The following is a 70628-nucleotide window of genomic DNA, read 5'->3' on the forward strand; positions in this document are numbered from 1 at the left end:
TGTGAGGATTGGTAACCGCTCCCAGGAGATCACCGGCTTAAGCCGGGTCTCGTTAGGCTGTTGACAACTTGGTGCTGATGAGCAGAGCCCTAATGAGCCGCCTGCTTGCTCACTGCCTCCTCCCTGGCTGATCCAGCTTCAGTGTTCCAGTGGGCTCGATGGCTCCCTGAAACAGCTTTTCTTGTCTGCAATGGAGGTTAGGCATGCAGGAGAGCTTTCTCTCCTAGGAGTGAATGTTGTACTTTTCCTTGCTGGCGTTATGACAAATGGAGAGATGCTGGGGATGGGGCGGGGGGTGGTTTCTCAGGAGAGGCAGGCTCCAGCTCCTCCTCACTCTTCCCATTTTACAGATGAAGACACTGAAGCTTGCCGTGGGGAGAAAGGCAGGGGAGGCAGGTGCCAAAGGGAAGGGTATTTGCCAATCCCGGGAAGAGAACGCATCTCTTGCTTCCCAGACCAGCAAGTCAAAGCTGCAGAACTCCGACAGAATCTAGCCCAGAGCTTCTTGGACCCGAGGAATGTATGCCCTTGTCTGAAAGGACAACACGTTGTCACAGAGCCCGATGACATAATTGTACTCTTACGCTATGACATAAGTGCACTCAGTCTTATGTAACTAGAAACCAAAACAAGTTAATAAATTAATAGACAAAACCACAAAGCTGATCGAGCATTAGCGACATTAAGTTAGTGCGACAGATAATATTGTTTTGCTGAAACAGAACCCATAGGGCATAGAAGAGGAGCAGAGGAGAAGCGACAGAAGACTCTGGGCCTTCCCCATCAGAGGCCGTTAGAATGAAGGAATCTGGAGGACAGTATGAAGTCAGGGTGAGGGAAGAGGACAGGAGAGGGCAGGGCCAAGTCAGATGTTGGTCAGAGGAAGCTGAGAGCTTGAAGACTTAGCTACTCCAGGGCAGTCCGCCTGTCCTCTGGGGGTGTATTTGCCCAGCACAGGCCTGGCTAGCAGTGTTTCTTCCTTGGGCAGGTCTCCAGGAGGCTCAGATAATCCCCTTGCTTTTTAGCAAATTCTCGAAAGTCTGGGCAGTAGCACGTGACCATCCCCTCTCTCCTCTGCCATCTTGCCTGCCAATGGGAAGAATCCTTGCTGGGCTTTGCAAGGGAGCAGGTGTTGCTCCTTCCTGTCTCCTTTGGGTGAGAACACAGACCGTGAACATGGTGTGTTAGCAGCAGGAAAGTGCTGGCGGTTCAGTTGTAAATGGGTGGTGAGGGGAGGCTGCAGTGAGGACGTGACATGACAGCGAGGAAGTGACATGGTGGGGAAGGCTTGAAGGAGGCGAGGGAGCAAGCTGTGGGCCTTTGCCCGGGAGGCAGTCTGCCAGGCCAAGTCCGACCGTTCTCAGGCCTGATTTAAATGTCCCTTCCTCCAGGAAGTCTCCCAGAGCTGTTCTGCCACACTTGGAGTTCCCACAGCTTTTCCTGCAGGGTGCAGCACTTTGCGCTGTGTCTTGCAGCTCTCAACAGACTTGAGTTATCTTTCCACTGGGCTCGGGGCCCCTTGAGGTGGACATCACGTCTCTTCCCGCTGGAACGCCCACCCCCTGAGGTCAGGGGTGTTTGCTGTCTTCACTGCTGTATCCCCAGCCTCAGTTGGTGGTCTACAAATGCATACTGAATTGTCAGAGGTGGACCAGGGAGGGAGGGGATGGGAATGGTCTGCTGTTTGCACTTAAGCTCCTGATGTGGACACTTCATTTCTTTGCCCCAGTCCCACCATGAGACCTGAATGGGCGCAAGATCTGTCAAACGAATGGGTGACTGTTGATTAAAACCCATCATCCCCCACTCAGTTTATCAGTCTAGAGGCCAAAAGTCAGAGAAGAGAAACCGAATCTGACATGACCACCAGTTCTCAGTAGTGAGAGCAGCCATTCCTGTGATGTGATCAACTCTGTCTCTGGATTCACTGGTTCTTCTGTCAGAGCAGCTGAGCAAGCCCTGGTCCATACTGTGCAGTGGGCCTTTGCTCATTCAGTAAGTATTTTTGAGTGCCTACTGTGTACCAGGGATTGTTCTAGAGGCTGGGATGCAGCAGTGGACAAGGCAGGCAAAAATCCCTGCCCCCATGGAGCTGACATTCATATATATAATGACCGATATATATAATCTGACATATATATAAAATGTCAGATGATGGTAAGTGCTTTAAAAATTAGAGCAGGTTAGGGGAGGGATATAAACTTTACATGGGTGCTCAGGGACAGCCTTACTAGGGTGACACAGAAACGCCACAAGGGGTGAGGGAATGAGCCATGGGGATACCTGGGAGCATTGCAAACGGAACAGCCAGTGCAAAGGTCACTTGGATAGAGGAAGATAGAAGGAAGACCAGAAAGTGAGTCCAAAGGAGCTTCCTGCCTGCATGACTCATCCCTGTCCTCTGGATCCAGCGTCCTGCTGATTAATGCTGGCCGTGGACCCTGTGCCGGAAGATAGGGAGGGGCTTTGGAGCCACCATGCTGACCATATTCTACTTCATGCTCACTCCCCTGGGTGGTCCTATCTAGGGTTGCTTCAAGCACCGCTCCGGGTGCTCTAGGCATACACACCCTGTTTCCTTCTGGCCACCCAGCGTCCACTCTTCCTCCCTTTCTTGAATAGGTGACAGACACACCCACTCTGGAACAATTGGAACAGCCAGAAATGAGGACTGCAGATTCAGGAATGTAGAATTTCATGTAGCAAGTGTCTAAGGTTCTATCCCATCCAGCTAAGAAGACAGCCATCATTGGACATCACCAAGCTGTCTCTTGGTCACCCATGGGTGTTGCGTGTGCACCAAGGGATTGCTGGGCAAGTTCCACTCAGTAATGATGGGAAGGCACCAGTGCTTGGACATCCAAAGATCTGAGGTCCAGAAGTGGCGCCCTGCCATCTAATCCTGACCTGGAAGGAGCTGGAGGCACACTGGGCTGGCCCAAGGAAGGTCAGTGGCTTCAGATGAGAGGTGGACAGCAAGAAGCTCACCCAGGCTGCCAGCACATGCAGGGACAGCCAGGATGCCAAAGCAGCCAGTACAATAGGAAGCCCAGCTACGCAACTCCCCAGATGTTAGTCACCGAGGTCTCAAGAGGCAGCAAACCACAATGACTCAAAGCTTGGGTTTTTGGGTCAGTTGCCCTGGGTTCAAATCCCACTTCTGTTATTTCCTTTCTGTTGGCAAGTTTTTTCCTCCGGGAATAGTTTCCTTATCTGTAGAATGGGCTTACCTCCTTGGATTGTTAAAAGGATTTAGTGAAATAGAGCCTCTGATCAATCCCTGCGTGGAGGTAATTATTGCTGCCTGACTGTCTAGTATTTGTCCCCAGGGGCCTAAGCCCTAAGCTCTTGCCTTCCTTTCCCTTTCTAGCTTCGTTCTTGTTACTTGGACCAGCCATCCAGGGGATGTGGCACCTCCCAATGGCACCATCGTGCTAGCCCAGGGTAACAACATCAAACAGTTGATTCAAGGAGGGATGTTTTTAATGTAGGGCATAGGTTTTCTGGAGTGCCTGCGTTGTGCCATCCCAGGCGGAGGGCGATACCACCTTGAGCCTCAAGAGCCTTTTTATCCTGGCAACTCTATGAATTCACAAAACGCATATGACTGTCATTGCAGAGCTACCACTCCGGGCGCCAAGATCAGCAAGTAGTTCCTCATAGGAGATGTGCAGTACAGGCAGCATCATACCACCAGGGGGCGCTGCCCAGCTGGTCTCTCTCCCCCATTTCTCAAGGAGGCTGATGGGAGGCAGAATGAGGAGCCCTGGATGCAGGTTTGCCCTTAGGCTGCGGTCCACGGGCGCTAGTCTGCACCTTGAAGATCTGCCACCTGGTGGGCTGGGAATAGCAATAACAGGGACTCTTCACGTCACTTGGGTCCTTCACAGTTTGCCTCCCGTTCCTGTACATGCATTCTATCTTATGACTAAGGGGATAAACCCCAGATAATGAACAAAGGCTCAGAGAGGTAAAGTGGCTGCTTAAGGCCACACAGCTGGTAAATGGCAAAGCAAAGATCCCTCCTAGGCTTGCCTGCTGCCAACCCCGGGGCCCCAGTGTCTGACCAGAGGAGAGGCAGCATGGTGAGGGGGCAGGAGGGTGTCCTGGGAGACTGGAGCCAGGTCTGAGTCTTTCCCTTCCCATTCCTATCCATTCCCTTCCTCTCTTCCCACACTGTGGGATTTCAGCAAACTGCTCTATTTTGGGGAAAGATGGCAAGGGGCTCAGGCAGCACAATACTGAGAGCCCTCGATGCTCAGCCAAGATATGTACTTTTCCTGGAGTGCAGCCTGGGCTCTTTAGGGATGATTTTCAGTCCTCCCAGAGACTTCCACACTAGCCACCCCCACTAGCCATCAACACCACAGCCTGCAACTGCACCCCTAGTCTGGGGGCAGATGCCAGGATGCAAGGAGCCAAGGCAGCGTGCTAACAGAGGATGCCTAAGGCCACCATTCACTTTACATCATCACTATGCTCCATGCTGTACATGCAGCCTCATGACAGCCCTGTGAGGCACAATATTATGATCTCCATTTTACAGGTGAGGAAACTGAGGCTCAGAGAGTACCTGAGCAACTCTGGAGAGGGGGACCTGGCTTTCCTCCCATCTCTGCCACTGACTGACTAGATGCACGAGGAGTGGGCAAACATGGATCTTAGCCTCTGCTTGGGTTCTGGAGAAGGTGAAGAAGGGCATAAGGGCTGGTTGTCCTTCAGCAAAGGTTTCCTGAGCACCAACTCTTGGAGATAGGGAGGAAGGAGCCCGCAGGCTTCCAGGAGCTCATAAACCTAGGGAGTCAGCCAGGTCCTCAGTGAAGGATAAATTGCACCCATACCTGTGAGTGATATGTGCAGAGGACAGCAAGAGTGAGACAGGGGGCTCTGGTGGTCAGCCAAGGTTTACAGGAGGAGGCGGGACTGGAGCCAGTCATCAAAGGGTGAGGATGAGCATGCTCTGACGCAGGGAGATGTGGGAGATCTATGAGCGAAAGCCAGGGCATTAGGGTCGTGGGCTGGGGCGGGGGAACAGCAGGTGAATGACGGCTCCTCTCTGGGGCACCCTCTTGGTCTTAGGAGAGAGATAAGGTGCAGGAAGACACTGGGCGTCCATGAAGGGGGGTGCCCCAGGGACCACATGCCTTATGGAGACCCATCTCAGTGGGAAGAAAAGTAGTTTTGGATTTGCTGTAGTCAGAAAATTTCATGCCTCCGTGTATGTGAATGTGTATGTGTGAGTGTATCTTTGAAGCCCTATGTCAAAGTAGTTTCGCCTCCGCAATCTCTTTTCCCTTTCCCAACTACCCTGAGCTGTTTGCTGGACAGAAATATCATCCTCAGGGACAGAGGAGCGAAAAGAACCCTAGTGGGATGATGTCTGGCCCACGGTCAGGGGGCTCAGTAGTTGAAAAGCCAAGGTCTATCATGGATGGGCTCCTGGCCCCAGCTCTATGCTTCTGCCCCAAAACTTTTGCCTAGACTGCTCTCCTATCTCCCAGGACCCTGCATGCCACAGGCCACCAAGCCACCTGCCTCCTCCTGCATTTTTACAGGAAAACCCCCAACCTGGTCTGGTAAGTATGGGGGCAGGAGTGAAGGAATGAAACCAGAAGATGAGGTGCAGTGGCTGCAGAGGCCAGAGCCCAAGACCAGGGTTGAAGGTCCATCTTCTTCTCCCAAACTGTTTAAAGTGCCCACCACTGCCTTAAGGAGGAACTGCCATAAGAAAGGACCTGGGATGGGTAAAGCCCTGTGCTGGTCCTCCAGGGCAGACTTGGAGAAATGGTCCCCCTAGCTTGACCTCTCCTTTCCAAATCTCCAGTGGGATGGCACTGAGGACTGAAGGTCTGGGGGGAGCAGGGAGTCAACTTCTGCTTCCTGCCAGTAACTGTGGGCACTTACAAAGCTATCCCTTAGTGCCAGACACTGCTCTGAGTGTTACACACACATTCTCAATCTTCACAACCACCTCGGCAGGAAGGTATAATTATTACCTCCATTTTACAGGGAGGCACAGAGAGGTTCAGTGACTTGCCTAAGATCACTGTTTGTAAGTGGAAGAGCTGGGGTTCAAACCCAGGAAATCCGCCTCTAGGAGCTACTCTGCCCCTGTTATTAATAACAATTATAAGCAAAGCCACCATTTGACTAGTACCTCCGGTGTGCCTGGGGCTCAGCTCCTCACAGCAAGGCTGGGACTTGGGCACTGATGGCCTGCACATTTCTCATTTCATAGATGAATAAATCCGGGCTTAGCAGGCGGCCTAGCGGGAGGCAACTTCACAATCTCACAGATGCTAGGTCCACCTAAATCCGAAGTGTCCTTTCTACTCAGCCTCTTTGGGGACGTCTTTGACTCCCTGTGTGACACTGGGAAAGCACATTTCTTTTCAGAGCCTCAGTTTCCCTATCGCTTAGGTCTTCTACTCCTGGCCTCCCTGCTCCAGCGAGTGCCAGAGTGGGTGGGGTTGCGGTGCTGTGGGAGTGAGGGTCTCAACTGCTCAGGACCTTTTCCTTCCCCCACCTTGGTGCTCCCCCTCCCCCCACAACGTCCCTCGCAGAAGTTGCCGATCCGTTTCTGCTTTTTTTTTCTTTTTTTTTTTTCTCCAATGGTGAGTTGGGACGGAGAGCTGCTGGGTGCAGAAGGTCGCTGGTGCATCACCCAGAGGTCAGCTAGCCCGGGTAGAGAAGGCCCAGCTCAGATTTGGGGACGGGCCCAAGGGCCCAGAAGCCACGTGCTCCGGGCAGTTCTGCTGGGAGCGGACCGTCCTCTGGGGAAAGAGAAGCGCCCGGGACTTGAGGAGGGGGCGGGGAGGGGGAGCCTGAGGAGGCAGGTTCTGGACAGAAGGGATGGGGGTGGGGGGAGGTAGAGAGGACGCGGACAAAGGAGGCGGCCGGCAGCCCAGCTGTTTTGAAAAATGCTTCCTGTTTCTTTAAAGGCGCTCGTGGCTCGGGCGGCCGGGGCTGGGGAGGCGGCGGCGGCGGGAGCTGCCTCCTCTCCGGGCGGCGGCGCTGACTGATCTCGCGAACTGGGCTTCTGTGTAAACTGAGGCTAAACAAACACAGATGGAGCGCAGCGGGCGTTCTCCAGAAATGCTGGCAAGGCGGCAGCGACTTCAGATGACACTCTGAGCGCTCCGGGAACGGACAGCCCGGCGGCTTCGCGGAGCCGGCGGCGCAGCTGCCCCGGGCGAGGGGGAGAGAGGGAGGGAGGAGGGCGGGCGCGAGAAGGGGGAGAGCCCGAGACTCCCAGGCGCTGAGCGCGGCGGCGGCCCGGGCAGAGCCGGCGCGCAGCGTGCAGAGCGAGCGCGGCGGGCGCGCGGCCCGGGCAGCCCCACGCCCCTGCCTCTCGCGCTGCCCGCGCCATGAAGCACATCCCGGTTCTCGAGGACGGGCCGTGGAAGACCGTGTGCGTGAAGGAGCTGAACGGCCTCAAGAAGCTCAAGCGGAAAGGCAAGGAGCCGGCGCGGCGCGCGAACGGCTATAAAACTTTCCGATTGGACTTGGAAGCGCCCGAGCACGGCGCCACCGCCACCAACGGGCTGCGCGACAGGACCCAGAGGCTGCAGCCGGTCGCGGCCCCGGTGCCAGCCCCGGCGGCTCCGGCGGTTCCTTCAGGTGGGGGTGCGGACCCAGCCGGGGAGCGCCGGAGCGCCCGAGCGCCGGAGGTCTCGGACGCGCGGAAACGCGGCTTCGCCTTGGGCGCAGTGGGGCCGGGACTCCCCACGCCGCCGCCGCCGCCGCCGCCGGTTCCAGCGTCCCAGGGCCAAGTACCTGGGGGTCCCGAGGCGCAGCCTTTCCGGGAACCCGGCCTGCGTCCCCGCATCTTGCTGTGCGCACCGCCTGCACGCCCCACGCCGTCGGCGCCCCCTGCGCCCCCGGAGTCTTCAGTGCGCCCGGCGCCCCCCACGCGCCCCGGAGAAAGTTCTTACTCGTCAATTTCACACGTAATTTACAATAACCACCCGGATTCCTCCGCGTCGCCTAGGAAACGGCCGGGCGAAGCGACCACCGCCGCTTCGGAGATCAAAGCCCTGCAGCAGACCCGGAGGCTCCTAGCGAACGCCAGGGAGCGGACGCGGGTGCACACGATCAGCGCAGCCTTCGAGGCGCTCAGGAAGCAGGTACCAGCTCCCAGCCGCACACCCTCACTGCGCCCGAGGGATGGTTGCGGGAGTGGGTGGGTGAGTGGCGGGGGGATTTTCGGGCGGATGAAGGTGTGTGTGAGGCGCATATTGTTCCCGCCCGGTCGGCCCCAGGGCCCAGACACATTTGAGCCCTTCTAGGTCAGTAACCTTTGTCACAGCGTTGGTACGGATCTTCGCTTGCAAAGTGAGGGCAAAGGTTCGAGATCTCTGGCCAGGCACGCCCCGGTTCTTCCCCCAGCCCCCCAGGGTGACCCTGTCTGCGCGTCTGACTTCAGCCCTCATAGTTCACTTTTATGGCAGCGAGTTATTTGTCTCCCCGGGTCCCTTGGGCGCGGTGGGGAGTGGAGAGAGGGAATGTGGGAATCTGTCTCCAGCGAGGAAGAGTGGGGAAGACCCTTTCCCTTCGGGCATTTAGTGTGGTCTGGGTCTTGGAAGGCCCAGATGCTGCGGAGGGGTGGACCTAGTTTTGCTAGCTCCTCTTCAGCCCCTACGTCCCAAAAGAGATACCCCTACACTCTGGCTGCTTGGGGTTCTGCACCCTTTTCCCTGGTATCCTTAAGGATCTGGGTTACAAGTCTGCGTCCCCTCCCCAGGGGGCAGCCTCAGGAATTGGCTGGTGAGAGCCTTCCTAGGGGACGCCCTCCGCTGCTCCCTTTCACCCCACGGTGAAGCAGGTAGGTCTACTGAGGGGACCGGATGGTTAGGGGATCTTCAGAGCCTAGTTCTGAGGCGGGTCAGGGGCTTCTCAGTTTGGGGCTGGTGGGCACTGCCCTTACCAGCGTCCTCTGGGGGGATGAATGACGAAGAACATTTGCTAGAGAATTACCCTTAGAGGAGAGGGGCAGTTTTGCAATTACACTTTAAACAAGACTGGGACTGCCCTGGGGTTCTAGACTTCTCATTTTCTTAGAAAGAAGGGAGATCTTAGAAGAGGGTAGTAAGTGCCCCTTGCCCCCAGCCCCACAGGGCATGGGGATGGATTAGGGGTGGATGGGACTGGTTTAGATGTTCAGGTTTTTTGCTTACTCTATAGCTGATTTCTTGTGTGACTCCAAGAAAGTAACTCAGCCTCTCTCTTTAGCCAACAACAAAGTGTCTTAGAAAACATGATCTTCTTTCTGGATCCCACTCTCTTCTTCCTCCTGCGGGCGGAGTAGACAGGGACATGTGTCCATCCACTGGAAGGGAATTGAGCTCCTGGGAGAAAAGAGGCTCTACAACTTGAGCCAAAGTGTCTTGCTTGGGCTTGGGTAAGATGCTTGGTCAGTGAGGTGGCCAGCCACACGGGTTGGGACCCTGGGCAGTGGGCCCAGTGGAACATTCAGGCTTATTCTTGGACAGCAACTCTGTGTCTGAATGCCTGGGGAGGGTGGCAGCCTGTAGAGTGTCCTACAACCCACCCCAAGGATGGAAGGATGACAGAACGGCAGAAAGATGCCTGTCCACTTGCTCCCCTTGCAACTGGGAAAACCTCCCAGACTGGGGAGGCCACGTGCCTAGAGCATCACAGCCGGTGAGTAGCAGGGTAGGGCTGTCACCTAGGTCCCTTTGGCTGCCAGTTCAAGGCCCCTTTTGCCTCGTTCATTTCTGAGAAAGTATTCACGGTCTCTGTGTACTCAACTACATCTCATTCACCCAGTGGCTTTAACTTCTTTCAATAATATTCCATCTTGTTTGATCTTAACATCCCGGCAGGTTGAATTAGCCCATTCAATGGAATGGAAAACTGAGGCCTGGGGAAGGAAGGAAGGAGACTTGTCCAAGATCACCTAGTGGGTAAAGGCAGATGACAGCAGTTTCTGGAACGACTGCCTGGCCAAATGCTTTCCACCGTGTCATCTTTGTACCAGTGTCATGTTTATTAACAATCGGAAGCTGGTTAACACGTGGCTGAGTCAGAGATGAGACTATTTAAGTCCTGGTCCCTTCTTGCTTCTACCCTTCTGGTGGAGAAGTTCTACATAAAAAGGACAGATTCCGGGACATACCTATGGCTATGTCATGATCATTACACATGCCTAAGAGCACACACAAATACATGGTCACAGAGGTGCCTGCTCCTGTTCGTTCTCTCCTTGCTCAGACCGTTCTGTCCCTTCCCCAGAATGCTGCTGGGCCATAGGGGGCATCTGCCTATTGTCTGGGAGGAAAGGAAACATGGCAAGGGCACTCGTGGTCTCAGAGCCAGGGGCTGAGGCCACACCCACCATGGCATCCATCAGATGGAGAAAGTCCTGTGTCCCGAAGGAGCTCCTTCCTCCTCAGTCCCCCACCTGTAAAAGGTGCACACATCCACATCCCAATCCAGATACTCCACAAGCTGTCGCTCTGGTTTGACTGTTTGAAATGGGCCCTTGGCAAAGGAGGGAAAGGAAGGAGGATGGTTTTGCCTGAAAGGAGGGCTTGGCCATCATAGCACCGAGATCAGTTCTGGGACTGTGGCTGTAATCTGGGGTCTTGTTTCCCTGAGCAGCTTCCTGGTATGGCTAAAAGAGCACTGGATGAGGAGTTCAGAGGCCTCCTCTGGGTTTGAATCATGCCTCTGCTGCATGCTTTCTGTGGGATCATGGAAAGTCACTTCCCCTCCCTGGGCTTTAGTCGCTAGAGCTGGAAAATGGTGATAAGGCTCCCCCCAACACCTCCCCGTAGCTTCTTTGCAAAGAGCAAATGAAGAAAGGAATGGGGCTGTAGGAGGAATGAACAATCCTTGAGCATTTATAGTGTCCTCAGTGCCAAGCAAAGCCTTGAGAAATAAGTGGAAATAAATATTCTATAATCATTTTATTTTATTTAAAATTTTTAATGTTTATTCATTTTTGAGAGAGAGAGAGAGAGAGAGAGAGAGACTGAGACAGAGCAGGCTCCAGGCTCTGAGCTGTCAACATAGAGCCTGATGCGGGGCTCAAACTCACGAACCACAGGATCATGACCTGAGCCGAAGTCAGACGCTTAACCCACTGAGCCACCCGGATACCCCTATAATCATTTTAATAACAATGATAGAAGCTACCATTTATCAGATGTTTGCTTTGGGTAGAGCACCAGGCTAAGCATATTATGTGTGTTAGTTCGTTTAATGAAATAGGTATATTATCCTCTCCCCTTTTCACAGATAGTGAAACTGAGGTTCAGAGAGCTTATGTGAGTTGGCCGAGGTGGCAGCCTTTTGCCACCACGTGGGGCCTTGCGGGTTTTGCACATCTCCTTGGCGAACAGTCTTTAGATTTGTGTGTGTTGGTGCCTTCTTGGCATGGTGTAGGCACAGCCTGTGTAGCTGTGTTCCACTGTCACTGTAGGGCCGGGATTCAGATCAGAGTCAGTGAGTCACTCCAGTGCCCAGGCTTTTAAGAGCTCTGCTTCTCAGGCTTTTGAATGCCCCGGAGCTGTCCACCCTCAGCACCAGGAAGCCTCCTGTTTGGTCCAACGCACTCTGCTCTTAACCAGAAGGGGAAGTGGGGGCAGCTGCTTGGCCAAGGAAGTGCAGGTGGGGAGAGGCCCTCTGGTCTTGGTGGGGGGGGTGTGCGGGGCAGATGGTCAGGCCACAGCACATGCCACCAGCCCAGCTGCATAGGGCCCTCCCTGCCGCCTCATGTGAAGGCCATGTGTGCACAGCTGGGCCTGGCCCGTGTGCAGGGCTGCTCAGGGCCAGGTGGGAGGGGGTCAGAAGGAAAGCCTGGCCTTGCTGGGTGAGTGAGGGGAGAGGCCCGAGTTCTGGCCTCAGCCTCCTGGCAGAACACTGGGACATCTGGTGTGAGTGCAGATTTCCTCTCTCCCCTCAAAAGCCCCTCAGCCTCGATGGAGGAACGGTAACCGGACAGGGCCAAGGCCTGGGGTGGTGGCGAGGAGCCCTCAGGGCCTGCTGAGGTACCTCTTCATGAGCGGGGGGCCAAGCAAGTTGGGCCTGGGGCCCCTACCCTGCTGTCTCCCAGGGGATCCTCACCGAGTGAACTCAGGGTGGACCATGAGGGGGCATTGGGATGGTGCCCCCAGCCCTATACCTCCCTTAGCCCCTACCCCATAGGATGCCGGGGGCTGTGACCCCACAGCAGCCAGTGCGTTCCTCCTCAGGGAATGGGGGGCAGGCCAGCTTTGGGGACTCCATCCACATGGTTGAGGGGTGACAGAGGGCTTTACTCTGCCCCCTCATGACCACAGTCACCAGAGTGGCTGTTTATTGAGCCTCATTGCACTGGGTGAAGTGCCTTACCTGAGCCTGTCGCACATCTCTGCTGTCACCTTCCCATTTTACAGATGAGAACACTTACAGAGAGGTTAAGCAAGTGACCAGGACTTGTACCCGGGTTTGTCTTGCCCTGGGGTCATGGCTCTTAACTACTAAGAGCCAGGTTCTCAGGGTCCAGCCTCACGGCTGTGTGGAAAGGGGGTTTTCGAGAACCTATTTCGGTAGAACTTGACAAGGACCTCGCACGGCCCTGCACCAAGTGGCTTCACCCCAGGCAGCCAGCACCCACTGAGCGATTAGAGAATAGTTTCAAATGAAGTCAGGGGCTCAGCTGTGTGCCATGACATGGTGATATTGGAGCTCGGTGGGTCCGGGAGTCCCGATGGGCTACCAGGAGGGCATCCTGGGCTGGGTCCGAAGAGGGGGAGGGCTTTGAGGACTTTCCCGCATGGGCTGGTAGGTTCTGGACTTTGTTTCTCTGTAGCAACTTCCTATATTTGCCTGCTGAGCTCCCACTGTGAGGTAGTGGGTATTCTGATGATCATTTTGTTGGTGAGGAAACTGAGGTCCTTTACGGTTATGGAACTACCTAAGGTCACATTGGATGGCCAGGAATAGAGCCAGGTCCTCAGGCTCCCAGGCCAGTGCCCTTCCCACCGTCTCCTGCTTTCCAGAGCCAGGAGAGAGTCTGGCTTGAGGTAGGTGGGATGGAATGTTTGCGGGGTCATAAGGGACCTTGTGAAAATCCCCACCCTGGTCCTCTGAAGCTTGAAAATCTTGATGGGGTGAGCACGGGGCAGGTTCCTTACTTTGCTGGAAGTTGGGCAATCTGTCAGGAATTGAAGCCAAGTGACCTTGCTGTCTCCTGTGCCCTGTGTCCTCTGACCAGGGTCGCAGACAGCTGCTGAGGGGTTCCCCTGCAGGTGGTGGGGTCGCTGGTAATGCACAAAGGCTAAGGTCCCATGGGATTATCAGTCCAGAACTCTCCATCCCCAGCTCAGAAGGGCAGGCTGCCGGTGCCCTGACCTTTGGCTATAAAGGCTCATCCAAATCCTCAAGCAGTTGCTTCCAGCTCATTGGAAGGAGCCCAGCTGAGGCATCAAATGCTTCTCTGTAAAGTGGAAGTGATCATTTCTACCTCACTTTTTAAACATAAATATAGGCATTGTATTAAAACTATAGATAAATAAAGTTTAAAGATAAATATAGGCACTGTATCAAAAATACCTTTAGTAGATCACAGTAAACAGCAAGAGGTGGCCCCGTCCCCACAATCATGTGGAGTCCCCAGGCATTGTCATCCCCACTCTCTGGGTGAGGGAACTGAGGCTCAGAGAGGTGAAGGCACTTGTCCAGAGTCACACTACTGATAAGTGTCTGTGATTCAGACCAGCTCTTTCCACCCTACCTCGACCTTCCAGAACTAGGACCTGCTGCTAGACTCTTACTTTGTAGGAGCCAGGCCAGGCCAGGGTGCTTCTGAACGGGGCTCTGGGGCTTAAAAATTCCAGGAGGGTCTGGAATTAACCAGTGGGCTGAGGAACACCTCCCTCCAGGGGAGGGGAGGAGGAGGAGGAGTGAGCTGTCCAAAAGGTGCCCTTGGTGTCCCATATATAGCCACCTGTGGTGGAGGGATCCTGGGGAGCTCAGTGGCCATGTACCTTCCTTAGGTACTAGATAGATAAGCTCCTGGCTTAGCTTAAGCTCTTAGCTGAGTGAACTGTGGTCCAATACGTCACTTTTCTGTTTCTTCACGTGCAGATGGGATAACCATCTTTATTTGGGGGAGGGTTTTAAAGGGGGGACAAACGACCTGTGAATTGCTCCCATAGTACCAGATATACAACTAGAGCTTGATGGATAGTTTCCTTGTCAGATGTGGATTTTGAAAGAAGCAATGGGACAGAGTGACAAAACTGGCCCCAAGCCTGGCACAGGAGCCCCTAGGTTGGCCTTGACCTCATCTGTTGCTCTGTAATCCTGCAGTGACCCTGGATCCCCACATGCGGCTCCTTCCTGAGATCCCTACTCCCCACTGGCAGGAAAGCCCCTCTGTTCAGGGGCCAAGAGCTCAGTGAGCTGGGTAACTCCCCGCGTGGCTCCTGGGTGAAAACAGCAGCAGGGACCTGTGTCACAGAGCTGCGCTCAGTGCCCGAGGGCCTCTGCCAGATAGGCACTCCCTCCTGGGGTGCAGAGGAGCCAGAGGTGCTGGGCTGGCTTTTGAGATCCCCCCTCCCTGCCTCCCAGGATCCTTTCTGTCCCACAGACCTTGTTTATTTGTTCAGGCTGATAAAGCAGGATTCTCTGGACTCTGGCTGGGAACAGGCAAAGTGCATTGTTCTGCTGGCCTTTCTTGGCTTTTCTTGGATGGGTTTGGAGCCGCAGCCAGGGCTGGGCATGGGAGGTGGGAAGGGGGAGCGCACAGGAGTTGGCATGCTGTCTGTCACCAGGCGGGTCCTCCTTCAGTTTCCCAGCTTGGTGAGGGGCAACTCCTTGGCTGCTGGAGGATTTCAAAAGGAGACAGCAAACCTTGCCTCTGACGTGGGTGCCCTTTCAGGACCCCAAGTAGTGGGGGAGCGGGGCGATGAGCCGGCATTGTGTCCTGGCTTCCGGCCTCTTGCTCCTCACCTGCTCTGGGGCCCCTCTTTGGAGACGTTCTGCAGTAATAACTCACCGACTTGTATCAGGCCTTACTCTGTGGAATGTACCCATCATCTCACTTAACCCTACCGTGCTGCAAGGGCAGTCCCGGGAGCATCCGAAGAGGAAACCCAGGCTTGGAAAGTTGATGTCACTCACCCTGGTGAGAGCTAGAGTCAGGAGTTGAACCCAGATTACCAAAAGGTACGTGTGCTTCAGCTCTACCCTCAATAGCTAATCTTCATCCTCCGAGAGAGAGGGAAGGGTTTTGAACCCATTTCTAAACATTCTGGAGACACCTGGGGAACATGGAGGTAGATCAGTCATTTATTTATTCATTCATTCCCTCATTCAACAAATGCCCTTGAGGGCCTGTTTATGGCCGACGCCTGTGCTAGGTCCTGCAGACATGGGCCTTCCTCCAATGGCTCACAGGAAGACGGGCCATTAAATTAGTTGCGATGATTGTGAATTAAGGACAGTTGGGGGGCTACTAGAGCACTGTTAAGGGCAAGTGCCCCCTCCTGCACTCTGCCCCTTGCCCCCTGGTTTAGGGTTGGGTGGGGAAGGTCAGAGAGAGCTCCTGGGCAAGGTGAGGTTTCAAGTGAGATCAAAATAGATGATGCATTTAGAGTCCCCATCTGAGTGACTGTCTTCTTCATGCTTTCTCCATCTCTGCACCAGTGACAGTTTGGGCCAGGCAATTCTGTGTGGTGGGGGCCTTTTAGGCCCCTGTGCACTGCAGGCTGTTTAGCAGCAACCCTGGCCTCTCCCCAGTGGGAGCCAGTTGCACCTCCCCTCCATTGCTCCCCAAGATGGACAGTTAGGCATGTCTTGCAGACATTGCGAACAGTCCCCCGAGGGACGGAATCATCCCCTGTTGAGAACCATTGGCCCAGAACAGTGCCTGGCAGATGGGGGATACTCACCAAATACTTGCTGAATGGATGTGCTGGGGTGACCCAGTCTATGGCATGGGGTTGATCAGTACCAGCGGCGGTGGTAGGGATGGATGGTGGGTATAGATCCTGGAGAGCCAGAGGGCAGAGGAGACCAGAGCCCTGGTTGCTGGGTCAGCACGTTTCAGCCATTTAGGTGAACGGTGTGCATCAGAGGGGCAGTCGGCTGTACCGGTTAGCACCGGTCACATGGGCCTTGTAGTATCGCCTGCACGTCACCGCGCAGAACTCAGCTGTGGTCTGCGTTGCCTTTTGCTCACACAGGACAATGTTAAAAAGGTAGAGGCTCCATTGCTTCATGCCGCACACACCCGTGTGCAATTAGTTAGTGTGTACTTGGCGATGAGTCACTGACAAGCATGTCTGGTTGGGGCTGTATTTATTGTGTACCTGTTGTATGCCCAGCAGCACTTAGGGTCCAGAGGGCATCAAGAAAAAGAGAAAAGAAAAAGAAAACCATGCATATGTGTGCCCTCCCAGCTAAGCACTTGCGTTTGACCCAGGACCCTGGGTACCTAATTCCATTATGACATTGTAACGTAACTCTTGAGCGTGAGTTCTCCGAAGCCAGGAATCAAGTTATTGTTCAGAGTTGGACCCCCAAGCGCCCAGCAAAACAAGTGTCACTGCGTGAGTGAATGAATGGAACGTGGGAGCTGACAAATGTGTCCGTTCTCTCTGAGAGACTCCTTAGGGAGGGTGGGGGACAGAGCTCTGTCATGGTGGGAACTCATATGCTTCATTCCTATTGCCTCATGGGCATGAGCTGAGCCTCAGTTTCTTCCACTACAAAGTGGGAATGTGGATGCTTCCCGGAGTTTGTGAGTGGATGAGTTGAGATGTATGCGTGGAAAACAGCAGGTGCTTCAAAAATAAACTCTGCGTTAGGGGATTAGACAGGCCACCTCTGTTGCCCAGCCATCCCCTCTCAGGCGGTGGGATGTCACTGTGAGGGGCCCCACGCCGGCCTGGCCGGGGTGCCCTGCTGGGCCTTGCTCAGCACAGAGACCCCCAGCAGCCCCTCCTGATGCCTTCTCAACCCACAGGTGCCGTGTTACTCATATGGGCAGAAGCTGTCCAAACTGGCCATCCTGAGGATTGCCTGTAACTACATCCTGTCCCTGGCGCGGCTGGCTGACCTTGACTACAGTGCCGACCACAGCAACCTCAGCTTCTCCGAGTGTGTGCAGCGCTGCACCCGCACCCTGCAGGCCGAGGGACGTGCCAAGAAGCGTAAGGTATGTGCCAGCCACTCGGCCAGCAGCCTCCGGAGGGGGACGGGAGAGGTGGGAAGAGAAATCGGGGCACCCCACGCTCACCGAGGCTTCTAAGGGGGCCAGCGAGATCAGCCTCTTAGAGGTTTGCTGGGGGTTGCTCCGCCTTCGGAGCTCCTCACGCCCCTGGGATTATGGGGGTGACTCTCTACTGGTCATGGGCCTGGTGGGTACCTTGGACAGTCACCCTGGGCCTCTGGGCCTGGGTTCGCTCACTTACTGCGGAAGATGGTGTATCTGAAGCTCTTTCTGGTTTTATGTATTCTGGTGCTGGTTTGCTCACGCGGCCCCTAATAAATTTATATTAGAATGAGATCCTCTGAGCAGGGTGACAGCCCAGGAGAGCCCTTTGGCACGTTTTGGGAGTGTGACTTGGCCTGTGGATTACCTGAGGCCGTATATTAAGGCGGGTGATATTTGTAATTCATTTATTCATTGTGGAGAGATTTGCCGACCCCACCCATGTACAAAGCGTGCTGGGCAGGGGCTATAAAAGTGACAGACATGTGGCCCCAGGCCCCATGAAGCTCACAGCATGGTCAGAGTGACCCTTCTGCCAGTAGATATGGATGGTACAGGGTGGCAAGGTGGTCTCGGAGGTCTCTGCTGAGGGCAGTGGAAGGCCAGGCAGAGGAGGGACAGGTTACCTCTCCTGCCCAACGTGGTTTGAAAGGGCATCTTAGTGTAAGTGGTATTTGATCTGGGACCAGAAGGATAACCAAGAGTTCGCCAGGAAGATGAAACATGGAAGAGCATCCGAGACCGAGGGAACAGCCTGTACAGAGCTTGATGTGTTTAGAGAAATATGTGCAGGAGGAAAGGTGGTGGGCACAGCTGTGGTCCCTGAGTGGCCTGTGCTTCCAGCCTTTGCATTTGGGGGTCAGTGCCAGGCAGTGCTGGGCAAAGCTGTGGCAACCCTCTGGATGCCTGTTCCTGGGAGGCTAGGGGAAGAGACACAGAGGGTGGGACCCAGCCTGTGTCCATGAGGAGGGTGGAGGCTGTGAGAGACGCCTGGCTCCCCTGGGCATCCAGGGATGGGGAAGGTGGGGGAACCCGGTGGCTGGCATCCTCCCTCCTTCCTGCTGCCTCCTTCTTCCTTCCTGACCTGCCTCTCCCTCTTGTCCCTGACATTCCTCCTCCAGCCCCCCTTTCCATCAGGCTCCTCTCTGGGTTCTCCCAGCGGCCTCTGGGCCCTGAGCCAGGGAGGCCCCCCCTAGACTCTCCTGCCTCCACCAAGGAGGGCCAGGCACGTCCTCACCGCCAGCCACTGCTGCAGTAATTGTACGTTGCATTCCTGGGAGTGATTTAACATGGACCAATTAGATGAAATCCTCATCAAGTGGGTGAGAGAGGAAGCGCCACTGGCTGCTGGCAGGGCGGCTTTCCTCTGGAAAGTGACACGGGTAAATTAAGGGCGTGATTGATGGCTCCATGCAGGGCTCTGTGACAAAGGAGGTTTGTAAACTCTGGGTGAACTTCCCGTGGCATTCGGGCGGTCCCGAGGTGTGGATGGGCAGGGTGGTCAGGCGCCATTTGCTCCAAATCCACCCCTCATCCCCTCACCTGCCCCCCAAAGTCCCCCCAATGCAGCAAGACAGTGCTGAGGCCCCCTCTCTTCCCTGTTCCTTGATTGGAGCAGACCACATCCTGGGCTGGGGAGGACAGCAGGGGAGTGGGGTCAAGATGCCCAGCAGAGATGAGCTTTTGGCTTCCCCTAAAATCACTTCAAACCTAAGACACCTTAGAGGCCATCTGGTCCAACTTCCCATTGTCCAGATTGGGAGACTGAGGTGGCAGACTGCAGTTCAGAGCAACAAAGAACCCTGAGTTCACAGTCACCTAACAGCTGTGTCTGTGTCATCTTGGACCCATTTCTTAACCTCTTCGAGCCTCAGTTCTCTCACTGATAAATGGGCACAGTGGGAGCATCATCAGTGATTTCTCAGGCCCTTTCCAGCCTGTGTGTCCACACAGAGGTCTTGCCTCACCTCAGAAGGGCATGGGGCTGCTTGCAACCCACATCCCATCCTACTAACTGTCCCCGGGCTGCTATCTCCCAAGGGCTATGCCTACCCAGTCAGCTCTGCTGAGAGGACTTAGACTGATAGGGTCCTGGAGTTGCCGGGACATCTGAGGACTTCTCCAGCCCCAGCATTCTGCCCTGGCAGGTAGGGGGTTCACGGCACCACCCCATTTCTGTGACCTGTGCTTCCCTGCCTCTCTGTCACCAGGCAGGTGAGGTGAGTTCTGAGATGTCCTTCCTCAGGGATGGTCTCTAGTGACCTGCCCAGTGGCCCTGAGTGGCTGGGGCAGGCCACCTTTTTGTTAACCAGAACGAAGGAGACCGGTATCCCTGGAAATTCACTTGATCATTCGCTCATTCATTCATTCATTCATTCACTCAATGTTCATTGAGCATGTGCGGTGAGTTCCATCCACACTGAGACTTGACCCTCCATAGTCCCTGTACACAGAGTATATGGATTTGGGGCTCAGATCAAGCCTCTGTACCCCTCCCCTGTGGCCACTGAGGATTTGGGGATGGGGGTGAGCCAAGCTTAAATCCTAATGAGAGAGATAAAAAGTAAAGAAGGGAACAAACTAGAAAACACGTGCCAATGTAAGTGGCTCAAAGGAAGTCCTCTGTAAACAGCTGCTGTGATGGCAGTGACCCTCACCGGTATGACTGATAGCATCTTTAGCCAGCTGTCCCACTTGATGGCTCCCTCACACAGTTCATGTGTCCCCAAGAGGCCGGGCGACCCTTTCTCAGGACGCCTCCTTGAGAGATTGTACACCGTGTCATCTGAGATCCCTTGTAGCGCTAATGAGCTGCCTTGCCCACCCGCCAGACCTGTGTTAAGAATGGGATTGAATCTGAATTCAGTGCTCCCCACCCCAAGTCCCAGGTGCATCCTTTTGCCTCACCTCAGCCCTTCCCTACCAGGGGTGGGAGATCAGTGTCCCTTGACCGGTGGGTCTTCTGTCTCTGGTCCTCATGGGACACAACTCTGAGGTTTCAGAGCCTCGTTTGGAAGCCCCTGTTGTGCGGTGAGGCCTGTGTCAGCCGGTGAGGCTGCCCAGCCCAGAGATGGTGGGGAGGAGTGGATGGGCCCTGGAGAACGCAGTTCTGACTCTGGCTGTAGCTGGAGATAATGCACGTTAAGCACCTGGCTTTGGGCCATGTTTCTGCAGCTCCTGTTTTTAAAGCAGCAACTCCTGGGAGCTTTGGAGGAGGAGGGGGAGGGGGAGGTGGAGGAGGAGGAGGGGGAGGAAGAAGAGCAGCAAGACTGTTTCACACCTGGGCCGGGTGGGCCTTGCCAGACCTGCAGAATAGGAAAGGACCAATTTCCCACAATCGAGGACACCCCTTACCAGCGCCTTTAACCTACTCAGTAATAATAATAATAGTAATAACGACAGCTACTAACACTGAAGGCATAGTTTAAACGGTAGTGCTAAATGGCCAGTAAGTCCGTGCCCTCAAGTTGCTTGCAGGCTATTTGGGGATGGGGAGAGAGAAAACGTCATGATGCACCGAGTTAAGGGCTGTCCCAGAAGCCTGGGCAGCGGTTAGGGACCCCCAGGGCTGTGCCAGATGGAGGGAGGCTGGCTCTGCAAGACTGGAGGTTGCTCCTAACGCGTTGGGTGATCTGGGCCGGAGGAAGCCCTGAAGCTGATGCAGCTCCATCACACTCATGTCTTCCCTCTTTCCCTGCTGCTTTTTAGGCAGGGGAGGCTTTTCTTGGTGATGGCAGGTCCCAGGGTGACCTGCTCCTTTTCGGAAGAACATCTTGTGTGCAGACTTCTGTAGCTTTGGTGCTGGGGACAAGCGGAGGTGGTACGTTGGTTTTGGGTTGGGGGGTCCATGGGAGCCAAGGGTGTTTCGAGGGGCCCTTTACTGACTGGCTGAGCCCAGAGCCTTATGTGGACTGTACCCAAGCCCCGGAGCATGTGGCCCAGTCTTAAGAGCTCCTGCTCTGGCTGGACCCAACTGCTGGTGTGCCTGGCCTCCTGTGTCCCTAGAGTATCCGCCAAGGGGCACAGCCCTGGCTCCGTCCCCATTGCATGTACATAGTCATCTGCACTGGGGCCTCAGTGTCCACTTCTCTGAGGCGAGTTGTCACCAGAAGTGATTTCTGAGGCCCTTTCTGGTTGGGCTTTCTGAGCTGAGGTCACCTCAGCCCCTTTTTCTGTCTGAATGACTAAACGTGGTACTCTTACTTTCCCTGTGCCCTGCATGGGCATCTTACACAGACCTGAAAGTTTCTCACAGGGACTGCTGGGTCTCCAGTGCATTGTGTCCTGGGAACACCGGTAATACCTGATGTTCTTAGAGCCTGGACTACGTGTTGGGCATGGTGCTTAGATCTTGTGATGCATCGACTCGTGACTCTTTCTGCCAAGCCTACGAGGGAGGTACTGATGCTGTCCCATTACACAGATAATGAAGCTGAGGTCCAGAGACCTAAGGAACTTGACCAAGGTCCCTTAGCCAGTCAGAGAGGGGTGCAGGGGCCCTACCCTTCCCTGTTCTGCCTCCCACATGGAAGTGGGTGTGTGAGAGGAGGTTCTATTTCCAAATCCTACCGGCCAAGTGACTGAGTTAAATACCATTTGCCTTCAAAGCCCATAGAGTCCATCTATGCTGGGAAAAAAGGGGGGTGGGTGGGAAACCACCATCAAATTCCCTTCTAGTCATAAAAATGGATGCAATTTATTTTTTCTGGCATTCCAATTACATAGACGTTTGTCGCCAGCTGTTTGCTCTAAAGGGAGTGTTCTCTCAGCTGCCGTTTCTCCTCTCACATTTGACATCATTAGTCCACAAGTCTGGCAGGGACTGGGTTGGAGGGATCATTGGCTGGGGAGCCTCACAGGTGAGCTCAGAGCCAGCTTTCCCCAGAAGGAAGGCAGAAGTCAGCCCTCCGATGTTCCCCGGGTGGTCCCAGGGTGGGGTAGAGGCTGGTGCTGCTTTACTCTCTGCTTTCACGCACTCGTTACCCGCCTCCTGTCCCCTTTTCCAAATTGCTCTGCTCCTGACATGCACCCTTCTCCCCAGCATGCTGTCCACGAGTGAAAACTTGGAATCTTGGGCACAGCGAGAAAGAACCAACCACTCATGGTCAGAAGGTCACAGAGACATGGGAAGACCCCGCTGAGGCTCTAACGGATCACCCTTGGGAATGTAGAGACCCTTCCGAGAACCCCCCTCCCATCCTCCTGCCAGCTGCTCTTTGAGCCAGGGTGTCCCTCTGGAAATCTCTGCAGAAGCTCAATGACCCTTGGTCCAAGACACTGGAGAAAGGGTGTCTGTGTAAGTTGGGGGAGGGGTAGGTTGAACCCTACAGTTCTCTTCAGTTCTCTCTGGTGCTGTTGTGTAACTTTAAGCCATATGAAAGCAGAACAGGGAGACCTTCAGGAAGACTGTGAAGTAGGCCAAGAACAGAGTTTTGTGGGGGAGAGTCCTGACATGGGCAAGACCTAGCTGTGTGGCCTTAGGTGTGTCACTTAACCTCTCTGATCCCCCATTCCCTCATCTATAAAGTGAGAGCCCACATGCCTTCCTTGCCACCTTGCTGGAAGGATTCAACAGGTTGCCATATGAGAAGGGGCTGGCATTTTCTCCGGGAGTGCCAGAAAGGAAATCTCTGGAATTTATAGCAGTAAGGTAACAACTTCATATGGAACCCCAGGAAGGACTATCTCTGGAAGGGGCGGTGCCTGGGGTGGACGAAAGACTGACCAACCAAAAGGCAGATAAGAATGAATAGTTCTGAATGGGGGACCCCTCCCCTCTCCAGCACTTCAGCCCAAACCCCTGGTCTCACACCCATAAGGTGAACGTGCAGCAAACTCAGAAATCCCCTGGCTTTTCAAGTTCACGGACTCATACCAAAAAACATGCATAATGTTTGGTTGTGCACAAGTAATAGTGCTAATAAGCTGCCCCCTACGGTCATGCCGACCATGCAGTGAGTGCCCCTTGTCTGCCAGGCACCTCACGTACGTTGTCTCTGCCTCACGTTACACTAACCGCACAAGTTAGGACCTCCTTCCCCATTGCACAGAGGGGAAACTGAGGCCAAGAGGAGGGCACTTGCCCAAGGCCACATGGCTAGCAAGCGGTCGAGCCGTTTCCAGCCTGTGTCTCTTTGGTTCCAAACTCCATGCCCTTCAACTCTGGAGGCCTGCCGGGCCCCCAGGCTCACCCACTGCCCATTGGGGTGGACTGCGCCCAGAGGGTCCCCAGCAAATGCCGGGTGCAGCGCCTTGCCCCGAGCAGCAGCTCTTATGTAAGCGGCCGGGCCGCAGCACGTGGAGGCTGCATTTAGCTGCAGGGAGCCAATAGCCCGCCGGTGGTGGCACTGGGGGTGGCGCGGGGTGGGGTAGGCTGGGGGTGTCATCAGCCCCGCGCACCCCCAGCGCTGCACCGCCAGCGAGGCTTGACACCGGGTTAAGTCGCCTGGCGGCCTCTGGCTGCAGCTGGGAGCACGCCTGGTTCCCATTCGGGGCGCTGTGGTTTTGATTAGCTGTTCTGCGAGGCGGGCCTGGTGGCGAGTCCATGGGAGCTTCGCTGGAACAGAGGGTCCCCCGCCCGGCCGCCGCGGCCCCCCCTCCTGGCAGCCCCAGACTCCAGATGTTCCGAGCGCTCGCTGGGAAGGCCTGCTGGCGCCACGGAGGGCAGAGGGCAGGGAAAGCACGCGAGCTGGAAGCCCAAGCACTCAGTCACCGCAGGCCTTGGCAGCCCGCCCAGCCCTCTGCTGGCACATTCCCCAGCTCTCCCCTGGCCATCTGTTCCCAAAAAACCCTTTCAGAGCCTCATCATCACTCAGGATACAACAGCGTGAGCAGCTGGTTTGGAGGCAGAAGGGAAAACCGTGCAAAAGGTCCTTTGTGAGAGAGGAAACTCACTTATGAATAACAGGGCTGGACGCCGTAAAAGTTGGCGGCTGGAATTCTTGTTTCTCAGGCGCCGCCGTTTTCTCTTGACTTTTTATCTCTGGTTTTTATTTTGTTTCCCCTCGTTTTCTTTTTATGTTGTTTCTTCCTCTTCTTACACCACTTATGACTTTTCTTCTTCCTCTAAGGTGCCTGAAGACCACCTAATTAGTTCTCCTGGATGCTGCCAGAATCCTTTCCTTCTCAAAACTGTTAGAGTTGGAGGGAGTTGGAAGTGACTGTTTTCATAAAACCTGGGCGGGGGGTGGGTGGGTGCAGGGTGGGTAGGGAAGGACAGACGGGAAAGAAGGTGCCTGGGAGGGCACGCTATGGGCAAGGCCCAGGCCATGAATGCTCAGGTCTTGGACGAGAGGCAGAAAGTCATAAACCCAGGCACAAAAGATGCCAGAGACGTCAGTGGGGCAGAGATAACGCAGAGACCCTCGTCGGCTCATCAGAGAGCAACGTGGAGATGCTTTGGGAGAACAGTGGCATTCATAAACACCCTTGTGCTTGGGCCCCTCAGCTGATTGCAGTATGACATGAAGCCTTTTTAAAGAACTGGCTGTCTCTGCCAGAAGCTTCTGGGAGATGTGTGCCTGGAATCTGGGCACCTCTTGGGAGCAGTCACCCTGTGGTCTGTCCGGAGGCCACGGGTACTGGGGCAGGGCCGGCAGCTGTGACACCAGCTTCCGGGAGGAAGCAAGATGGCGAGGCGTGGCCCGCCTTCCTCATACCCCTTGGAGCACTGATGTGGAGCTGAGACTCAGGCCCCAGGCTGCCAGGTGGAGGTGGGAAGAGGGATGCCTCCCAAGTGTCAGAGGGTGCTGATTTGATATGGGGGGTGGGGGTGGGGGTGGGACACAGGTCAGGGCCAAGGGACTGGGGTCTCCCCTTTCCTTTCTCAATTCCCTGCACCCCTTTCCCACTGTCTGCCCCCACACAGCCCCAGCAGACCCAGAAGCTCCGGAACCCCTCACCGCAGCAGTGGGAAAAGTCTGTTGTCCCGTGGCTGTGGGTGGCTGGCTTCTTACAAGCCAAGGACTGTGGGTGTTGGAGGGCATCCGTGTGTCTCATCTACACTGTACCCAGGCCCCTGCATTTCATTCCTTTGCCCTCCTTTTCTCTCTCCTCCCCTCCCAGTTTTAGTTGGAGAGAGGCAGCTCCAGAAGGACCAAATATTTATGTTTATCACAATTTCAGGGCCATTAATCTCACCGTCTGAAGGGCTCAGAGGGGGCTGAGATCTACCCTCCCTGCTTGGTGTCAGTGGGCAGGTGTCTGGGCCCCGGACTCTGAAGCCAGCCTCAGCTCTGCCCCGGGGCTGTGTGACTGGGTGGCCGTGTTCAAGTGTCCTGTCTGGAAGATGCCTAGCCTGCCTTCCAGATCTACTCAAGGGTTGATGCACAAAGTATGCGAAGCTGTTTCGTGAACTTCCTCCTCTCTCCCATGTCCTCTGCCTGAGAAATTGGTCTTTGTGGGGCCAAAGGTGCGGAGGGGCGGAGGGCTGGGCAAAGAGGAGTGACTGCTGGCCCCAGGCCCCTGGTTATAATGCAAAGTCAGCCCAATGACCAGAAGTTGCTTTCCAGCCCTGAGGCTTCCCTGCTCCCTGCTCAGCCTTGAACACTGTACCCAGCACAGCAGAAGGCCCGGATCCGAGGGGTGGCTGCAGGCCCCCGTTCCTCGCCTGTCCTTGAACTGCTTCTCCCCTTTTATTTGCCCTAGCACACCAGAAAGCTGGTTCTAGGGGAAGATATCAATCCCTGCCTTCCTTGAGCTCCTACTAAAAATATTTCTGGAGGGAGAAGTAGGGAGCCATTCCTTCCTTCAAGACCTTCCTGTCCTCCACCCAGAATTCACAGCCACCTGGGACCTGGCCCAGCTGCCCAACTGCTCCGGCTCTGTGGGCCCCCACCTGAGCCCCTCCTAGCAGCTCAGCCAGAAGCCAGGTCTGACCACCTCACTCCCTGCTCGGGACCTTCAGGGGCTCCCCACAGGCCAAGAGTAGAGGCCATACCCCCTCGTAGGACACCTGACCCTCCCCCAAGTGACCTGGCTCCAGCCGGTCACTCCCTGTGTCCCAATTTACACTCTAGCAACAAGGAACTCCTCGCCCAAAGGGGCTATTTTTGGCCTCTGTGCTCATGTTGTTCCTTCTGCCTGGAATGCCCTTCTCCCCTGTCTGGCTGGCTAACTCCTGCTCATTCTGGAAGGCTCAGTTCCTCTTGGAAGACCTCCCTGACCCCTACCCCAGCCTCCTCCTCAGGGCCTCATAGCATGGCCACTCTACTTGCCTTTACCACAGTGGTGTGTATAGTCTAATTCAGGAGAGTGTCCTATGATATACTGTGAAGTAACGATGTAAGATGTTCTGTTATGTGACGTGCTGGAGCCCATGTTATATTGTTACACTTTTAGCTGGTATGTTACAGGATATATTATGTGATACTATAACCCCCACACTACACTACCTTAAGGCATACAGTGTTTATTTAGTGCCTGCTTCTCCAGTCAGACTGGGTGCCCTTTCATTTTTGTATCCCAGTTTCTGGTGCATAGTAGGCCCCCAAATAATGACACACCATTCCTTCAACTAATATCCACACAGCTGGGACTGAGTATTCCTAGGCTGAAGGCAGAGACTCGAGGGCAGAGACTCGAGGGAAGGATAAACTAGGGACTTCAGGACACAACCAGGGAAATGCTCCTGTGTTCCCTCAGCCCCCTGTTTGGGGAATTTGTGTCCTTGTTCCCTTGAATCAGTGAGGAAAACTTTGCATTTCAGATCACAGAGCCAGCACCTCAAGCAGCAGCTTAAACTAAGTAGGGGTTTCTGTTTCTCAGGAAAGCTGAAGGGAAGCAGCTGCTTCCTGGGCTCCAAGGCTTCTTTCTGTCTTTGCCTCATGGCTACATAGTGGCTGCCACAGCACTGAGCACTTCATCCTCATGTTACATCCAAAGGCAGAACACGGGCTTTGCTGGAGAGAGCCTTTCTCCTCATCAGTTCAGTCGTCCTGCCCAGACATCCCCTACCTGTCCTAGAAGAAGGGGTGCTCCCCCTGAAAGTGAGAAAGACATCAGGATCTCTCAGTTGGGAGTGCAGCAGGCTCGTGACATGCAGCTACGTGACATCCCTGGAGCATTGGCCCTGATTTGTGACAGGGTGGTTTTCTTCTCAGTGGGGCTAACCGGTGTCCTAACCTTAACCACAGTGCCAGAACCCCGCCTCCGTGAGCTTGCTCCCTCTTCGCCGTGGCTCTGCAAAGTGAGTGCCAATAGCTCCATTTTCAGTCGACGACACTAAGGTTAAAAGAACCTGGGTGACCAGGCTAGGCCACTAGTGACCATGTACCTATCTGTGCTGTGCTTTACACTTTGCAGAGCCCTCTCATGCCTGTTACTCACTTAATTCCTATAGCAACCTCTGGAGACGCGCATTTCTTCCTTCCTTCCTTCCTTCCTTCCTTCCTTCCTTCCTTCCTTCCTTCCTTCCTTCCTTCCTTCCTTCCTTCCTTCCTTCCTTCCAAGAGAGTGGGGGAGGGACAGCGACAAGGAAACAGAGGATCTGCAGCGGGCTCTGCGCCCACAGCAGAGAGCATGATGTGGGGCTCAAACTCACCAACCCGCGAGATCATGACTTGAGCCAAAGTCGGATGCCTAACTGACTGAGCCACCCAGACCTCCCCGAGACACATATTTCTAACCATGGCAGCTAGATGGGGAGGCTGGGACCCAGAGGTGAAGTCACCCAGGTCACACAGCTGGGCAGGCCAGGTGGGGTAAGGCAGGCTCCTCAGCCCCATGACACAGGTGCTCCTGAATCTAGACCATCTCTGTCCTCTGCTGCTCCCAAGGTGGGTATGAGCTGCAGAGAGTGTCTGGCAGTGAAAGGCCCAGGACTGGGAGATGTGGGTCTGAGTCTCAGCCCAGCCACTCATGGGCTTTGTGACCTCAGGGTCTTGCCTTCTCTATGCTCTGCTCCTCCTAAAACACGGATGGAAATGGCCACAGGTGAGCCGGCTTCAAGGAAACAATGGCTGAGAAAGGGCTTTGTCAGCTGGAAATGCTGTGTGGTCAGAGAGGTTCCACGTCCATCAGGGCACTGGGCAGAGGGGCCCCAGTGTCCCCTCCCCACCCAGTGATTTAGAGAATGGATATCAGACTGGGCTGGCCACAGAGGACTTGATTGCATTGCCGCGCAGACACCCCGTCCATCCTGCGCACACACACACACACGCACGGGTGTCCCGCTGGGTCGGTCTCTAGGCACCGTCTGTCAGGATCAGATGGGGGGCCTCCTACATGGTAGGTTGACTTCCCGTCCAGGTGGGTAGAGGTGTTGCTGAGAATCACCCCACCCAGTCCGTGGCAGTGGTGCTCTCCTGCCCCCCGCAGCCCCACCTGCACACACACATGGGACATGGGTGGGCGGCCAGAGTGGTTACTGGCAAAGGTTGGCCCACTTTGGCCCACTCACCCCCTCAGCCTATCCACACAGTGATTCTTACTTGTTCAGTCTCTTGAGTTAACAGGAGCAGTAAAAGATGAAGAAAGCATGAGGGTCCTGCACATTTGTTTAAGAATAAATACTTTGGAATGTCCACTGTGCGTCAGACATTGTTCTGGGTGCCGGGTCACGTTGGAGAACAAAACAAACAAAGACCCCACCCCTTGGAGGGCAGGGCTAAATGACACAAGGGCCAAGCATAAAAGCTCATAGGGGAGCCCTGGAGGGGCCGTCTTCAGAGCCCACGGCCCTTAATCTGTGCATAGTTCTGACAGGCTGGACTCCCCGGTGTCTCAGATCAGAGCAGCTGAGCAGAAATAACCTATTGAAGTGGTAACCTGGAGCAGGTGCAGGGACAGCGCCCAGAGTCACGGCCAGCGGCCTGATGGTGTGGGAGGAAACAGAAAAACAAAGAGAGCAGTGCCAGAGGCTCAGAAGAGCCAAGAGGCTTGGAGCCATTTAGTGTCTGGGTAAAGGGCCCCCGAAGCCTCGAGGACCTGTGGAGTCTTCTCTGGCCCGATGTTTCTGGGCTTGACCTTGGGTTGTCAAGAGGAAGCTAAAGTACATCCAGTAACGTCGGGCTGAGAATGCAGGGAAGTGCATCAATTATTAGGAAAGGACCTGTCCAAGCTGTTTTGGCACAGAAAACACGAGGCTTCCTTTCTCTGGGGAAGTCTGCTTCTGTGCAAGAGCTGGTTCTAGGATGTCAGTGCGGGGAGGGCAGGGCTCCGTGTCTGTTTTGCTGTTTGCAGCATCCCCAGTGCCTCAAAGGGAGCCTGGCATGGTCTAAACGCTCCGTAGATGTTTGCCGAAAGAACGGACGAGTGGAAGCCATAGGAAAGGAGGGGTTTCCAGTTGTCCTCCCCAGGATCTAATAGGCAGCTCCTTTGTGCCCAGTACTGGGTGGGACCCTGGCAGTCTGAGGTGGAGACACAGTCCTGCCTTGAGGAGCTAACGGGCCAATGGAAGGGAGACACAGATGCACACACGTGTGCTCTGGCACGTGACTGTCTAGGGGCCGGGTGCTTCGCGGGGCCGCCACTGTGCTCTTGAGTCCTCCCTACAACCTCCTGCGGTAGATTACTATTATTACCATTTTATAGGTGAAGAAACTGAGGTACAGAGAGGTTAAGGAACGTGCCCAAGGTCACACAGCTGGTAGAATGAGGAAGTCAGAATTCAAACAGAGGCCGTGTGGTGCCACGGCTGGCACATTCAGCCACCGCGCCGTGTTGCCTGTCAGTAGGTGTGCGTGTGCACACGCGTGTGGGTAAAATAATCGTTTCTTGTCCAGTCTCGGCCTTTCCCTTATGCGGCTGGGAGCTACTTTTGTGGTGTCACTGATGGACAGGGTGGCAGTGAGTAAAGAGCCCTGATCAAAGATGTCCCCCACCGTGCCTCCGGAATCTGGCTGTGAGAGGCCCAGGGATGATGAGAAGGCGTAGGGGTGGTGTTTTTCTCACCTTAAAACTGCATTTGCACGCTGTTTTTGTGGAAGTCGTTTGATTGTTTGGGCTCTCCAGGGGCTCCATGACCACATGTTATTGCCCCGCTGGTCCTGAAATATCCACAGCTAGACTCCTTCCTGGAGGTCTCCTGGAGAGATACATCGTGATCTTTGCAAAGGCGCGCTGGCCAGCATTTGGGCGTGAATTGGCTTGTCTGCTTGGTTCCCCATCACCCCTGCTGTCAGTTGCAGTAAGGATCAGGGGGGGAGGCACTGAAAGATGCAGGGCAGTGATGGCCAGCGATCCCCAGCTGGGGAAGAAGCAGGTCTGACAGGGATCTGTCAGCACTGCGGTTAGGTGTGTGTGTGTGTGTATGTGCATAGCGGGGGTGGGGGTGGGGGTGGGGTGAGGGGCATGGGTCAGGGCCCACCGGGAAGCTGCCAGGGAGCAGGGCCTTCCTCACCTGGCTGGGCCACCTGTCTGCCCAGCTGTCTGCTCCCCTCCAGCCTGAGTGCCTCCCCTGGCTGTGGGGCAAGGTCACGGGCTCCTTGAGCTCCTGGGGTCTGGAAGAGCAGTGTGTAGCCGAGTGGAATTGGCTGGACAACATCACAGAATGGGAAGCAGATGGGAAGCTGCAGCAGCTGGGCCTCAGGCCTCTCTCGGGCCAGCTCGACCCTCCCAGTGCTCTGTGCTCTGGGTGGGGTGGGGTGGGGGCCAAGAAAGACAGACAGGCTGATGGACGGGGAGATATAAACAAAGGAGAGGCCAAGAGAAAGTTGGCACAGAGACACATAGGCAAAACATGGAGAAAGAAAGTGAGAGACTGGCAGCCAGAGAGAGCGGCCTGTAGCCCAAGAAGGCGTCAGCGTGGCGGGGGCCGCGGCTCTCCCTGGCCATCCCCTGCAGGCTCAGTGGGCTCCTTCTGGGTTCTGGCCCTGGCTCTGGGAATGCCAGGCCTCCCACTGCCAGCCACCTTTCCCTTAGGCTCAAAGGACAAAGACAGAGATTTTCTTAGAACCAAGGAAGGTGGCAGCTGGGTGGATGGCTTGGGGACTCACCAGCCCGCTTTGCAGTGAAGAAGCTGAGCTGTCCAGAGGTCAGGGGGTCTGCCTTGCTCTGCTGCATCTTAGCAGCGTGACCCAGGCCAGTCAGGAAACCGGACCGGCCTCCATTTCCTCATCTGCAAAATGGGAGCAGAGATGGCCACCTCCCAGGGAGTGTGTAAGACAGCACATGCAAAGGAGGGCAGCGTGGTGCCCGGCACGAGGCAGTAGATGGTAGCTCTGAGCGCCGATTCACTCACTTCTGGCCTTAGGCCTGGGAGGACAGCGGTGGACAGGACGACGCGACCCCCTCCTTCCCTCGGGAGCTCGCAGTCGAGGTATGTGGGGTGAGCGAGGGGATGATGATGGCAATCGTACCAACAATAATTCGTGGCATGGAGGGGTGTGGGAGTCCACATACAGTGCCTCGGGAGTGCAGAGGAGAGGCACGTTTTTCTCAGCCTGCAGTGGAGGTGGGGCCTGGGGGGTGAAGAGACTGGACTCGAGTTAGCCCCGATTATCCTGGACCGGGAGACAGCAGGGACCCAGCCACAAAACCCCGCCCTCCTGGAGTTTATGGTCCAGCCGGCGGGAGTAACTCCAAGTAAAGCTTGAGGGCAGCGTGGGGTGTGTGGACTGTGCTCTCCCAATGCTTGCCCAGCATACCTGGATCCGGTTCTGCGGCTGGCGTCTTAGCACAGGAGGGGGCCCCAGGGTTACCTGCTCTCATCCTCAACGTTGTCTGATGAGGGGGTTCATTCTTCCCGGTAGGACAGTTCTTCTGTATGTCACTGACTGACTGAAGTTTGGTCGTCTCCACTGGCCTCAGTCAATGGGGGGCTTAGACTGCTGGACCCACCCATGCTCCCACCTGGGGGGCTGGGGCCCGCAGGGCAGGGGAGCCTCTTAGCTGCCCAGGCAACTGTCTGCACACTAGCCTAGAGCCCCTGGCCACCTCAGCCGCTCCTCTAGTGAGGAGCGAACACAAGGGGGACCGGGCGAATCAATGGCATGTACCAGCAGCAGTGGTTTTCAGTCTCACCCTGGAGTTACATCGTCAGCTGCCCCAGGGCAGGGACTCTAACCCCGTGCCTGTCACAGAGCTGGCACCCAGTAGGGACTGAGTACATCTTTGATGAGTGAATGAATTCTCCCAATTCATGGTCCCCAGGCGGATTCTCCTGGCCCACAAGGGGGTCTGGCCGTAACTTTGCAAATCTTAGATGGCTGGGACTTCAGAGGGCCCTCCCAGCCCGGACACAGTGGGATCCTTGATTCACACCATGTTCCCGCCCTCAGAAAATAGCAGCCAACTCCAACTGCTCATAAATTTCCTGCCTGTCACCCCTGGCGCCCAGGCCAGGCGGGGCGGGAGGCGCTGGGGGTGGGCTGGTCCATACCTGCTTCCAGTTCCCTGGGAAGTTGGGAGGCCAGAAGCCCAGGCCTGTGCTTGTGCCCAGAATAACCTCAGCACAGCCTGGCCCGTGGAGATGTGAAAACACATCTGCCAAATGCAAAGGTGTACAGGCTGGGGTGTTGGAGAAAACACAAACACCAGCAGTTACACAACATAACTCCACTTTCATAAACTGCTATATAGGTGCCAAGCATACTTAAATAATAAAAATTTTAAAATACAAGTAAACAAATAAACACCCAGACAAACAAAAAAAAATACTATACAGGTAGGTCTGAGCATAAAAATATATGGAACAATAAGTCACCCAAGGCTATCAGTGGTTTGCTCCTAGTGGGGAGACTGAGGTGATTGAAATGTTGTTTCTTCTGTTCACTCTTCTGTATTTTCTAGTTTTTCTATAATTAACATGTCCTACCTGTGTAATGTTTTTAAAAACTTAACTGCTTTATTGAGATCGTATATAGTTCACCTGTTTAAAGTGTCCACTTCAGGGTCGCGTGGGTGGCTCAGTTGGTTAAGCGTCCCACCCTTGCTTTTGGCTCAGGTCATGATCTCACAGTTGGGAGTTTGAGCCCCACATCAGGCTCTGTGCTGATGGTGCGGAGCCTGCTTGGGATTCTCTCTCTTTCCCTCTCTCTCTGCCCCTCCCCTGCTTTGTGTGCACGCTCGCATGCTCTCTCTCTCTCTCAAAATAAATAAATAAATTTAACAACAAAAAAAATTACTTAAAAAAAAAATGTGTCCACTTCAGTGGTTTTTAGTATTTTCACACCTATGTGCAGCCATTACCACAATTTTAGAACTTTTGTATCAGGCAAAAAAAAAAAAAAAAAAATACCCTGTATGCTTTACTATTTCTTCCTACCCCACGGTCTTCACTGTCCCTCAGTCCTAGCCTACTCTGTGGATTTTCCCATTCTGGACAGTTCGTGTAAATGGAATCCTGTGACACATGGTCTTCGGTGCCTGGCTTCTTTCACTCAGCGTACTCCTCTCAGGGTTCATCCATGGTCTGGAAATGTGTTGGAGCTTCATTTCTTTTTGTGGCTGAATAATATTCCCTGGCATGGATACACCACACTTTGGTTATCCATTCATGAGGCAAGAGACATGCCTTATGTGATTTTAGAAGTTGTGTCTACATTTTTAAAAACAATCCATTGAAAGCAAATTGGTCAAGATGACATAAACTTACTTTGAGACTTTTCAGCCTGTGATGCCTTTTTATGTTTCTAAACACCCATTAGTCAAACCGAGGACCCAGCTTTTTCCAGGAATGTGAGCCAGCACCTTCCAGTGTTCCCACTGTGTGCCAGGCCCTGCTTGGGGGTGGGGGGCAACGCTCCATTGTCTCATTGATTCTTGGCAACTGGAAGGTGAGTACTGTTACTAGGTTCACTATAAAGATGAGGAAACTGAGGCATAGAGAGGTTAACTCACTTGCCCAGAGCCCCATAGCCTGCTGACTTTGGGGCCAAGGTGAGCCCCAATGTTCTGCGTTTAGAACCAAACACAGAACCCCCTTCCCAGCCCAAACGTGGGTGTACTTAAAAGTGAAAGAAAAAATAATACCTAATAGCATGGGTCTTGAAAAATACTTTTCCCATGTCCTCTCTGTTTGTCTTTCATATTTTTTAAAAATTTTTAAAAAATGTTTATTCATTTGAGAGAGAGAGAGAGACAGTGCGATCAGGAGCGGGACAGGGAGAGAGGGAGACACAGAGTCCAAAGCAAGCTCCAGGCTCTGAGCCAGTAGCACAGGGCCTGACACAGGGCTCGAACTCATGAACTGTGAGATCATGACCTGAGCCAAAGTCGGACGCTCAACCAACCAACTGAGCCAGCCAGGCGCCCCTCGTGTTTTTGTTTTAAACTAACATCTGAAACCTGACTATTCTTTTTAGGACAAACTAATGCAAAAAAAAAAAAAAATAGGGATTTCCGTTTCACTAGATGTCTTTTTCTGCATGTGGAAGGCTGTATCCAAATTGCTAAAATGTTAAAAAAAAAAAATGTATAATTTAAAAATAATGAAAAATGGTTAAGTAGATAACATGGACTGAAAATGAATTTAAAAGGTAAAATACCTTAGAAAGCAGACACAGTCATTTTTAAATGCCCCTAAAATGGTAAAATTGCCCTGCAATACACAGAAGTGATCAAAAGAGGAAACCAATCCACCTAAAGCCAGAGACAGACTTGGTAAGCAGAGGACAGAGTCAGAATAAGAAACTGGAGGTGAACAAAAGCAAAAAAAGATGCAGAATTGTTTCAGGATTCACAACAATTACCCCAAGTTTCCCTAAAGCATAGGCGTATTTTCAAAAATGCGAAGTTACATTTGAAACAGGAAACATACTCCATGGTATATAAAAGCTATGGTGAATAAAAAGCCTGTGACTGGAAATATTTATTCACGTGTTCAACAAATATTTATCAAGATGCTAGTATGTGTCCAGACTGTTCTAGGCTCTCGGGCTACGTCAGGGAACAAAACAGACCATGTCCCTGTCCTTGTGGAGCTGATGTTCTGACCACAATGATGTTCTGACCACAAATGAACAGATTAAAAAAAAATGATTTCTAAATGTGATAGACTCAGCCACTTTGCCACTCTGACCAAATCGCCTCCATCGGACTCAGCATGTCAGGCCGCGGAAAGGGACCTGGGAGGCCATCTTGCCTAGTTGTGTTCAAAGTTTATTTTCACTGCAGAACCTGTTTAAAGGGCATCTTCTGTGGTAAGGGGCTGGGATGTAGGAGACTTCTGTGAGCAGTGAGCCAAGAGCCTTTCCCCTCTGTACCCAGAGCCTTGGCCCAAAGAGGAAACACCACCTATAAATCCCAGAGCTGGATGGGGTTCGGGAGGCCCTCTCAGGCTGTGCTTCTATATGAGGTGACATAGGATGTTGACACCAGTTTCATGAGAAGGGGTCTGTAGTACGGTTGCCAAAGTTGGGGGTATTTGCCAGCCCTCTCTGTCGCATTTGTAATTATGTGCCTGTAATTAATACACACACGCATACACCCTGCCCCTTCTGAAGGGGCATCCATGGGTTTGTCTCCTAACCCCTCAGCCACAGCTGATCTGTGGAGGAAATCTGATTGAGGCTGGACCACCAGCTGCCTCCACTGGGACATTTGAGTTGGGGCACTGAGAGACTGGGCCAGCTGGTAGGCAGGAAGGAAGCAGATACTTGATGTGGCCGAGTGCTGCTTCTGGGAGGCACCTAGAGGGAAGGGCCACAGATTGACTCAGGGTGCAGTTGTGATCACAGGATCATAGGAGTTCAGAAAACAACGAGTAAATAAAGTCTTGTGAATTTCTTCATTGCAGGACTTTTCAGTCCTTTAATACGCTAATATAGGTAGTGACTTTCCAAGGTGGGGTCAAGGTCTAAAATGTTTCCCAGACTCCCAGATGGGATAACCTCACCTGCCTAATGTTCATACCCTTTGGGGGGAGTGCAAATCCATGTGTGTGCTGTACAAGTGAAGGAATTAAGCACAGAGAGGGAGAGTGAGTTCCCCAAAGTCACAAAGCTGGTTAATCACAGAGGAGGTCCTGGCACCCAAGGCCTCCTGGTGTTCTTCCCACCATGCCCCATTTGACATAAGACTTCCACGTATGGATGATATGTGTGCTGGGATTCCTGTACCGAGGTGGGCGGTGGGAACACAGGTCCAGTGTAGACACCAGGGAAAGGGTGGGAGCAAGAACTGAAGGTCAGGCTTTGGTGAGAAGAACCTGGCTCCCTTGCTCTTGGGTGGTAGTCATGGCTTCCGCAGGGCCTGAAGGCCAATAGCGAGCCCGGGCAGGGCCCTGGCGCCTTGACCGAGTAGCCAGTGGGACAGCTCCGGCCCGCCTGCCCAGCCAGCCTTCTGCGCCGAACCCCCAGACCGCAGGCCGGCTGGACAGAGAGGAACTCTGGGCCCTTCTCCGCAGGGCCCGCCCAGGCAGCCAGCGACTGGCTGACGCGGGCTGTAAATCACCCCGTGGACCACAGACCCTGTGCCATCCCCACGGGTTTCCTTTCCGCCTCTTAATCCTCCTCCTCAGACTCGGTAACAAAAAGCAGATTCCTGCTGGGGCCAGCCACGCACCGCACTGTGGGCTCAGAGGATGTGAGCCGGGACTCACCCCATCAAGATGCTCCCTCTTCTTTCCTTTCTCCCTTCTCAGCCTCTGTTAGCTAGGGGACGCCCCCTCCTCCTGGCCCAGCTCTCGCCCTCCTCGGACCCCACTTCCAGCCTTACCCCAGCCTCACACCCTGGCTGCTGGCCAAGCCCGGCGCCCCAGGCCTGCGAGGCTCACCGGGGCCTGTGGTTGGCAGGCCCTCCAGGCTGTGGTTTGGCCCCATCCCGGCTCCCCAAGCCTCCGGTTCAGCAGAAGCAGCTTCTCTGTGGTAGAACAAACATTGTCGATCCGCATTCGAATCCTGATGGCCGCCAGCTTCCAGCGCCCCCTCTCCACCGGCGATGGCTCACCTCTGAGATGAGGGTGCGGAGAAAGCCCCCCTGGCATGGTGGAGGTGCCTGACAGATGTTTTGCTTCAAAAACGAGTACTTAGCTGTTTGTTCAGGGTTGTTGCAAGAATCCCAGAGAAGCGGTATTTGGAGCTGCTTTCGTAGGAGTGTGCTGTGCCAGCTTAGGGCACTGCTGTTGCTCTTTGGTGTGTTTGGGTAGACTTGGAGGCCTCGCAGACCTCCCCCAGAACCTGAAGTCCCAGCAGCCCCTGTGACCTTTCCCTGTCTCCTGTCCCTGGTAGCAAGTCACACCCTGCGGTCAGTTTTCTCATGAGCGACACCAGGTTCAGGTGCCAGAGTGAGGGTTCCAAAGGTCAGGACTGCGAGACGCACACGACGGTGCAACCTAGTGGTTTTCAAACTAGGCTCCTGCGCACCCTAGGTTCTCAGAGATGTCCCAGGCCTCCGTTGGAGGGAATACACCCTGTGACCCCCTCTCCCTGTGTCCTCCCTACCCTGCTGCTGCAAACACACCAGACCATGTTTATCTGTTTTCTGTGTTAGGGTTTCACGGGTTAGACTTCACTTCTGCTGCTTAAAAGAAAGTTTGAAAATTATTGACCTGCTCTAGCTGTGTCAGGAGAACACTGAGGCCCAGAGGAGTTAAGTGATTTGTCTCAGGTCACCCACCTGGTGGGGTGGATGGACAGCACCTAGAGGAGGCCCCTGGACTCCTGGCATAGTGCTCTTGTCTGAACAGCGTAGGGAAAAGGGGCTGCAGGTGGTCATTCCTGTGGGGGGGGGGGGCAGACCTGACTCACATGCCTCAGAGGTGTGACCCGGAGGACTGTGTTATCAGCACCAGGTGTCCCTGAGTCCCCCTCTAGCCCCTGCAGCCCTGCCCATATCCCCAAAGCGGCCAAGTCAGCAATGGCTCTGAAATGCAGAGTGAGGAGTAAGGGGACAGTGTGGGCTCTGGAGGCAGCCAGTTCTGGGTCCAGATGCTGGCTCCATCACTTACTGAACCCCTCAGGATGCAGTCCCCTGCCTGAGCCACACAGGTCCCTCCCGGGGCAGGAGCCAGCAAGGATCAAGAGAGAGGAGGTGCTGGGGTGCCAGCTCCTGGGATCAGCTGGCCTTTAGGAAAGAGTCAGGAGAGTCAAGTTTTTCTGATGGTTGGTTGTTTCTTTCAGGAGTGACTGGCCCCGGTCTAGACCAAGGATGCTTCCGTGGGCCCTCGTTCTGGTCAAGCCCGAGGAGAAGGTGAGCTCTCCAAGTCCAGCCTTGTCTTCTCCAGGATTCCACCAGATGCTCAGACCACTGCCTCTCAGGGTGGGGCAGGGGCACACCTGCCTCCCTCTTGCCCTCCTGTCCCCCCTCAGCCACTCCGGTGACTCTGCACTTTGCCCTCGGCCTGGTGGGGAGGGGAGAGCAAAGCCTCCCCCTTGCCCAGGGCCTGAGGCCCCTGTCTGGCTGCAGAAATTCGTTGCCAAAGATTCCACAGAGACACTGAAGAAATGGTGGTGACAAAACCCCATGGCAAAAAGCCACCCCATTGCTCTAGGACTTTTGCTCCTCCTGTTGCCCGAGTTCCATCTCAAGCCAAAGACGAGTCAGCGATCCCACAGGAAACTCATGGAAGGGATGGACATTTGGTGACCATTGGAAGCACTCAACCTTTTGACCTGGCACTCTCTTTCTACGCTGGGTCCTGAGCTGGTTGGGTATAAGATAAGCCTTCTGGGGGCTGTGAGAAGGGGCTGGGGGTGCTTATATGGAGTGGGATGTGAGATCCTGGCCCTCTTCTCTCCTTCCCACTGGCTGCCTAGGCCTCTGACCCTGATTGTCAGTGTTCTGGTCCAGGCTTCTTGGGCCCTGAGCATCATGGCAAGGGAGTAAGGGGGAAAAGAAACCAATTTGACCACCCCGTACCCCACCCCAGGGTCTTGTCCCCCAAGGTGACCAGCCTAAAAGGTCTTTGCTCCCCAGCCAGCCCAGCCAGCCACTCCTTGCCCATGGCCCACCCTCCTGGCTGGGAAAACAAGATGGTGCCCTGCATGAAGGCCAGTAGTCTGTTCCCGGTTATGCAAGGGGTGGGCAGAGGGAAGGAAGGGACCAGGGAAATGGGCCAGTACGGTGGCGAGGGGCATGTTCAAAGCCAAGGCCTATTCCTTCCTTGTGCTCAAAAGGCCAAAGCTGTTCACATCTGTGCTCAACCATCTGCTTCAAATTGAAGTAAAAGCCCAAACATGTAAAGAAAACACTTGCTCGTGTTGAATGGACTCTGTGGGCGACCAGGACTTTGGCTGGTCAGTTAAGGGGGAGTTGTGGGAGGAGGGGAGAGGCTGGTGTCGGCCTAGAAGTTGAGCATGTGAGTGTGTGTGTGTGTGTGTGTGTGTGCGTGTGTCAGGGTGTAGGGAGCCCTCACCATGACCTCAAATCTGGACTAGTGACCAGGAGGCCTGGTCAGAAACATGTGAGGAGCTCTTTCCATTTCATACCTCACTTAATCCATTCCACGAGTTTATGAGGTGGGAACTGTCATTTTAATCCCATTTTACAGATGAAGAAATAAGGCCCCAAGGAGACAGTGATGGATCTGGCCCCCAAATCAGGGTGATCTCACGCCACATCCTGTGCTCTTACCCCCTTTCTGTCCCCATAGTCCAGTCCCAGCCCAAAGTCTTTGTGTGGCCTTGTCACATCACTTCACCTCAGTGGGCATTTGGGGGTGGGGAAGAGGTCATAAGATAAGAATGGGGAGAGGACTCTCAAGGGCAGGGCTGCCCAGGGAGATGGGAGGTGATGAGGAAAGGAGCTATGCTCCTGCAGGGTGCACATTTGTCCCTTGGTTCAGCCCAGCCACGCTGTCTCTGTCTGCTCCCTCGGATCCTGGACCGGGTCCTGAATGTCTGCAGGTGCAGCTGACTGACAGGAGCCTCCTCCCCCTGCACTAGTGTTTCCCAGGCATGGCCCTTTGCCAAGAACCAGGTTGTTGGACAGGTCCTGGATCTGGGACAGAAGTAGGGGACCCAGACTGCTCAGAGCACTCCTCAGAGCAAAGGTGCCCTGCAAGACAGAATGGGCTTGGGATGGGGGCTACAAGGGGATGGTCACTGGGGTGCCCAGGTGGCTCAGTCGATTGAGCATCCAGCTCTGGATTTCAGCTCAGGTCATGATCTCATGGTGGGGAGATCAAGCTCTGCGTTAGGCTCAGCACTGACAGCATGGAGCCTGCTTGGGATTCTCTCTCTCCGCCCCCCCCCCCCACTGCCCCTTTCCACTCTTTCTCAAAATAAACATTAAAAAAAAAAAAGGTTGGTCACCTAGGGCTCCAGGCACAAGGCATATCCCCACTCACTTGTCTCCCTGACTTTCTGAGTATCGCTGGTGACACTTCCTAGGGAAGCAGGAAATGTGGACCAAACAGCATGAAACTTATTGACATAAGAGGACCCTTTCTGTTACTAAAAGGTGGGGAGGTACCCTCATCCTGCCACCAGGGGACCAGACCCCATGGCCTTACCACCCAGAAACAACCCGTGGCCTCCACTCCCACCCCTCTCTTATTCCTGGCCTTTGTAACATACTTCCCTTTCGTTCTGAAGCATCTATTGGTCATTAGCTGCATATCAGACATTAAGCTGGGTGTTCACAATAGAGGAATGGATCTCACACAGCACCTGTCTTCACGGAGCTCATGGACCTGCAGGCAGATAAGCAAATAATTATGATACAGTCAGATGACTAAGATGTTGTTGGGAATTTCAGGCAATTCCTCCAAAGAGGCCTTGGGAGTTGGGTCTTGAAGGATGAACAGAAGTTTTCTCTGTGCAGAAGAATGGGAGAAGGGCTTTCTGTGCATAGGAATACATAGCCCTGGTGGGACACTGGAATCACCTAAGGAGATTATGATTATTGATATGAAGTATTTATGCCAAAGTCCCATCTCCAGAAACTCCGATGTATTGGTCTGGAGTGTGACTTGGGCATTGGGATTTTTTTATGTTTAATTTTGAGAGAGAGAGAGAGAGGTAGGGGCAGAGAGAGAGGGAGACACAGAATCCAAAGCACGCTCCAGGCTCTGAGCTGTCAGCACAGAGCCCAACACAGAGCTTGAACCCATGAACCGTGAGATCATGACCTGAGCCAAAGTCGGCGCTCAACCAACTGAGCCACCCAAGCGTCCCTGGCACTGGGATTTTTAAAAGCTCCCTAAGTGATTCCAAAGTGCTGGCAAGATTGAGAGCTACTGGTTTAAGTGGGCTCAGGTTTCTGACAAAAAAGTGATTTAGAATCACTGATGTGGGATACAGGCCGGGCCAAAAATGTGGATGGGTGGACGTGGGTGTGTGTGTATAGCTCTGTGTGCACATGCGTGCACATATGTGTGTGAATGATTGAAAGTTCATGCTTTTCTTTCTTTTTCTTTCTTTTTCATGGTTCTCCCCCAGCACAGCCGCTTGTGTTTGTGCATACATACACACACACACACACACACACACACACAAATGTACACTCCTTGCATACACATGCACACCTGTATACACGCTTGCAGATATTCCGAGGGAAGGGCGATCCATTTGAGGTAGATTGAGATTGCCAATTTCACTGGCAGCCTTTCAGGCCATTTTATGGAAGCAGCCAGGCAAGAAGACCCTCGACAGGATAAAAATTATGAAGAGCCACCCCCCTCACGTCCCAGTCCAGCGGAGGGTTTGTGATCACAGAGCCCTGCAGGTTTGTTTGCGGCACAGCCTCCTGCTTTGTTGTTTGCTCTGCGTCCTGAGCCCACGTGCCGGTGATGGCTCATCAATCACCAGCCACTGAGGGACCCAGGGGACCTGCGAGTGACACATATGTCTGTGTGTGTACCTCTGAGTGCCTGCCTGGTTCCTGCAGCATGCATGCTTCCTGCTCTCCGCAGGACACAAACCACAAAGAACTGCTCCAGGACTCGGAGTTCCCAGCTCCACCCAGCTTTATAAAACTTCAAAAACTCTGTGCACATCAGCTGCACTGCTTCCTGGTTCCGGCCCCACATCATCCCAGAAGAGAGGCTTAAGTTCTGGGAAGGGCGGTCCATGAGTCCCTGGGCCCCTTTCTGGGCTCACAGCTGGGCCAGGGCCCCAGGTGAATTCCGTCTCCCCACACAGTGACTCCTTCCTGTCCCCATCACCATCACTCTGGCCTGAGACATCCTCCTATCCTCCCTCTACCAACCTGAGTCCTCCAAGGCCCTGGGCTGTCCTTTTTTCTCCGACCCACCATCACCCCTCTCCCCTTTCTCACCAGCCTGCGAGGAGACCCTGCAGGTCCCAGGGGCCAGAACAGGTAACAGCATGCAGGGACTGTGCTGGGAGCTGGAGGAACCCACAGAGCCCCTCATGCCCGTGATCCAGGGCGGAGATGTGGGCAAGTGCTGTGCTGTGGTCAGCCATGGTAGGCCAGCTGGGAGGCCGGAGCTGGCAATGCACTTGCCTCCCTCTGTCCGTGCTGTCTTCTGAGCAGCAACGTAGTCATCACCAGTAGCCCAGTGACAGTCTGGCCTTCTCAGAGCAAGACTTGGACATCTCCAAGTGTTTCCTTCAAGGGGACTTGTAATGCCATTGTCACTCCCACCTCTTGCTGCCGCCAATCCTGCACAGCTGTGTTGTTTCCAGGCTCCAGGAGCACAGGGAGGCATGGAGGGGACCTGCCTGGGAGGTGGGGTGGGGGTGGGGGGCCAGAGGAAGGGCAGCTGGCTTTTCCTTTGCTACCGCCCCCCCCCAAACCCCATCCTGGTTCTCACCTTGGCACACTCCTCCCCTCTGATACCCCAGACCCCAGACAAGCTCTGTTTGCCTTCCTGAAGCCGGGCACCCCCAAGGAACTTGTATTTATAAATAACGACCTGGTTTTACAGATATTTGGGCACATGTCTAATCTCCAGATGAGGTATGAATTCCTAGAAGGCAAAGATTGGGTCTAATTCATCTCCAAATCCTCGAAAAGGCCTTGCAAAATGCATATATTGGTTTCTTTGTTAAATGAATAAAAAAGTGGAAAATATGGTGATTCCCGCATTTACTTTCTTCCTTCCACAAATAGCTACCACGCAGCTAATTTGTTCAAGATCCCGAGAGAGTGGGACACAGGCGTTTTCCAAAACCTCAAAGAGGCTCCAAGGGAGAAGGGCCAGAGCAGAGTGGAGCCTGGGCTGTGGGGCCTTTTGCTCTTTCTGCAGCTGAGCCTTTTGAGACCCTGCGAAGAGGACAGCTTCAGAGCACACGGGCCAGGCACGGAGGAGGTAAACTGCTGTGGACCGGGTGTGGATGAATGAATGAGCGCTGCCACACCCCCTGACCGCCTGCCTCAGACATCACCAATCAGCGGTGGCTCTCCTTCCCGGGCTCTGCGGTCGGAGTTCCTGACCGCGCTCTGGGCAGTCACTGTTAATCAATCGAAGAGATGCGCTCTCTCTGCCTTCCTGGAGCAAGTTTCGGTAGGAACACCCTCAGACCAGCCTGCTGGGTGCACCGCCAGGAAGACCGGACTGAGGCTAGGTTAGAAGGCCTGCCTTCGCTATTGCTCATGGGGCTGTGTGGCGCCCCCTGGCTGGCCTGTCTTTGATCTGTTCCCGGCTGACCCTTCCTCCGCTGTGGCTGATAGTGGTTTATTTCTGAAGTCCCTCCCCTGGGCCCATCTCCGCGGGGGCAAAGTCCAGGTTCCTTAGCTGCCCAACAGATCTGTGGCCAGTGGTCCCTGCTGTCTTCCAGCGTCTCCAACGTCCCCCCCAGTCTCTATGACCCCCAGTTTGGCATCCCGGGGTGCTGGCCAAATTCCAGGTTCCTTTTCTCTGGCTGCCCCTGAAACAACATGCTTTCTGAACCTTAGTGTTTGCTGCAGTGGAAACGGTTCCTTTTCAATCTAACTTTCCTCTGCGTCAGATCCACCTAGGCCCCCTGGTTCCTCCCAGAACTGGAGTTCTCCCAGTCCCGAACCTGGGCACCCAGAGGGACCCTGCTTTACCCAACAGCAGTGGCCTAGGTCCTAAGGGTTCCTCTCTCCTGTTGAGATATAAATAAAAACATCTCCACCTCCATCCTGTCTTCACAGAAGGCCAGCATCGCTCCAGATCTCTGAGGATTCTCGGGGGCCTTATATCCCCATGGTTATCTCAGCTTTGACTTCTTGGGTCCAGTGAATTCATAATCTCTCTGCCAATTGCCTCCTATGGCTGATGCTGTCTCTCTAACCTGCTTCAGCTCCAGGGAACACAGCCACATTTCCTCGACTTCCCCCAAACATCACTCACATATGGCAGTTGTATGTAGAGGAATTATTTTTCTCTTTCTTGATGATTTTTAAAGAAATGTTTACACTCACACACAAAAAACAAACAAGGCCTTGCCTTTTTCTTCCCAATTTATTTAGCTGATTTCATATATTTTTGACAGGTTCATCATGTTTCCGGCAGTTATAAATATTTTCCCCTCTGGCTTCACTCCCTGACACTACATTTCTGGGCTGTGACTCACCCTAAGTTGTCCCACAGCTGGGGCTTGAATCCAGCCTTTTTTCTTCAATCTAATATCCCCCTTAACCAACCCCAGGTCCCCACCAAACCCAGGCCAGACAACATGAGACTGTAAAATATGTCCAATGGAAAGGTCACGAGCAAATAGGGCGGCTGGCTGGGGCTCTCACCCACCCTCAGCTGAGCAGTAGCCAAGGTCCTGCTTCTGGGGCAGAGATACATAGGGATGCATGCCCTGGGGCAGCCACATTTCTCCCTTCAGGCTTTCCTGTAAGGGAAGCCTGTCCCTCCTAAAACAGCTGACTGATGACACCACCAGGAACAGGGGACAGGACAAAGCCTGCCCTTCCCCCAGGAAGCAGACAGAGCCCTGAACTCAGCCCTGTGCCAGCCCCATACCCCAAACCACCTTCAAAGCCATCTGGCCCACAGACAACAAGCATTCATCCTCTGGGGTTTCATTTTCAGCTCCACACCAGAAGTTTCTAGAGAATTTCCCTCTTCCACACACATACATGCATGCAACACACAATTTTTTTTTTTTTTAAATAAAGAACTCAAAATGTTTCCAAGTTCCAAGAAAGAAATCTCCATTTTTGGGGAAGAAAATAAAACAAAAGCCAAGTTTTTTGGCACACTTTGGGATAGCTATGTTGACCTTTATTTTCTAAATAAAAACCCGGATTTGAAAAAGATTTTGGTGCCTCTTTCAGGTGTGAGAGGCAGTCAAGGAAGCCAAATTTGTAATTTGGGGAAGAGCTCTAAGATGAACAGGACTGGGCCTTCTAAGAACAAAGGGTTCAATGGCCCTCTCCATTGGGAGCCTCAGCGTAATATACTCCTCTGAAAAGTCCTGCAGGAGGAAAACATTTAACTTTGAGAAACGAGCGCCTCTCCAACTTAGTTCAGCACTTATTCTCTTTAAAAAAAATGCTGGGACACCTGGGTAGCTCAGTCAGTTAAGCATCTGACTTCAGCTCAGGTCATGAGCTCACAGTTCGTTTGTGAGTTCAAGCCCTGCATCAGGCTCTGTGCTGACAGCTCAGAGCCTGGAGCCTGCTTCAGATTCTCTGTCTCCCTCCCTCTCTGCCCCTCCCCTGCTGGCGCTCTGTCTCTCTCTCTCTGAAAAATAAACATTAAAAAAATGTTTTTAGTGTGGAAAAATATATGTAGCATAATATTTGTCATTTTAACCCTTTTTAGTGTCACAATTCAGTGGCATTAAATATGTGCACAATGTCGTATAACCATCACCACTATCTATACCCCAAACTTTGTCCTCACCCCCGTAAAAACCCTTCCCACCCCCCCACGGCCCCTGGTAGCCTCTATTCTACTTTCTGTCTCTATGAATTTGCCTATTCTAGGTAACTTATGTAAGTGAAATTTTGTACCATAATTTGTCCTTCTCTATTAGCCTTAATGCACTAAGCATAATGCTTTTAATAAGGTCTGTTCATGTTGTAGCCTGTGTCAGAACTTTATTCCTTTTTGTGGCTGAATAATATTCCGTTGTATGTACATGCTACATTTTGCTTATTCATTCTTCTATTGATGGAGCACACTTAATCTTTATTTCATACCCCTGTCTCTCGTGGGACACTAAGAGGGTTCCCTGGAGCACAGTTTGAAGACTGCTAGTGTGTGAACCCACTAGAATGTTTGGATTTTGAATGGGCCAGGATTTTCTTACCCACGTGCTTGCCCCAGGCACTGCCGGAAGTGCTCTGGTCGGCTCGGTCTCCAAACTCAAGGCTGGGCTGAAGCCGCGAGAGGTGAAGCTGTCTGAGAAGTACCTTGGAGGGGTGCTCAGTGGTCAGTGCTTGGGGAGATGAGGGAGAGCCTTGCCCTCTAACCCTCGCAGGACACATGGCCCTGCTTGTGCTGTGGGGACCCACTGGGATGACTGACAGCTCAGTGTTGGTGACATCTGTCAGGGCTGCCTTCCCGGGCTTTGATGGTAGGACTGGACAGGAGCCAAACTTGAGGGGAGCAGTTGCCTGAGAGGCCTCGGCCCCCTCTTGGCAGCCTCACAGGTGCGCCCTGTCCTGTTCCTTCAGGGAGCTGGACGACGTGTTCTGAACCACTGCTCCTCCCCACCCTTCCCTGTCAGCACTTCCCACGGAGACCGCTTTCTAGCAGGCAGGCAGACCCTCGAGGCTCAATCCCCCTGTAGAGGGTCTTCCGCTGCTCTCTCCTCCCCCACAAGCGGGTCTGGGAAAGGCAAGCGAGGCAGCAGCCAGAGTCGAGCCTCCTGTGACTGGGGGAGAACCTGGGCCCCTCCGGGAGCCTGGAGGCCTGGCGTCCAGCTTGGCCGCCTCTCTTGACTACAAGTAGCCAGTGGCTCTGTGACCTCCAAGGTCTCTCAGAGCGATGTCCAACCTGGGTCCCAAACTGCGTGGGTCCTGCCTGTGTGCCGGAGGTCAGGGCTCAGGTTACAACCCCACACACAGGCTCTACCACCACGAGGAGCTGGAAGCCATGCCTCGTTCTTGCTAGAACGGCTGTTATGTCTCCTCCCCAGAGATTATCTTTTAAACCAGAGAACTATTTGAAGGAGCAAAGACCTTGCCAGAGTTGTGAAACAAAAAAGCAATGGCATCTTTAGAGAAACTACAAATAAACGAGCGGTCATCCTTCTGATCTGGGTACAGGTCACCTCCTCAGCCCCCAGCCCCGTCCCCTCAACAGAAGGCCCTTTACTTTTTATCCAAACTCCATGTGGCTGGGACCCCCCAGGACACCTCCCTTCCCCTCACATCACTGATACTTGGATCTCCTTCCATCTTCCTGGCTCAGATGTGGGCTCCAGGAGGGCAGGGAGGGGGTCCGGCTGTCTCCTTCTGCAGGCCCCGAGGCCTTGCCATACAGCACGGCTGCTCGGGGGGGGGGAGGGCTCCTTGGGATTCTTTGCCCTGGTAAGGGGCTGCAGCGTGAGCCCAGAGGGTCCTGCCCATCCCACCCCGGCCTGCAGGCCATCTTGCCAAGCCCAGCAGAGATTCAGGTGAGGGAGAAAAGTATCAGGTAAGAGGAGTGTTCTCGGTGTGAAAGGAATGAGAAGCAGGAGCCAGATGGAGCACACAGTGAGGGGAATCGGTGACGTTGAAGCTTCTCCAGCCCAAAGCTGTGCAGAGGATCGGAGTAAAATCGCCTCCTCCACAGGACGAGGTTGGGGGTGTTCACCCTTGCTGGGGCCTGTGAGCACCTGCCTCCTAGGGCCTGAGCCCACCTTGAGACCTGCCTTCTCCCAGAGCTCTGGCTCCCTCTCCCACCTGGGCCAGTCTATTCTCAGGGGGTTTTCTTCCTGGCTTACAGAGCCCAGCCCTGCCAGGAGCCAGGCCTCTCTCGGTTCTTCTCTGTCCTCTGAGGGAGCCCATTTTTGCCTCCTGGCTTCTTCTTTCCTCTCCCCAGCCTGGTTTCCTCAGGTGTGGGTTCAGGGTTCAACAGCATACCCCAGGCCTCTCCTGGCATGCAGGTTGTCACAGGTGCCAGGGGCCCTGACGCTGGTTCTCAGCCCTGCCGCTTACTCCTGTGTGACCCAGGAGAAGGACTCCCCTCTCTGAGCCTCCGTTTCAATTCATAAAATACATGGTTGGAGGACATGATGACTATATCTTCTTCCAGCTACATAATTCTGTCACTCTAGAAGTTATCGGTCAACACCAGGCTGAGTTAAAAATCTACTTAAATTAAAAAAAAAAATCCACTTAAATTCTATTCTAATATCACCATTTTAAGCCTGCCTGCCCCATCAGGCATCACCCACGGTGAGAAGGGAGAGGCATTTCATTCCATCTGCTTTTCTCACTCAGGACTGGCCTTGGCGGGCCTGTCCTCTCCCCTGGCCCTCTGAGCCCCTCCCAGGGCTGTGGAACTTCCTCCCACCCAGTCCTTAGTCCTCAGTCAGGGGCTCGTTTCCTCCCCAGGGGCCTGAGCACTTTCCCAAGGAGCCAGTGCCTTCCTTGCTGCCTGGCCGCTTACTCAGAGGCGGGGCCTGGATCCTCTTGGCAGGTACCGACTTGCTGTAGATGAGACTTAATTAACACAGGATCCGATTTCCTCCGGTCCTGGGTGAGAGGCACCGCCTCAGGCGCTCAAGGACACAGCAGCATGGTCCATTGTTGTCTGGAGAAGTCCAGCTGCTGCCCCTGCACTGCTGGCAGGGTCTGTCAGCTGCTGTCCTCTTGCTCCCCCTTGCTCCCGGGGGCTCTTTTCGCTTCCCTCCCTGAGGGGTTCATTCAAGTACATGCCCACCCTCACGACTGAAGTCCTTCTCCAGGGCCGCACCTTCCAGCCCTCTCGCTCAGGATGTTCATGATGCCAAGTCCAGAGTTGGCCCTCAGTGCTCACCAGAACTGACCTGTCCACACATTTGATGCAGCCCATCCCCCGTCCCCGAAGTAGCGCTCTGTCCCTCTGGGCTGCCTCCTACTGCTCTGGCTGCTCCTTCTCAGCCTCTTTGGCTTGTTGGCTGTCCTGGGGCTCAGGGCTCTGGTCCGTCATTCTCTCTCCTCCCTAACACTTTGCAGGTCAATGACTTCCAGATTCATAGCTGCGTTCCCGAGACGGCTACATCCCTCTCAGAGGAAAGCCGGGTCCTACAGCCCCCTCCAAGGCCTGCACCCCCTGCCCCGCTTACCTCCCTGACCCCACCATCTACCCCTCCCCTCTCTGTGGTTCTTTGACACACCAGACCAGCCCGCCTCTGGGCCTTTGCATCTGCTCTTTCCCTACCTGGAATGCTCTACTCCACAATATCCCCATGACTTTTTCCCTCGCCTTCTTCCGTTCTTTGATCAAATGCTGCCTACTCGGTGAGGCCTTCCCTGATTATTCTATTGTAAATTGCCTTCTCTGCCTACTCAGTAATTCCTTTCCTCCCCTTGGAAGGTAAACTCTCTGGGATCAGGGAGTTTTGTTTGTTTTAGTCACTGCATTCCTGGTGTCTAGAACATTGCCTGGCACATAGTAGTTGATCAACAAATATTGATTGAACAAATGACTGGATGCTTCAGTGTTTGTCCCTGTACATATGTCTTCATGTTCCGGGGGTTTTACTTCTGCGAGTAAATCCCGGAAGCGAGACTGTTATGTCAACTGCACATAGTGTAGAGTACTTTTAATTTTAATAAACAACCTCAGATTATTTCCCCACGGGGTTGTAGCAGGTCATGCCCATTTCCCTGCCTGTGCTGGATGTTATCTCACTCTTGATTCTTGCCAACGCGCTAATGAGGGGGGAGGCATCTCATTGTTTTAATTTTCATTTTCCTGACTAACTAGAGAAGGATGTGTTTCTTATTTATTGACCTCTTGAATTTTTCTTACTTCTATTAAATGTCTTGTTCACAGCCTTTGCTCATTTTTTGGTTTTGGGAGTGGTGGTGGGGGGAACACCTTACCTTTTCTAATGAGCGTTTAAAGGGAATCTTCATTTCTTAAAAAAAAAAAAAATTCAGGGACGCCTGGGTGGCTCAGTCAGTTGCGCATCTGACTCTTGATTTCAGCTCAGGTCATGATCCCAGGGTCATGGGATCAAGCCCCGCATCAGGCTCTATGCTGAGTGTGGAGCCTGCTTAAGATTTTCCCTCTCCCTCTGCCCCTCTCCCCTGCTCACTCTCTCTCTCTCTCTTTTTCTCTCTCTCTCTGAAATGAAATGAAATAAAATAGAATAGAATAAACCAAATAATTCTGATACTTATGAAGGTTCTGGAGTTGTTGTCTTAGAGTGAGTATCCTGGTTTGCCACTGGGATCCCCTATGAGTTTTGGAATTAAAGATGTTTTAAAGTTTTTTTCTTGCTGATTCTCCATATTTTCTACAATGCATGTTGTTACTTCAAAAAAGATGAAAAACAATCATAGGAAAGTCGTGCTGTGATTCCAATGATGATTAGGATGTACTTTTTTATGACAGTTACATAAAAAGCCTCTCTGTATACAGAAACTCTAACAATGGATCAGCCAAAATGAAAAGGTGGGGAGAGATTATGGGTAAACTTTCCTTACAATGGGCGCCAGGTGAGTGAGGCAGGGAAGAGGTGATGGTGAATCCCTAGTGGAAAAGGATGAGCTGTAGGAATGATGGCACTTGGCCTACAACACTCTAGGCTGTGCCTTGGCAGACCTCACTAATCAATCACTTCAGTGGTTTCTCTGAAGTCCAGACTCAGCCTTAGAATCTTTCTCAACCCGGTAGGCCAAGGAGCCACCAGTCACAGATCAGAGTTGGGGGGCAAGATGAAACCCATTCACGCACTCTTGCCCAAGCAAGGGGCAGTGCAGTCAGCCCCACAGAGGCCTCTCTTGCTGGGGCAGGGGCATGCTCCCCAGTGACCCCATGGCTGCCCCAGAGCTGCAGTCCAGTTGGTTGCTCCTGCCCGGAAGGGGCACCTAGGGTGTTTTTGACCTGCACTGGCTCCCATCATGATAGCTAGCATTGCTTTCTGGAATCCCTTTTCCTCTGGACTCTAGGTCTTGCTGGTAACTGGGAACACTGTCGTCAGCCTGGATGCTTGCTCTGGATTTTGCCCAGACCCTGGCACATCCCCTCGGGCGCCACACCTTGGTTGTTCCCGCCATTGGCCTGACTCTCCAGCCTCTGACTTCTGTTCTCATGATTCTTGGCCTCCCCTTGACCCGCCACCCCCTGGACTCAGCTGTGATGTCATGCTCTGTGTCCAGTGGCACATCCCGACTCTCTAACCAGGCTCTTGGCCCTGCCTGCCTCTCCTTCCTGCCCTGCACTTGGCTGGCCTCAGAGCTGACAGATTCACCAAGACTCACTGCAGTTTGCCTAGAATTCCTCACTGACCCTCCTCCTCTACATCAGGTAGGTTGATTAGAAAGGATAGGAGAAAATATTTTTTTAACAGCTTTTTCTGTTTGGGGAGAAACAGTAAATGATACAGAAAAATGACATAGAAATGTATGGAAAAAGTCGGCAGTAATTTAACCACCTGGAGATAACCATTGCTATTAAGTTGGCAAACACCTTCCCCAGTCACCTCTCCGCCTCCACACCCGTTGAGATACGTGTATATAAATCGTCTTAAATGGGATCATGCTGTTAGTCAACCTGCGTTTTTCACTCATCCATATGCCATGAACATCAGAAAGGATGCCATTGATGAAAAACATATTTTCCTGCTCCTAGAATGTAAATTAGATTCCACCAGATTCTTTTTGTTCACCTAGCATATCTGCATTTTTGCTTCTTTTGAGTCAGAAACTTAATTCGTGTCCCATTTCTTTCCCATAGTAATAGATGACCAATTTTTAGTCGGGTGTATACCCACTGCAATAAAGGCAATATATGCCAGCTCCCCCTGGACTGTGTGTGGTCACGTGACTGAGTTCTGGTCAATGGGGTACGAGCGGAAGAAGTGTACATTCAACTTCCCAGATGTGTCCTGTGGTGGTTTCATATATGTCCACAAATTCTTTGATAGTCCTTCTTGCATTAAGGTGAAGCCTAATCCTCCTCCCTTTAAGTGTATGCTGTACATAGTGACTTGCATCTAATGAACATCATGTGGCAGAAGTCACTGTGTGTTGATCTGCAAGATATAGGACCGAAGAGGCAGTTGGCTTCCCTCCTTGCTCTATCTTGTAATAACCACTCTTGGGAAGCCAACTGCCAGGTCATGAGGACAATCAAGAAGCCCTGGGGAGAGGCCCATGTGGTGAGGAACTGAGGCTTCCTGCCAATAGCCACACGAGCCATCTTGGAAGCAAGTTCTGAAGCTTTCGGTCTAGCCCTCAGATGACTGCCGTCCTGGTGGACATCTTGACTGCAGCCTCTGAATTCCTGACTCAGGGAAGCTGAGATGATAAATGTTGATTGTTTTAAGCAACTCAGTTTTGGGGTAATCTGTTATGCAGCAGTAAACACCCGATACATGCCCTTAAGAGGATGGGTGGGTCTTCCCTTCCTCTTTCCCCTCTCTCTGGAGGGAAGGTGGATATGTGAAGTGCCATCTTGGATCTTGCAAATGAGGGCAACATCCTGGGAATGGAGGAGCAACAACATGGATGGGGTCTGGGCCCTCGGCGGCTTTGTAGAGCAGAGTCAGAATAACAACGCACTTGTCTGAGCGGGAACTCAACAGCCACAGTAATAAAGCCAGAGCTTCCCAGTGTTGGGCCTCCCTGGTGTGTGTAAATGGGTTCCAGGTGTGTGAAGCTACTGTTGCCTTCATCCCTGGGCCAGTGGCTTCTGCACACAAGCAACCCTGTTCTTTTACGCCACTGAGCTATATGATTGTTATCGTTTTCTCTGGGTGCCAGCATGGAAATAAAACTTGGGAAGCTTTGGATCTCTGTCACAACAACCAAATTTTATCCTAACAAAGGCATCTTGAAAAGTGAGACATCACTTAATATGTTTAACATGCATTCTCCTAACTAAGGCGCCTGGGTAGTCGTGCCCTGAAGGGATCTGTCACATCTTGGCAGGTGAGGCTGGCGGGTGTTGCAGGTGGTCAGGCTTTCCCCAGGTCCAAGAGGCCCCACCGTGTTGGCGGTCACTCACCCTGTCTGGGCTGAGGGCCAACTGTGCAAACAAAGGAACAACATTTCCTTGCCAGCCTCAGAGAACTGGCTGCCTTTGAGTCCGGCTCCCTTCCCCTGACCCCATCCATTCCCCGAGATCCCTTTTCTTTTTGGACTCTGCCCACCTCAGGGACAGAGGCAGCGACAGATCTGAGGCAGACGCAGTTCCTCTTCTCATAAACTGTTTAATGTCACTTACCCCTGATGATGGTTGTGGGTCACACATCCAGACAGAATCAAGCCTCATTTGGGCAGAATGCTTTTTTTTTTTTTTTTTTAACGTTTATTTATTTTTGAGACAGAGAGAGACAGAGTGTGAACAGGGGAGGGGCAGAGAGAGAGGGAGACACAGAATCTGAAACAGGCTCCAGGCTCTGGGCTGTCAGCACAGAGCCCGACGCGGGGCTCGAACTCACGGACCGTGAGATCATGACCTGAGCCGAAGTCGGACGCTTAACCGACTGAGCCACCCAGGCGCCCCTGGGCAGAATGCTTTTAAGAGGGATGGGATTGGGGCTTTCCTGATTTCACCTACTCAGGACAGCAGAATCGCAATTTTAATAGCTAGGTAAGTTTCACCTGACCCAGATAACCAGCTGAAGGTATCCTTTTCTGTGTTTAAACTAAGGACTATATGAAGTCAACGAAAGGATTTGCTTTAGCATGAATGACTTCACATTGTGATGTGAAAATGACATACATGTTACAATATCACTTATGCAAACACAAACTCAAATCTGTATGACCGTGACTATTCTATAGTGGCATTCTGGGGTCACCGCCTGGCAGTTTCTATTAACTAGTGGGAACTCAGAGGAGTGTGGCCAGGAAATGGCACCGATGTGGACCTAGCGGGCTCCCTTAGGCCCTTCACACTCGCTCTCTCTACTGCTGCTCTTGGGATCCGGTGTTTTCTTGTTTCAGGGCCCTTATTTTAAAATTAGTTTCAGGATCTCATAAGGCAATCGCGTATAATTGGTGAGCAATAAAGGGTTTTTTCCCCCTTCTTTTTTGGGGCGACTTTTTATTCTGGTAAAATATATATAACATAAAAATTTAACATTTCAATCATTTTTATTTTTATTTATTTATTTATTTTTAAAAAGCCTTTTTTTTTTTTTAAATGTTTATTTTTAAGAGAGAGAGTAAGAGTGCAAGCAGGGGAGGGACAGAGAGAAAGGGAGACACAGAATCTGAAGCAGGCTCCAGGCTCCAAGCTGTCAGCACAGACCCCAGTGTGGGGCTCGAACTCACAAACCACAAGATCATGACCTGAGCTGAAGGTGGACGCCACCCAGGCGTCCCTCAATCATTTTTAATTGTACAATTCAGTAGTACTAAGCACCCTCACAGTGTTGTATAGCCATCGCCACAATCCATCTCCAGAGCTGAAACTCAGAACTCATATAAGTTCCCATTTACCTGCCCCCAGCCCCTGGTAACTCTATTCTCCTTTCTGCCGTTATGAATGGCCTAGTCTAGCTACCTCATATAAGTGGAATCATACAGTATTTGTCCTTTTGCGTTTGGCTGATTTCACTCAGCATAATGACTTCCATGTTGCAGCACGTGTCAAAACTTCCATTCCTTCTTATGACTGAGGGTTAAGTTTTTAATCAACAGATTTTCACCGAGGTTGGATGTTTCCAACGCATTCTGCAAAATTCCTGCATTTATTAAGCCTGGAATTGGCTTCTCTCTTTCCTGCATCTTTGTTCTCTTTATTCTCTACATGGTGTCTGACATCTGGTAGTACCTGGGCAAGGTGTTTCATTCAGTTCTCTTGGATGAAAAGAGGCACTCCCAGGTTGGAGGTCTGTGCTGCAAACAGATGCCCTGTGGAGCAGAGGCCACTGTCTTTGGTGACAGCTCAGGAACACTCGCTGTCCCATGCCACCCACACGTTCTGTAACATCACGCTTTGGTGTGTTCAATGTGGCTTCATATTTCTTATTTGATTTAATCCAAACCCTATGATGTAGGCTGGGTGGCAGTAACCCCTTTTCACTCTCAGAAGACTAAGGCCCAGGAAGGTGATGGTTCTTGTCTCCCCAGGAGATCGGTGGCTTCGTTGAGACTAGATGAGGGTACTCAAGTCCAGGAATTCTTCTATTACCACACGGAGTGTCTGGAAGGCAGCAAAGATTTCAGGGTCCCTTTTTCTCATGTGGTCCTTCCTCCTTCTGTCTTGAGGGGGTTGGATGGAGTGATAGGTGTGGAAAACTTGGGGGGAAAGGAAGAATGAACACTGGTACTTTCCATTCATTCCTCAGCTGGTGGCAAACCCAGCTTTCTTTTGAGCTACCATTAGGGCTGAGTCTGGTGCCCTCAAGAGGCAAGGGTGGGAAGGTGGCAAACTGGAATGTGTCACCTCCCCAGGACTCTGGGCTAAAACCGTGGAGCTGGGAGCCTTCTTAATTGCATAGACTTCCTACAGGAAGTGCCAGTAACTACAGCCCATTTGAGAATAAATGATTCGTGCGCATGATTCAAATATGATGAGATACAAAGGGAATGCTGTGAAAAATCTCTTCTCTCTCCTGTCACCAGCACACAATTCCTTCCTTAGAGGCATCAATGTTTTCTACTTTTGTATATCTTTCCTGAGAAATGTTACATACACATGCAAGTACATACACACACACACACACACACACACACACACACACACATCAATGTATGCATGGATGTGGATGTATATGCCTATGTATATACACATATTTTTGCTTGCTTGCTTCCTCTTTCCCCCAGAAATAGTGGCATATTGTGCATAGAGCTCTGTGCATTGCTCTCCCCCATTTAATATATAATAGTAAGAGCAATAAACATTTATTAAGTGCTTACCCAGTACTGAGTACTGTTCTAAGAATTTGATATGTATTCATTGTCTTAGTTCATTTAATCCTCACGGCAACCCCATGAGGTAACATTATTTTTTCAACACTACTCATAATAAAAACCATGCAAATTAAAACAACACTGAGATACTGCTTTTCATCCATCGTGCTGCTAAAGATCAAAAAGCTTGCTAACACATCCTGTGGGAACGGGTGTGGGGAAACCGACAGTCCATAGATTGTTGGCAAGCAATTTAGCAATATCTATCAAAATTACAAAGGTACATAACTTTGAGCCAGCAACTCCACTTCTAGAAATTTTCCCTGCAGATATACTTCACAGATGCTGAATGACTTGGGCACGAATTGCTCATGCAACATTGTTTGTGGTGGCAAAAGTTTGAGAAAAACTTAAATGCACATCAGTAGAGACTGGCTAAGTAATTACGGTATATCCACATCCACTCCTTGGAATATTAGGCTGTTATTTTTAAAACAAGTCAACTTTTGGGGCGCCCGGGTGGCTCAGTCAGTTAAGCAGCCGACTTCGGCTCAGGTCATGATCTCAGGATTTGTGGGCTGGAGCCCCATGTCAGGTTCTGTGCTGACAGGTTGGAGCCTGGAGCCTGCTTCAGACTCTGTCTCCCTCTCTCTCTGCCCCTCCCCTGCTCATGCACTCTCTCTCTCAATAAATAAATAAGTAAATGAAATAAACATTAAATTTTTTAAAAAAAACAAGCCAAGTTCTTAAGCACAGTGGGATACTCTCCAAGATGGAGAATGTCTTGGTCCATTTGGATTGCTATAACAAGATACCATACACTGGGTAGCTTATAAACAACAGATATTTCTTTCTTGCAGTTCTAGAGGCTGGGAAGTCCAAGATCAAGATGCTGGCAGATTTGTTATCTGGTGAGAGACTGTTTACTGGTTCATAGGTGGCTGTCTTTTCCCTGTGTTCTCACATGGCAGAAAGGGCAAGAGAGCTCTCTGGAGTCTCTTTCAGAAGGTCACTAATTCCATTCATGAGGGCTCCACCCTCAAGATCTAATCACCTCCCAAAGGCCCCATGTCTGAATACCATCACATCACCAATTAAGTTTCAAGATACAAAGTTTGAGGGGACACAAACATGCAGTCTAGAGCATCGAGGTAGTGCAAGATAATGGTTAGGACTCCAGCCTCAGGTCAGGTCCTCTTGCTTGTTATTCTGGCTCTGCTTCTTATCAATTATGCAAACTTGGATGATTACATTACCTCTCTATACCTCTGGTTTCCTCATCTGAAAAGTGGGGCTTGTAGTAACACCTTGTAATACTCCCCACCAACCCAAAGACCGGTGAGAAATAAATGCTCATGATTATACACCATTAGGATTTTGTGGATATTTGTTACACAGCATATAGCTAACTGATACAAGCACACAGTAGGTGCTTAATAAATATTGCTTAATAGGAAACTGAGCAAACCCTTTCCTTATAATGGGGAACTTCACAAGTTACCTGAAGAGTGGCTCCAAACAGAGCCCAAAGAGGAAGCTCAAGGTTAATGTCCAAAGTATAACCAAAGCACTGGGGTTTTATTTCTTGATCCCCAGGATTTCTTTTGGGTACTAGCTATTCTGGAAGCTGAACCACATACAAACAGAATAAGGACGGGCTCTTGTCCTCACAGCTTGCGATCTCTGGAAGGAAACATTTGTAAACAAGCAACTACAAGGCAGAGTGGTGCTCGCTATAACAAAGGTGTGCAGAAAGAGTGCAAAGGAGGGAGCAAATATATCAGCCCATGGTGGACATGGGGTGACAGAGGTGGGCCAGAAGATGGGGATGGTGCCTGGTGAAAAGGACAGGGATTTAAAGCTATGAAAGTAAGCTGAATCCAAGGTGGGAAGGGCCTTGAAGGCTTGGGAAAGGATCTGAATGCCATTCTTGGGGTCTGAGGGAAGTTAATAGGATTTGGGGCAGACGAGTGCCATGTTCAGGTTTGTGTTTGGAGGAGATAACTCTGGAGTTGATGTGGAAGATGCAAAATGCTCCTGCTGCAGAGCTCAGGATACGAGGCTGCTTAAATCCTACCTCCTGCTGCAGGTCAGAATTGATCTAGGGACAACTTCTGGGAGCAGGACTGATCTGGGGGCCACACAACCCCAGGTGAGGAAAGAGGAGAAGTACAGTGGCTGATAATCAGAAAAAGTCATTTTCCCCAACTCCTCTGCTGGAAATTCTACCACTTAGGAAGGTGTTTGGCTACAAGTAGCTGGAAACCTGGTGATAGAGGTTTAAATGCACCAGGGAGTCTTTTTCTCATAACAAGGAATCAGGTGGTGGTGGTTGTAATATTGCTATCTTAACTCAGCAACTCTGAGATTCTCTTGGCTTTTTCCTTGTGGTCCTAGGTGGCTGGTACAACTCTAGATATCATGCCCACATTCAAAAGAAAACAGACACAGAGAAATGGAAAGAGGGAACATATCAGCTGAATCTATATTTTTAGGAAAGCAGAAGCTTTGAGGTAGATACACACACACACACACACACACGCACCTGTATCTTATGGTCCAATCCTGGTTGCAAGGGGACTGGGAATAGAGGAACAGGCTTGTCATGCTTGCTTTAATCTGGCCATAGATTCCGCGCTTGAGGCTGGGTGCATTTCTATCTCAAACAAATTGAATTTGTTAGCAAAGGGGAAAGAAAAATGGATATTGGTAAACAAAGGCAATGTCTGCTACAGGGACTCAGTCACGTCCTCCAGACATAGCCTGAAATGATGTGTTTTCTTTGTTTTGTTTGTGTCTGAATGGAGCTTCTGGCAGGTGACATGGTAAGGAATCAGAAACCCTGCCTTCTGGACTTGACACCGTGAAGTCTTCTGTGTCCCTCTTCCCATTTCAGGCCCTCTCCTCAGTGGGTCCCAGTTTGTCCTTATCCCCCTTAGAAGTCAAGCCAGCCCCCGTGTCGGGGGTAGTGGGGGAGTGACTAGTGCCAGGCAGAGTGCAGAGGTCTCCAGGGTCACTGGGAGCAGCACTGTTGAATTCCCTGAGGGCCCTTCTCGAGCTGAGCTTGGGCAGGCGCTGGGGACAGCTGCTGTTTCAGTAGCAGAGAGGGTTCATATAGAGCCACAAACCCTCCTGCTGGGTTTCCCTCAGAGCAAGCATGTGGAGCACTTACCCTGGAGTGAAGGGGAACCTGGATTCTTCTGAAGTCCAGCTTGGTGGCTGTATGGGGAAGGAGTGGCTGAGTCATGCTCTGGTAACCTACAGGCTTAGAAGTGTAATGGCTTAGACCCAAAGTTTATTTCTTATTCCTTCTAAATATCCGCACGAATCCACTGGGGGCTCTATTCCATTTCTCCCCACTTCTGGGATGCAGGCTGATGGAGTGGTCACCATTTTGAACTTAACGGTTGCTGGGACAGAGGGAAAGAAAAGATCTGGAGGGTCTCACAGAAGCATATAAATGCTCCTGTTTGGGAGAGATTCATATAATTTCTACTCACAGGTCACTGGCAAGCACCAATGTGGCCCCACCCAACCACAGAGGGGCCCAGAGGTGTGATCCTATTATACGCCTGGAAGAGAGATAGCATGAAATGTTTGGTGAGCAGAATTTGTGATGACCACAGTAATTTTGGGAAAGTTGTCTAATTTCTCCAGTTCTCCTCTACTTCATCTAAAACTAGTGTTTCTAAAGCCAAAACTGGGTATGGTCAAAATAGCTCTTATAATCCCTTTAGCCACTGGATATCTATAGACAAAAAAAGAAAAAAAAAAAAAAGAACTTTGACTTAACCCCACCCCTTATACAAAAATTCACTCAAAAATGGATCATAAACTTCACTGGGCTTAAACACAAACTATAAAACTTGAAAAAGCATAGGATCTAAGCCTGGGCATGATCCACAAAAAGAAACATTGATAAGCTGGACCTCATGAAAATGAAAAACTTTTGCTCTGCAAAAGACCCCTCTGAGAGTGTTGAAGACAATTTACACAAAGCTACACATATGATAAAATTGCAAAGAGCCACACACACAAATAAACACATGCATATCTGGTAAAATCTGAGTTCATTGTAAAGACTATACCACTGTAGGCTTCCTGGGTTTAATACTATACTATGGTAAAGTATGACCTTCACATTGGGGGAAGCTGGGTGGAGGGCACATGGCACCTCCCTGCACATGTCTTTGCACTTTCCTGAGAATCTGTAATAATATCAAAATAAGATTAAAAAAAAAATCTCTTCAGCCATCCATAAAGAAATCTGCTTTAGGAGCCATATTACCATGAGCATCCATGTATTTAAATTTTTTTTTTAAACGTTTTTATATTTATTTTTGAGGCAGAGAGAGACAGAGCATGAATGGGTGAGGGTCACAGAGGGAGACACAGAATCTGAAACAGGCTCCAGGCTCTGAGCTGTCAGCACAGAGCCTGACGCGGGGCTCGAACTCACGGAGTGTGAAATCATGACCTGAGCCGAAGTCGGACACTCAACCGACCAAGCCACCCAGGCGCCCCGAGTATCCATGTATTTAAACACCAAAGCCACTCTTTCATCAGAAGACACTCCCAATACGATGGCCTCTGGGATGGGGACTTCATTATGTGGAAGGCACAACAGAACCACCTGAATCATTGCCACTACCACTTCTTTCTCACTGTCTCTTTGTTTTATGGGCCACAGCTTTTTATGTGAAACCCTTGGGGCCAGGAAGTTTTTAAGGTTTTTTCTGAGGGGGGTTAGAAAAGTAATACAGTGCTATGGTGTTTATTATGTAACTTCCTCCCCACAGTGGGGGGTTAGGGGGAATGGGGAGCGGGTCAGGCAGCCTCCCGATGTAAATCAAGCACATTTACATTAATATTCATGAATGCATTGTATGAATATTCCCAGAAAGTGGGATAAACACATACTAGAATTGTGAAGTGTCAGTTCAAGTCACCAAATGAGTCTTTTGAGGTCAGATTTAGTCCCAAACGTTACACAGGCTACATAGGCCAGAGGGGCACACATGTTTGGCGGGAACTTCTGGATTTGGGACTTAGCAGCAATTGTGGAGTGCAGGCTGAATGTGGCTGCAGAAACTTCTTCGTGTGTGGAGCCCTTTGTGACCTGGGTTGTGTCCACAGAGGGCACTGTGCTCAGGGTGTGAGTGACCCCTGGAAGGCCCATGACCAGTCCCCCAGGGTCAGGGGCGGGGGGGGGGGGGGGGGGGGGGGAGCCCTCCCTTGTCTCTTCCTGGCCCTGAGATATACCCCTGTCCTTACAGACTGGCTGTGCAGGTCACAGCCCCTGGAGGAGGGCACACCTTGTCTGCAGCCCAGGCTGCTCACAATCTCAGACTCCAAGAGCTGGAGTGGAAGCTGGAGCTGGTAGGGGTCCGAGATGGAGATGAGGGGATGGACGCTCAGAGAGGGTGGGTGAATTGTATAGACTCACACAGCTAGCCAGGAAACTGAAACTGGGGGGTGGGGCAGAGGTGCCCGGGGCATGTTTAAAAGCTGGGACTGACAAGCCTCCCACTTTGTCTAGACCTTGGAAAAGACACCTGGACCAGCCAACCCTCCCCCCCGCCCCCCCCCCCCGGCGACGGGGAGCGCCCCCACCCCAATGACGTTTCAGTGGTTTCCCCACTCACCCTTTTTCCTTCCAGGCTCCGGGGAAAGAAAGGGTGGCGCAGACACGCCCTGGCGTCCCCCGTTAGTGCACTCAGTCCCCAGGGGTGCTGGTGGGCGCTGCCAGCCCAGGCGGGGCGGCCTGGCCGTAGGCGTGGGCGCCCCCTGCCCCCAGGCGCCCCCCGCGGGCGCCCGGTCCCTGTGTGGGCTGCTTTGACTCCGCGCCGCCGGAGCCGGAGCCGAGCTTAGGCAAACCACGCCGCACTGGACGCCATTCAAGCTTTTACAGGCCCTCAAATTGGGGCTGGAGCCGGAGAGGAAATACTAAAATCCTGTGTACACAACTTCTGTCTGTGCGCGCCGGGCTCCAGGAGAATCAGGCGCGCGGGGGGACACATTTGTACTGTTTAAGGGCTCCGCTCCTTTCCGCCCTGTTTTTAACGGGATCCCTGATGTGTCGCCCCAATCCAGGGCTCCTGGGTGTGGGCCCGGGGAGGGGGCTGCGGGGCTGGGGACGGGGGCAGGCCTGAATTTTTCTCCTACCCCCACCTCCCCTGCACACCAAGCTGGGCTCAGAATCCCCGAGATCCATAAGCCACATTTGCTGCGTGGCCCAGGCCCCTGGCCCCTCTTGCCCGGCAGAATGATGCAGCTTTGAAGTCCTTAGAGCCTGGCCTTTGGAATCAGGCTGGTCTGGGTGGGAAGCCGGCTCACCGCTTTGCAGCTCCCAGGCTATTGGCAAGGGCCTCCTTTTCTGCATCTGTAGAATGGGCGCGATAATGGTAAGCTACCTTAGGTTTCCTGTGAAGATGAAGGAGGTGAGTGATGGAGACAGGGAAGCAGCCCAGAGTCTGGCACATCACAGGTGCTCACTACATGGGAGCCATTGTGACTATTTATGTGACGTAGGAGTAATAGCACCATTGTGATCCAGGCACATGCTACGTCTACGTACAGTTTACATTTTATGGGGGAGAAACTAGAACACCGAGGAACTGAATGACTTATCCAAGGTCACACCGCTAGTGATTGGCCGGGTGAGGATTTGAACCCAGGAAGTCTGTTTTGGAGTTTTAGGTGCTTTGCTGCCCCTCTGCCAGCTGTACGTGCCCATGGTATCCTCAGCCTGGCACGAAGCTGCCCACACTTGGGCCCCACCCCACCCTCCTAGTTTCATCCCTGCCAAGTGCTCTCAAGCCCCTTTCGTGCAGCTGGCCAGTCATCTCCCTGGTTCTAAACCAGTGCTCCCCTTCCTAGCTCTCAGCCTTGGCTCAGCCCTCTGCTACCTGTGCCTTAGGTCTTCCCTGGCCACCCCCTCCAGACAGATTCACTCCCTCCAGCTGCCGCAACACTACCCTCCACCCCCAGCCCCTGCACCTTCAGGTCTCCTATCCCCTTGACCTTGGGCTATTTTGATCTGTGGATGTGTTTGCCTCCCTCATTCTGATCCCTCATCAAGATCCCTGCAGGTCTGGCCCAGTGTCTTCTTGTGCAGAGTGGGGCCTCCCATTTGGGGAAACTGAATTTTTACCAATGGCAGATCTGGGCTGAATGGTGACATCCCACTGGTGTCCTGTGTGAGGGAAGCAGAAGAGGGCCCCAAGCCCACTTGCTTTAAGGAGGTGGGGGACAGGGTGGACGTCAGCCTCATGTTCCTGACATCTGCTACCAGACCAAGGAACAGCCAGAACAGTGAGAGTATGGTCTGAGCTTCCCTGCCAACCCCCGCCTCTACCTCCCCCTTAAGTGTCCTGTCATCAGGGCCTCTCAGGAGCCCTGCTCAATCTCAGGTAAGGACAGATGCCTCACAGGGGTCTGCACTCCTTCTGGCTGGGCTACCCCAAACAAGCAGCCCACAGAAAGCATCTGTTCTCCAGGCTTGTCCGGGCTTCGTGTGACGCCAGCCTCAGCTTGAGCTGAGCTGGCCTGCACCTGCACAGCGGGTCTTCCAGACTTCTGCCGGACAGCTAGTGCTCCCCTCCTGCTTCCCCCAAAACAGTCAAACACCCGGTGCCCACAGTCAGGAGGCTCGACGACATTGTGGAACTCACATGGCCTTTGGAATCTGGAGTCTGGTTTTCAGTCCTAGCACTGTAGTTCCATGAAGTCTTGGGCAAGTCCTTTAATCTCTCCCGAGCCTCAGTTTCCCCACAGGAGTGATAGCCTCTGTCTCATTTCCTTGATATTAAGTGGCATGAGAGGTATGAGGGCCTGGCACACTGCGGGAATGGAAGTATTGGTTGTTTAAGTAGAAGTCACACCATTGGGGTGACCTGGGCCCTCCAGGTGGTCTGGGAACTGGGCCTGAGGGGATGACCCAGTGACCTGGCCCCAGCTGTGAGAAGGCAAGAACTGGTCACAGGGAGACCGGTGGTCCCTGCAGGACTCATAGCTGAGTCCTCTTTCCTCTCACGGAGAGGTGCGGGGTCGTTCTGCCCTGACTGCTTCTCAGCTGTGACCCTTAGGGGTGGTGTCCATTGATGAGTGGAACCTGCTGTAAGTCTGGAGTGTCACGGATGCCGTGTGGGACACCCCAGAGGCCTGGCAAAGCTGCAGTGCTGCCCTGTGGGTGCACACTGGTTTGTGACCACACATGAGCCACCCCAAGGGTTTCTAGACGGCAGAGTGCTGAGGGGCTAAGGATCTGTGGGTGGGAGAACCAGGTTACACGTCACCTTCTGCCTACGGGTTGGTGACACCTGAGGGTCCGGGCATCTGGACTGTTCCACTGAAAGGGGGATGGATGCTGGACGCCGCGTGCTGCTCCATACAGCCCTGAGAGCTTGTGGCCTCCTTGAGCAGCCCATTCAGCGGGCTGGGACACAGTCTGCATGGCGTGGCAGTGCCCTCTGCTGGCCATGCTGGGCACTGGCTTCTCCTTGGCCAGGGCGAGGGTGACCCTAAAACCCACATGGGCCGCCCCTCCATAGCCTTGGACTTAGGCAGATGGACCAGACCCTGGCCTGGGAGAAACCCTGTTGGGGGAGTGGGGGGGTGGGGAAGCTCATCCCCATTTTACAAATGAGCAAACTGAGGCTTGGAGAAGTGACGTTGCTCAGGAGTCCACAGCTATTGAATGGCCGAACCAGACCCATCTCACGGTGCTGTTTCTCCCACTCCAGGCAGAGTTATCTTGTGTGAATATAGCAGAATTCAGGCGTGCTGGAAAGACCACTCTTCTTTATTTAATTAAAGTCAAATTAGATCTCACTCTAATTTTTGCCAGCCAGGACTGCAGAAAAATGCATGCTTCCTTACTTTGGGAAATAGAAACAGGGCTCCTCTTCCCTAGGCCTGTGTAAGAACCCAGAGCATAACACGATGCTAGAAAACGGGAGGAGGGTGGGGAAGTATGTCAGGGCCACTGTGGAAGCTTCACGTCAAAGCCTCAGGGAGGCTGTTTTGCTTCCTTGCCAAGGTTGGCGACCCCGGGGCTCGGGCCCATGCTCACTCCCTCCCCTGATGGCCTCGAAGCCAGGCCTGCCACCTGAGGTCCTGTCCCCTCCATGGGGGCGCACTGATATCCCTGGCCACTGAGTTCTCTCAAACCACCTGTTTCTCCTCTCCCCAACTCCCACCCAATCCCCTTAAATTTCTCGAGAGCCTGAAAATAAAAGCAGGAAAGGCAGGTTGTATAGGGGGAGGAAAATATACCAAGAACAAATAGCAAACGATTATCTCAGGAAAAGTGCCTGCTTCTCTAAAATCAGCCAGGGAGCAACGTATGCCTGTGGGAAAATGCTATGTCCTTGGCATGACTTTAATGCTGCAGCTGAAGCCAACAGGACATGACTCAGACGGTAAGTAGGTTGGTTGAAGCCAATCGAAGAAACCTGGGGGAAGGGGTTGGTCATGGGGAATGGAGCGTGCCAACTCCTCAACTAAACCAATAAAAGTTAAAAAAGAGGTTATGGAAAAGTGGGTAAGGGCATAAATGCCCAGGGAGCCTTGGTGGCAAAGCCAATGCTATCTGAAAGGAATAAAGTTGGGGTACCTGTTGTCATCCCAAGTGTACGGTGGGCCTGGCAGGTAGAACTGTGGCCCTCTGGACTCTGCTGAGCCCGAATCCACAATCCTCAGTTTTGACTCTGACCGAGAAACATCCAGATCTTAGCCATCGGCTGCCAGCCTGGCGTCACCATTTCCCTGAGGGTGGCGCCCTTGACCTTCTGGAGATGTGGCATCTGCTTCTTCAAGGGCCCTTTTCTAACCTGGGAAAGTTCAGATTTAAACATGAAGATGAGGAAACAAGCGTTTAGAAGCAAAATGTCATGTTAAGTTTAGGAGCAACCTGTGCATAGTTGTTTCTTTAAAATATTGTAATAGGTAAGAGAATCTAGCATATTAAAGACTGACAGATTAGCCTGATGCTTCCAGTTTTACGTGTGACAAATTTAGACTTGTGATTTTAAGTTGAAAGGGGAAAGAAAATTTGGCTTTATTTTTTGTGAATATGGATAGGATTTTATTTTTTATTTTTTTAAAGCTTTATTTATTTTGAGAGAGAGAGAGAGCAGGGAAGGGGCAGAGAGAGAAAGAGACAGAATCCCAAGCAGGCTCTGCTCTGTCAGCACAGAGCCCAACCCAGGGCTCGATCCCACAAACCGTGAGATCATGGCCTGAGCCGAAATCGAGAGTCAGACGCTTAACCTACGGAGCCACTCAAGGACTCCTGAATAGGATTTTTAAAAAACTGGTGTTTCACTATGTTAATACATTTTAATTTTCCTTTCTTTTATTTCATCATGTGAATACATTTTATTTCTTAGGCATATAAGAATTTGTTACTTGCTTGTTAGAGTCATTAGTTTGCTTTGTTAGGCAACTGAAGTGCTTACCAAGGGAATGTAATATATTAAATTTATAAATGCAGTTCAGAGTGCTTAGAGGAGTTTAATTAAGTTGGCAGATGATTTCTAAAGGGAGCTTAGGGTCTTCAAGCTAATAGATCATTAATCAAAGAAAATTGAAGGTCACTGTTCTTGCCATTTTTATAAACAAAATAACAAGATCTGTAATCTGAACATAACAGCTTAAGGATAACTAAGTTATTTCTATTTTAATGAAAGGAACATTAATTTAAAACCTAAGTAACTGTAAGTAGTCCTCTCTGGACTGCCGTCCAACATAAAAAAAAAATAATTCACAGTGACAGCTATTAATACTAATAGCTAACATTTATGGAGTGCTTTACACTGATTATTTCATTTAATCTTCTGCCCCAGATGAGAGACACTGGGGGGGGGGGCAGGAATTTGCTCAAGGCCACTTTATCTAGGAAGTAGTACAAGATGGACATGAGTTGGCTCTCGGACTCCAGCGACTACTATTAGCCACAGTGTTGGATGGTCTTTGAAGCCTGGGTTCCTAGGATTTGCACTGAGCTCCCTAGAAAATGGACTCGTGCTCCCTAACTTGTACCAGGGTATGCTGTCTCATCAGCACCCCCACCTCCCCAGCCATGTCAATGCCCCATGAAATGGGGAAGGGACTTCTGAATGCCTGGATTTGAACCGCCACATATTTATGTCCTACAAACACAGAAATTCTGATACCAGCCAAGGCCCTGCGACCAGTTACAGGTGTCAAGTATGGGAGCTTGCATATTTTCTTCCCCGTTATACACACTCATCATTTTCCCTTGCTGTCTTTCCTCTAATGATTTATATAGTGCTGGTGGTGTTTCCCATTACAATATAGTTTCTAGGTAACAAAGTTCAGGTGGCATTGGTGACTGAATTAGGAGAGGAATTAACACGGCACAGAGATAAAGACAGTGACTAGCGGGTATTGGTGTCTACTATTTTGTGGACAGAGTGAACACGGACCCCATTTGTATGAGTAATGGTTGCATCCTTTATAGGTTTATCTTAAGGATTAGGGATAATGTTTGTGAAGTGCCTGGCATAGTACTTGGTAGAGATTCTTATGGCTGGTAGTTGCAGTTTCAATACTATTCTGTCTGCCAGATTCTATAAACCACCAAAATGCCCTAGGAATTCTGACTGGTTGGCATTTTTTTTTAGGTTCCTGGACCCAGTTCCAACACTGGTGAGGGGGAGGGGGGAACACATGACACCAAGCAATTCTCAGGCGCCAAGAATGCAACTCAATTCTGACATGATCTACCCAGAGATTCCATCTGATTCCACAGGTTAAGGGCTCAGTCCTACAAGACTGCCCTTCACCCCACAGTTCAGATCCCAGTCACGAGACCCCAGCTGTTACCAGTGCTTCTGACCAACCTACTACAGACTGGAGGTTCCAAAAACCTACTCCCCGTGTCCTTTTAATTTGCTACAGTGGCTCACAGAACTGAGGGAAACACTTATATTTACCAGTTATGGAAAGATATGACAGAGGGTATGAATCAACAGCCAGAGGAAGAGATGCTTAGGGTGAGGTACAGGGAATGGGTACAGACCCTCCATGCCCTTCCAGGACAGCCAACATCCCCAATCTCCACGTGTTCACCAACCCAGAAGCTCTTCGAACCCTGTGTCTGGCATCTGAATGACCAAATATATATTTTCTGCAAATCATTAAATCGCAGCATCCACCCTGCACACTGAAAATAAGGCACCCAGAGCCCTATCTTGCTTATGCCCCAGGATCTCTCTGAGTTTGTACACCTTCTTTCACACTGCCACGTGTGAACACCAAGGCTGTCGTCTGTCCCTCGTACTAGGGCCACAGACTCAGGATCCCCTCAGAAATTTCTTCCCTTCTCTGCCCCTGTTTCTATCCCATCTTTGTTTTCCACACTCCAAAGGCAACCTTTTTGCTCTCCATAATACACGGATGAAGACATTTCACCTACATACATTGCCAAGGGCAGCCAGGAAGGGGCTGTCTCCATTTCCCCCTCCTATTTAACTCCTTCTGGCTCAAAGAAGCCAATCAGGGGGGGGCCCCTGTTTCAGCTCCAACATGTAAAGAGCTTGGAAGTTGTCGTTCCCATCCTCACATGAAAAAAACCTGAAAAAATTGACAGATCGAGGAGGCAGAAAATCAGTACATATATAGTTGAACTGAACAGCACTATCAACTGGATCTTTGACATTTACAGAACACTGCATCCAACATGAGCAGAACACACTTTCTAGTCCAGCTCACACAGAATATTCACCAAGTGTTTGTGTCCCCGCCCAGAAGTTCATATGTTGAAGCCCTAATCCCCAGGGTGGCGAAATTTGGAGCTAGGGTCTCCAAGGGAGTAATTAAGGTTAATGAGATAATAATGGTGAGACTCTGGTCTGATACGATTAACGTCCTTGTAAGAAGAGACGTCATGTGAGCACACAGCAAGAAGACAGACATGTGCCCAACGGGCCAACGGAAGAGCCCACACCAGACACCGGCCCTGCTGGCACTTTGATCTTGGACTTCGAGTCTCCAGAAATGTGAGAAAATAAATTTCTGTTGTTTAAGCCACTCAGTCTACGGTATTTTGTTATAGCAGCACAAGCAGACTAAGACACCAAGGTGGATCATGTTCTGGGCAATAAAACACACCTTAACAAATATTAAAAAATAGAAACCAATAATCCAGTGAAGAAATGGGCAGGAGACATGAATAGACGCTTTTCCAAAGAAGACATCCAGATGGCCAGCAGACACATGAAAAGATGCTCAACGTCACTCATCATCAGGGAAATACAAATCAAAACCACAATGAGATACCACCTCATACCTGTCAGAATGGCTAACATTAACAACTCAGGCAACAACAGATGCTGGCGAGGTTGTGGAGAAAGAGGAACCCTTTTGCACTGCTGGTGGGATTGCAAACTGGTGCGGCCACTCTGGAAAACAGTATGGAGGTTCCTCAAAAAATTAAAGATAGAACTACCCCACGACCCAGCAATTGCACTGGTAGGTATTTATCCAAAGGATTCATAAATACTGATTTGAAGGGGCACAGGCACCCCAATGTTCATAGCAGCATTATCAACAATAGCCAAAATATAGAGAGATCCCAAATTTCCATTGACTGATGAATGGATAAAGAAGATGTGGTATGTATGTATACATATATACATGTATATATATATATATATATATATATATATATATATATATACATATATATATACACACACACACACACATATATACATACACACGATGGAATACTACTCAGCCATGAAAAAGAATGAAATCTTGCCATTTGCAACATCATGGATGGAGCCAGAGCATATTATGCTAAGTGAAATAAGTCAGGTAGAGAAAGACAGATATCATAATTTCACTCATATGTGGAATTTGAGAAACACAACAGATGAACTTAGAGGGAGAGAAGAAAAATAAGATAAAAACAGAGAGGGAGGCAAACCATAAGAAACTCTTAAATACAGAAAGTAAACTGAGGGTTCCTGGAGGGAAGATGGGTGGGGGGGATGGGTTAAAGGGTGATGGGCATTAAGGAGGGCACTGTTTGGGATGAGCACTGGGTAGCATATGTAAGAGATGAATCACTGGGTTCTATTCCTGAAGCCAAGACTACACTGTATGTTAACTAACTTGAACTTAAATAAAAAATTAAATAAATAAATAAATAAATAAATAAATAAATAAATAAATAAAACCCATACAAGGTATGGTTTTAGACTACAGTGAAATTGGAAAAAGCTCATATAAGTGAGGGCCCTGGAGCTTAAGTTCCACTGACTTAAGGCAAATTTCCTGCTCGTGACCCCACTTCAGGCAGGCCAGGTCAGCCTCTCTGTGTGTGGCTATCCTTTGCAAACCTCTCTCTCTCTCTCTCTCTCTCTCTCTCTCTCTCTCTCTCTCTCAGTGTGTGTGTGTGTGTGTGTGTGTGTGTGTGCTGGGACATGTGAAGGGCATTCTGTGGCTTTGGGGATCTGATGAGACAGCTGACCCAGGCTTCAGGGTCCAGCCAAGTCTGCTGCTAGATTCAGTGTCCTAGTAACAGAGAAAATGTCTGTAACCGGGAAAAAGTAGAAGTGGAAATTGGCTCATGGGATAGTCCTGGGGAACGTTAAAATCTTTCCTCTGGCCTCAGGGGCCCCAAGAAGACAGGTGCATGGAGTCCTTCCTTGGG

General features: G+C 52.1%; 1 protein-coding gene and 1 long non-coding RNA gene across 2 annotated transcripts; one reads left to right on the top strand and one right to left on the bottom strand.

The window, feature by feature from the left end:
• The first annotated feature begins 6945 nt into the window (after positions 1-6945).
• On the top strand, positions 6946-43084 carry ATOH8 (atonal bHLH transcription factor 8). The gene is made up of 3 exons (XM_019443794.2): positions 6946-8126; positions 16979-17170; positions 38227-43084. Exons 1-3 carry the CDS (start codon positions 7368-7370, stop codon positions 38230-38232), a joined length of 957 nt encoding a protein of 318 aa, XP_019299339.2. The 5' UTR covers positions 6946-7367; the 3' UTR covers positions 38233-43084.
• An 11139-nt stretch (positions 43085-54223) lies between these two features.
• LOC128773648 (uncharacterized) lies at positions 54224-63088 on the bottom strand. The gene is made up of 3 exons (XR_008417997.1): positions 61588-63088; positions 59115-59161; positions 54224-58598 (listed from the first exon to the last, which is right to left on the bottom strand). It is a non-coding gene; the product is annotated as an uncharacterized LOC128773648 (long non-coding RNA).
• Positions 63089-70628: the final 7540 nt, after the last annotated feature.

Source organism: Panthera pardus, unplaced genomic scaffold (assembly GCF_024362965.1).
Source record: "Panthera pardus isolate Hobbes unplaced genomic scaffold, ASM2436296v1 HiC_scaffold_26, whole genome shotgun sequence".
NCBI classification, from domain to species: Eukaryota; Metazoa; Chordata; class Mammalia; order Carnivora; family Felidae; genus Panthera; species Panthera pardus.

Coding starts and splice junctions, on each gene's coding strand:
- ATOH8 (XM_019443794.2), top strand. CDS start 7,368: ATGAAGCACATCCCGGTTCTCGAGGACGGGCCGTGGAAGACCGTGTGC. Junction 8,127..16,978: donor TCGAGGCGCTCAGGAAGCAG/GTACCAGCTCCC, acceptor CTCAACCCACAG/GTGCCGTGTTACTCATATGG.